Genomic DNA, 60,948 nt, shown 5'->3' on the forward strand with positions numbered 1-60,948 from the left:
TAATGGTACCCAGTCCCAGTACTCATTTCTTAATTTGATGAGCAGAGATAGCCCATAGGATTCTGTTTCCTTCATTAAATAGAGACTTCAATAAGATCACCTTATATACTATGGGATCTTTTCATTGCATCAGGTTTCCATGTTGCTCCTTCAATGCCCTATATTTCTAGCTGTTTTTAATCATCATTTCCTCCCTCCGTTCCACCTCTGCACCCATCTCCTACATGTTCAGCATATTTTTATGCCTCTTGTCTCAGTCCACCCAAAAAATCTATCCTCCAATGGAGATATTTTTGAAATACAAAGTTCTTTCCTCTATTCCTAACCACTATAACATGTATCTTGACTAAAATCTGTTTAACAGCTAATATAAAGTTATAAGCAAATATTTATCATTCTAGGATTATTGTACTTTACTTGGGATAACCTTTTCTATTTTCATATATGTCTTCAAGTTCCAGGACATCATTTTTAACATCTGAGTATAAATATTCCATTATGTTAATATATCATACTTGCTGTATTCATTCTTCTGTTAGAAACCATCTAGTTTGTTTACAGTTTCTGTTTGTTGTAAATAGAGCAGCAATGAAAATGTTTCATCAATTGTCCTGGTGGTAGGATGATGCATACTTTGGGTATATTCCCAAGAGAAGTTCATATGGATCATAGAGTTAGACTGATTTCCATCTTTCTGAAGAAATGTCATACTGATTTTCATAGTGGTAGTACAAGTTTGCACTTTCACCAACACTGGAATAGTGTTCTCCATGCTCTACATCCTTGCCAGCATGAGCTGCCACTTGTGTTGTTATTCTTGGGTATTCTGACAGGTATAAGATGGAATATAAAAGTAGTTTTGTCCACAAACTATTCCAAAAAATAGAAACAGAATGTGCTTTACCTAATTCTTTCTATGAAGTCACAATTACTCTGATACCTAGAGCATATAAAGACCCAACAAAGAAAGACAACTTCAGACCAATTTCCCTTATGAATATTGATGCAGAAATACTGAGTAAAATCCTCACACACCTAATAAAAGAACACACCAAAATGATCATCCATCATAATCAAGTAGGCTTCATCCGAGGGATGCAGGGATGGTATAATATACAGAAATACATCAACATAATCCACTATATAAACAAGCTCAAAGACAAAAACAACATGATCATTTCATTAGGTGCTGAGAATGCATTTGACAAAATCCAATACCCATTTATACCCATTGGAAAGATCAGGAATTCAAGGTCCATACCTAAACATAATAAAAGCAACATACAGCAATCCAGTAGCCAACATCAAACTAAATAGAGAGAAGCTGGAAGCAAACCCACTAAAATCAGGGACTAGACAAGACTGCCCACTTTTTCCCCAACCTATTCAATGTGGTACTTGAAGTCCTAGCCAGAGTAATTAGACAACATAAGGAGGTCAATGGAATACAAATTTAAAAAGAAGTCAAAATATCACTATTTGCATATGATATGATAGTATATATAACTGACTCTAAAAATTCCACCAGAGAATGCCTAACCTGATGAACAGCTGCAGTAAAGTAGCTGGATATAAAATTAACTCAAACAAATGAGTGGCCTTTCTCTACACAAAGGATAAAAAGGCTGAGAAAGAAATTAGGGAAACAATACCCTTCACTCTAGTCACAAATATTATAAAATACCTTGGTATGACTGTAACTAAGGAAGTGAAAAATCTGTATGATAAGAACTTCAAATCTCTGAAGAAAGAAATGAAAAAGATCTCAGAAGATGGAAAGATCTCCCATGCTCATGAATTGGCAGGATCAATATAGTAAAAATGGCTATCTTGCCAAAAGCAATCTGCAGATTCAATGCAATCCCCATCAAAATTCCAATTCAATTCTTCACCTAATTAGAAAGGGAAATTTGCAAATTCATCTGGAATAAAAAAAACCAAACAAACCCTTAACATAGCAAAAACTATTTTCAACAATAATAGAACCTCTGGTTGAATCACCATGACTGACCTCAAGGTATATTACAGAACAATTTTGAAAAAAAACAAACAAAAAAACAAACAAACAAACAAAAAAACAAAAAACAAAACAAAACAAAAAAAAACCACCTGCGTGGTGCTGGTACAGCGACAGACCTGTATAACAATGGAATAATATTGAAGACCCAGAAATGAACCCGTACAACTCTGGTCACTTGGTCTTTGACAAGGGAGCTAAAACCATCCTGTGGAAAAAAAGACAGCATTTTCAACAAATGGTGCTGGCACAACTGGTGGTTATGTCAAAGAATGTGAATTGATCCATTCTTATCTCTTTGTAAAAAATCTCAAGTCTAACTGGATCAAGGAACTCCACAAAACCAGAGACAGTGAAACTTACAGAGGAGAAAGTGCAGGAAAGCCTCAAAGATATGAGCACAGGGGAAAATTCCTGAATAGAACAGCAATGGCTTGTGCTGTAAGATTGAGAATTGACAAATGGGACTTCATAAAATTGCAAAGCTTCTGTAAGGAAAAATACACTGTCAATAAGACAAAAAAGCCACCAATAGAATGGGAAAGTATCTTTACCAATTCTAAATTAGATAGGGGACTAATATCCAATACACACACACACACACACACACACACACACACACACACACACACACACACACACACATATATATATATATATATATATATATATATATATATATATATATATCAAGAAGATGGACTCAAGAAAATCAAATAACCCTATTAAAATGGAGTATAGAGCTGTACTTGCTAGTTTTGTGTCAAGTTGACATAGGCTGGAGTTATCACAGGGAAAGGAGCTTTAGTTGGGGAAATGAACAGCAGTATGGAAGTGTAAGCTGAATAAACCCTTTCATCCCCAACCTGCTTCTTGTTCATGATGTTTGTGCATTAATAGATACACTGATTAAGACAAATTGGTACCAGCATAGCATGGTATTCCTGTGACAACTTGACCATGTTTTTGAAGGACTTTGGAACTTTGGGCCAGACGATCCATTCAGTATTAAGAGCTCTGTCAAATATTATGTAGGAGCTTGGAAGTTAATGTTGAGAACAGTACAGAAGATAGAGGCCTGGCTTGTGAAATTTCTGAGGGAAGATTAAAGACTCTTATTAGGGACATTGCTTTTGATTATTGTGAAGGTTCTATGGTTCTGGTTAGCTGGGGCTGAAGAATCAGCTGTGATTAACAAGATACCAGAACTACCAAAGCAAAAACTTTGCATTACTGGGACTATTGATGCTGGTTAGCTGGAGCTAAGAAATTAGCAGTGATTAAGAAGACACCAGCATCACTGAGGTGACATCTTCTGGGAAGTGTTTTCTAAGAGCACAGAGGGTGTGTTACAGAGATAGCCAGGGCTGCAACTTGTGCTATGGCTGCACTTAGTAATGTGTAAGAGTTACTCATGTAGTACTGGTTTTGAAGGCATGAAGGGTTCACGCAGAGCAGCTGAGCCTCAGGACTGTGAGAGACCATGAAAGACCATTGGTGAAGGTGCAGGCTCAGTTGCTACTGATGGCCCAGGACTGAAGGGTTCATGCAAAGCTGTTGAGGGTTAGCACCATGAAGAGAGCCTATGAGAGGTTATTGTTAAAGCCAAGTTACAGTGGAAGACAGCAGCATTTTGGAGATGTCAATACCATGAGATGACCACCAAGAACAGCAGCAGCAGTAGAGTACAGGTTGCTGGAGCCTAGAAGATAATGTGTGTGCAACAAAGGACATGACTGGAGAAGTGACCCAAGCCCTTGGAGAAGCCCAGGAGATCGTGAGTTGGATCCCAGACATGGGATGGTTGGAGACTGAATTTTTGCTTTTGATTGTGACTGTGCCCTGATATTTTTCCCTCTTGAAGGAAGTAATTTAGTGGATCCCGCAGTTAAGAGACTTTTAATTGTAAAGACTTTGGATTTTAAAAGAGATTGGATATTTTAAGAATTTACAAAGACTGAGAGACTTTTAAAATTGTTTAGATCTTAGGCATGAATAAGAAACTAAGGGTTGAGGCTTAAAAGTGATGTGTTGTGTGTCAAGTTGACAAAGTGTCATTTGTACTAGCTAGTTTTATGTCAACTTGACACAGGTTGGAGTTATGACAGAGAAAGGAGCTTCAGTTGGGGAAATGCCTCCACTAGATACAGCTGCAAGGCATTTTCTCAATTAGTGATCAAGGGGGGAGGTACTCTTGTGGGTGGTGCCATCTCTGGGCTGGTAGTCTTGGTTCTATAAGAGAGCAGGCTAAGCAAGCCAGGGGAAGCAAGCCAGTAAAGAGCATCCCTCCATGGCCTCTAGTCCTGACTTGATTGGTGATGAACAGCAGTATGAAAGTGTAAGCTGAATAAACCATTTCCTCCCCAACTTACTTCTTGGTCATGATGTTTGTGCAGGAATAGAAACCCTGACTAAGACAAAATCTAAAGAAAGAATTCTTAACTGAGGAATACTGAATGGGCTGAGAAGCACCTGAAAAAATATTCAGCTTTCCTTAATCATCTGGGAAATCAAATACAAAAAAAAAAAAAAAAAAAAACCCAAAAACCAAAAAACAAAAACCAAAAAACAAAAACCAAAAAAAACCTTGAGGTTCTACCTCACACCAGTCAGAATGGCTAAGATCAAAAATTCAGATGACAGCAGATGGTGGTGAGGATTTGGTGAAAGAGGAACACTCCTCCATTGTTGATGGGATTGCAAGCTGGTACAACCACTCTTGAAATCAGTCTTGTGGTTCCTCAATTCCCCTCCTGCGCATATACCCAGAAGATATTCCAACTTGTAGTAAGGACACATGCTCCACTATGTTCATAGCAGTCTTATTTATAATACTCAGAAGCTGGAAAGAACCCAGATGTCTTCAACAGAGGAATGGATACAGAAAATATGGTACATTTACACAATAGAGTACTACTTAGCAATTAAAAACAATGAATTCATGAAACATTTAGGCAAACGGATTCATCTGGAGGATATCAACAAGAGAAAGGAAGACCAAAGTGTGGATACTTTGTTCCTTCTTAGAATGGGGAACACAATACCCATGGAAGGAATTACAGAGGCAAAGTTCGGAGCTGAGACAGAAGGAAGGACCATCCAGAGACTGCCCCATCCAGGGATCCATCCCATATACAACCACCAAACCCAGACACTATTGCATATGCCATTAAGGTTTTGCTGACAGGACCCTGAAAGAGCTCTGTCTTGTGAGGCTATGCCAGGTCTGGCAAATACAGAAGTGAATGCTCACAGTCATCTATTGGATGGAACACAGGGCCCCTAATGAAGGACATAGAGAAAATACCCAAGAAGCTAAAGCGGTCTGCAGTCCTAGATGAGGAACAACAATATGAACTAATCAGTACACCCCCAGAGCTGTGTCTCTAGATGCATAGGTAGCAGAGGATGGCCTAGTTGGCCATCAATGGCCCTTGGTTTTGCAAATATCATATGCCCCAATACAGGGGAATGCCAGGGTCAGGATGTGAGAGTGCATGGGTTGAGGAGCAGGGTGGTGAGAGGGCATAGGGGGCTTTGGGGACAGCATTTGAAATTTATGTGTAGAAAATATCTAAGAAAAAAATAGTAGTTTTGATGCATAGAATATATTAATTTGGTCTTTTATCCCTAAATTCCTTTCAATTACTCCCTACATTGCCACCCACACAAATCTATACCCTTTCTTTCTCTCTCATTAGAATATAAAATGGCATCTAATTTATAATGATAAAATAATATATAATAAAAGTATACATAAAAGAATACTATAAAACAAACCAAGCAACATATAAATAAATACTCAAAAATAGGAAGAATCACATGCAAACATTAACACACACACACACACACACACACACACACACACACTTTCTTCACACTGAGACATCAAATTAAAACAAAATTAGAAACTGTAACATATACTCAAAGATTAATAAGGTTAAAAAAAAAAGCCAAGACTATGAGACGATAAAATCTTCCTAAGTACCAATGAATTAATTTTCTATTGGCTACAAGCTACTGGGGTTGGCTCTTAAGTTTTATTTGATTATTTATTTTAAATCCATTAAAAAAACAAAAATATGCATTTCAAGCACTTATCATTTTGAAATATCTTCAATGGTAGCAATAGAGTTTGTGTATAGTTGCCTTTTCTGCACTAAAACTTTATCAGGCTTATAAATATGTCACAATTTTACATGCAGACAACACTCTGGGATTTTATACCTTATAAATCCTGGTGTGTAAAGAAGGCTTTCTTTCAGCAATGTCTTCTCTCATCACTCTTTAAAAAAAAAACATTTTTATTAGATATTCTCTTCATTTACATTTCAAATGCTATCTCAAAAGTCCCCTATACTCTCCCCCAGCCCTGCTCCCCTACCCACCCACTCCCACTTCTTGGTCCTGGCTTTCCCCTGTACTGGGGCATATAAAGTTTGCTAGACCAAGCGGCCTCTCTTCCCAATGATGGCCAACTAGGTCACCTTCTGCTACATATGCAGCTAGAGACATGAGTTCTAGGTGTACTGATTAGTTCATATTGTTGTTTCACCTATAGGAATAGCTCTTGGGTACTTTCTCTAGGTCCTACACTGGGGGCCCTGTTTTCCATCCTATAGATGACTGTGAGCATCTACTTCTGTATTTGCCAGGCACTGGCAAAGCCTCACAGGAGACAGCTATATCAGGGTCCTTTCAGAACAATCTTGCTGGTGTATGCAGTAGTGTCTGCGTTTGGTGGCTGATTATGGAATGGATCCCTGGATGGGGCAGTATCTGGATGGTGCATCCTTTCATCTTAGCTCTACACTTTGTCTCTGCAACTCCTTTCATGGATATTTTATTCCCTATTCTATGGATGAATGAAGTATCCAAGAGTTGATCTTCCTTCTTGATTTTCTTGTGTTTTGGAAGTTGTATCTTGGGTATTCTAGGTTTCTAGGCTAATATCCACTTATCAGTGAGTGTATATCAAGTGATATTTTTGTGATTGGGTTACCTCACTCAGGATGATATCCTCCAGATACATCCATTTGCCCAAGAATTTCATAAATTAATTGTTTTTAATAGCTGAGTAGTACTCTATTGTGTAAAGGTACCACATTTTCTGTATCCATTCCTCTATTGAGGGACATCTGGGTTCTTTCCAGCTTCTGGCTATTATAAATAAGGCTGCTATAAACATAGTGGAGCATGTGTCCTTATTACCAGTTGGAACATTTTCTGGGTATATGCCCAGGAAAGGTATTGGTGGATCTTCCGGTAGTACTATCTCCAGTTTTCTGAGGAACCGTCAGACTGATTTCCAGAGTGGTTGTACAAGCTTGCAATCCCACCAGCAATGGAGGAGTTTTCCTCTTCCTTTACATCCTCACCAGCATCTGCTGTAACCTGAATTTTTGATTCTAGCCATACTGACTGGTGTGAGGTGGAATCTCAGAGTTGTTTTGATTTGCATTTCCCTGATGATTAAGGATGTTGAACATTTTTTCAAGTGCTTCTCAACCCTTTGGTATTCCTCAGTTGAGAATTCTTTGTTCAATTCTGAGCCCCATTTTTTAATGGGGTTATTTGAATTTCTGGAGTTCAGCTTCTTAACCTCTTGGTATATGTTGTATATAAGCCCCCTATCAGATTTAGAATTGGTAAAAATTCTTTCCCAATCTGTTGGTGGCCTTTTTGTCTTATTGACAGTATCTTTTGCCCTACAGAAGCTTTGCAATTTTATGAGGTCCCATTTGTTGATTCTTGATCTTACAGCACAGGCGATTGCTTTTCTGTTTAGGAATTTTTCTCCTGTGCCCATATTTTCAAGGCTTTTCCCCACTTTCTCCTCTATAAATTTCAGTGTCTCTGGTTTTATGTGGAGTTCTTTGATCCACTTAGACTTGAGATTTGTACAATGAGATGAGAATGGATCACTTCATATTCTTCTACATGATAACCGCCAGTTGTGCCAGCACCATTTGTTGAAAATGCTGTCTTTTTTCCATGGGAGATCCCTTGTCAAATATCAGGTGACCATAGGTGCGTTGGTTCATTTCTGGGTCTTCAATTCTATTCCATTGATCTACCTGTCTGTCCCTGTACCAGTACCATGCAGTTTTTATCACAATTGCTCTGTAGTACAGCTTGAGGTCAGGCATGGTGATTCCACCAGAGCTTCTTTTATTGTTGAGAATAGTTTTTGCTATCCTAGGTTTTTTGTTATTCCAGATGAATTTGAAAATTGCCCTTTCTATCTTAGTGAAGAATTGAGTTGGAATTTTGATGGGGATTGCACTGAATCTGTAGATTGCTTTTGGCAGGATAACCATTTTTACTATATTAATCCTGCCAATCCATGAGCATGGGAGATCTTTCCATCTTCTGAGACCTTCTTCAATTTCTTTTTTCAGAGACTTGAAGTTCTTGTCATACAGATCTTTCACTTCCTTAGTTAGAGTAACACAAAAGTATTTTATATTATTTGTGACTTTCCTCATCACTCTTACAATCTTTCTGAATGCTTTTCTGCTGTGTTCCCTAAGCCCTTAATCCAGGGACCTTTATAGAGAGCCCCAATTTAGAACTAAATAATCCAGTCTACTATTCTATTATCACTATCCAGTTATGTACCACTATTTTTATATTTATCTAGCATAACAGGACACTTTTCTGATGAAAAGTGAAAAACACATTGATATTTGTATACAGAAAAATGCCATTACAAGCAGATTTCATTGCTGGGTTTATTTTGTAGGAATATAGTATTTAGATTTTCCAAAGTCTATCATTACCTAGCAAATCTCAGGTGTTTGTATTGTCATTCATAGGTTTAATATCATGAAGTGGGCCTCTATTTGACTCAGATAGTGGGTTGCTATTTCCACATATTTTGAGACTCTATTGTACCATTGTATGCTGAGGTAAAGTGACCATCATATACTGCAACATTAAAAGCTTTGTGGTGTTTTCTTTTTTTCCTCTATTAATATGCAGAGTACCTCAGAATATTGTGAAAACTAGTCAATGGTGGTAAAGGCTCTAGGTAGGTCCCAGCACATCTTATCTGTGCTCAGTGACTTATGAGGTGCTGTCTTGAGATATTGTGTAGAGCAACCAATTGCCTTGACAATAACCTGGGTTGCAGAGATTCTCATGATGTCCCTTTTGCCAAAAATTATTTGCAACTCATTTGACAATAAAGCTCTCTTTTCCTGGTTAGAGATATCCACTTGGATTTTGGCTTTATCATTATTTTAATCATTATTTAGGGATTCCAATTAAATTTTCTTACACACACACACACACACACACACACACTATATATATATATATATATATATATATATATATATACACACACACATATATCTATCTCTATCTCTATCTCCATGTCTCTCTCTCTACATATATATGTATATATGTATATATATATATATATATACATATACATATATATATATATATATGCATATATATATATATAAATCTAGTAACTTCAACTGTACTTCTTTTAAATACAATCCTTCAAATGATCCCTAGATTTAGCTCTTCATTTACATATTCTTTCTGTATTCACTTTGTCTCTCCATTCCTCATATGTTCTTTCTATAAGTCTCACATACCATCTATCCATAGCAATACATTTTATTTCTGCTTCTTAGGGTGATTTTTCACACTCCCAGGGCATTGTTATATATAACATCAGTGGCTATAGGGATTATAAATTTCTTCATTAATACTTAACAGATAAAAGCCTTATGTAAATGAATAGACAGCATTTTTTTTTCTTTTTCTGTCTGGTTATCTCACTCAGGATGACTTTTTTCTAGCACCATTAATTTATCTTATTTATTTTATATTTATTATTATTATTATTTATTATTTATTTATTTATTATTATTATTTATTTATTTATATTATTATTAACTTATCACAGTATGTATAAGATTCAAGATTCCCTTTTACTGTCCTGCTTCACTTGGATCAAAACAGTAAACTCAAGATCATGTGATCATTCTACAATGCAAAGATCTTCAGAGATCTGTGATGCAATGCACATAATCCCTTTGGAAATACATGAAAATCATATTCCTGATTTGACCCATTATGAAGAAAATAATTTTTGTGAATATTTTCATATATTATGTAATTTCTAAAGCTGTGTCACTTCTGAAATTTCTATAATGAATGTCACAATATGTCACAAAATGTCACCTGTGTCACAGGTGAAGATTTTTAAACCTTAAAGCACATGATAATAATCATTAACTCATCAATACCAATGTGTCTATGACATATAAACTATATTGATGGAATGTTTGACACTAATTACATAGATTCATATAGAATCATGTCTTGTGACAAATAGGAAAAATGAAGTAATGTCATGAAAATGCATTATTGAATGTTAGTTGAATGATAAATTAGTAATAACTACATATACTTTATCTATTGAAACTAAACACATCGACATGAAAAATTGCTAGTTCTTGGCCAGGATGTTCACCTTAGAAAATTCTTTTATCAAAATGCATTCAGTGAAAATAATTTTTGTACAGAGGAAATGAATCCAGGAAACTAGATGATGAGAATTAAGATAGGATTATGAATAGGAACAGAAAAAGTTAAATCAACCATATATGACATCCATATCATTAATCAGATTGTCTATTTAGACACAGAAAATTTCTATAAAAAGTATTTCTTTGAAAAAAATTGTCACTTTTTCTTTCCATAATTTATTATTTTATTCAAGATCCCTCTACTGAGAATCTCTGTTTAATTCTATTTCCTATTTTTTAAATTGGCATATTTCACTTGTTGATAACTAATTTCTTGAGTTCTTTGTAAATTTGGATATTAGACCTCTGTTGAATGTATGGTTGGTGAAGACCTTTTCCCATTCTCCACTCTGCTGTTTTAGCCTACCGATGATGTCCTTAGCCTAGAAAAGGCTAATGATATTCTTTTAAATTTCATGAGGTCAAATTATTAATTGTTGATCTTAGTCCCTGGGCTACTGTTGTTCTGTTCAGGAAGTTGTCTCCTGTGCCCATGAGTTCAAGGCAGTTCTTCATTTTATCTTCTATTATATTTAATGTGTCAGGTTTTATGTTGTGTTCTTTGAGCATTTGGACTTGAGTTATGTGCAGAGTGATAAATATGGCTTTATTAGCCTTCTTCTAACTCCAGACACACATTTAAACCTGTGTGTGTTTGTTAAACATGGCTCCTTTTTTCTATTGTATAGTTTTAGCTTCTTTGTCAAGTATCGAGGGTCCATAGATATAAAGGTTTACTGTTGAGGGTTTGATTCTATTCCGCCAATCACTTGTATATACTTAAGCTAATGCCATGCAGTTTTTACTACTATTGCTCTGTAGTATAGCTTGAAATCAGGGATGGTGATACTTCTAGAAGTTCTTTTCCTGTACAGGATTGTTTTATGTACCCTGGGTCTTTTTTTTTCCACATGAAGTTGAGTACTGGTCTCTCAAGGTCTGTAAAATTGTTGTAGAATTTTGGTGGGAATTCCATCGAATCTACAGATTTTTTTTTAGCAAGACGTCTGTATTGAATATGTTAATCCTCCTTATCCATGAGCAGGAAAGATCATTCCAATTTCTGTCATCTTCATCAATTCCTTTCTTCATCAAAGTCCTAAAGTTCTTGTCATACTGGTCTTTCACTTGCTCGCCTATTGCTACATCAAGATATTTTATATTATTTGTGGCTACTGTAAAGGGTGTTGTTTCCCTAATATTTTCTTAGCCTACATACTGTTTGTTTAAAAGAGGGGTACTTAATTTTTGGATTTTATTTTTTGAAGTAGTTTTGTAAAGGTGTTTTTCAGCTTTAGAATTTCTTTGGTAGAATTTCTGGGTTACATATTATTTAATTGTATCATCTGTGAATAGTAATACTTTATTTCTTCCATTCCAATTTGTGTCCCCTGATTTCCTCTAGTTGTCTTATTGCTCTAGCTAAAACTGTACTACTATATTGAATAGCTATGTAGACAGTGCAAAGCTCTGTCTTATATCTGATTTGAATTGAATTTCAATAAATTAAAAAAAAAACTTAATAGTTTCTATCCACTAATTTAATCTTGGCTGGAGGCTTGCTGTATATTTTGTTTACTATGGATAGGGACTCAACTTGTATCCTGGATTTGTCTAAGACTTGTAACATGAAGGGATGTTGGATATTTATAAAGAATTTTTCAGCATCTAGTGAGATAAATGAGTGATTTTTTTCTTTTAGTTTATGTGTATGGTAGAATACCTTTACAATATTTATATATTGAACCTTCCTTGCATCCCTGAGATAAATCCTATATGATGATGATGGATGATATTTTTGTTGCCATCTTGTATTGAATTTGTGAAAATTTTAATGATTGTTTTAGTATCAGTGTACATTAGAGAAATTAGTTGGAAGTTCCCTTTCCTTGTTGAGTACTTGTGTGATTTAGGTATTGAGGTGTCTGTGGCCTCATGAATAAGTGTGGAAATGTTCCTTTTGTTTCTAATTAATGGAATAGTTTGAGGAGTATTGGTATTAGCTCTTCTTTGAAAGTTTGTTAGAATGCTGTGCTAAAACCATCTGGTCCTGGGCCTTTTTGGTTGGCATACTTTTAATGACTGCTCCTATTTTCTTGGAGGTTATAGGAATGACTAAATAACTTCTCTGACCTTGATTTTATTTTTGGTGAGTGGTATCTATCTAGAAAATTATCCATATGGTGTAGATTTTCAGATTTTATGATGTGAATTCTTTGGGAATAGGACTTAATTATTCTTTGAATTGCATCAGTGTCTGAAAAAACTAGTCTTGGCTTGAAAAGGGTTTCTGAAAAAAAGTGGTGTCTGAGAGTGCCAAAAAGGATGACAAGAAGTCAAATCACAAGTTCCAAGCTGATAGAATATCTTTAGCTTGAGATGGCTCACTGGGCAGGCTTCTATGTATTGCTCTTCAGTCTATAGTTTGCTCATGACAGCTTTCTACAAGACATCTGTCTGTTTGAGACAGCTCTCTCTTGCTATAAAATATTTGTAAATACTCTATGAATAGCTCATAGATTTTCTAAGCAAAGTGATGAAAGCTTCTATCAAAATTTCATGGATTTTCTAAACAAGTCAGAAATCCTGTTAGAGAGAACCAAATAACCTTATTTTTAAAAATTGGGTACAGAGCTAAACAAATATTTCTCAACTGAGGAATAACATAGGGCAAAGAAGAACCTAAAAAGTGTTCAATATCCTTCTTGATCAGGGAAATGAAAATCAAAGCAACCCTGATATTCTATCTCATCCCAGTCAGAAAGATAAGATTACAAACTCATGTGACAGCAGATACTGGCAGGGCAGTAGAGAAAGAGGACCACTCCAGACTTCTCACCAGAGAGTATGAAAGCCAGAAGTTCCTGCACAGATATCATACATACATCAGACCCTAAGAGAACACAAATGCCAGCCCAGGCTACTATACCAGCAAACTCTCAAATACCATAGATGGAGAAACCAAAGTATTCTAACAAAAAAAATTTACACAGCATCTTTCCATGAAACCAGCCCTTCGAAGAATAATAAAGGGAAAACTCCAACACAAGTAGGGCAACCAGACCCTAGAAAAGGCAAGAAAGTAATCTTTCAACAAACCTAAAAGATGATAGCCACACGAATAGAATACCAATTCTAACAACAAAAATAAAAGGAACCAAAAATTACTTTTCCTTAATAACTCTTAATATCACTTGTGTTTCCAATAAAAACACATAGATTAAGAATCTGTCTATGTAAACAGGACCCAGCATTTTGCTGCATACAGGAAGACCAGCTCATGGGCAAAGACAGACACTACCTCAGAGTTAAAGGCTGGAAAACAATTTTCCAAGCAAATGCCCCCCCTCAAACAAAACAAAACAAAACAAAACAAAACAAAACAAAACAAAAAAACAAGCTGAAGTAGCCACTGTGATATCGAATAAAATTCACTTTCATCCTAAAGTCATCAAAAAAGACAAAAAGGAACACTTCACACTCATCAAAGGTAAAATCTACCAAGATGAACTCTCAATTCTGAACATCTATGCTCCAAATACAAGGGCATCCACATCCATTAAAGAAAGTTTAGTAAAGCTCAAAGCACAAAATGCAAGGCAAACTATAATACTGGGAGACTTCAAAACCTCACTCTCATCAGTGACAGATCATGAAAATAGAAACTAAACAGAGACTCAGTGAAACTAACTGAAGTCATGAAACGAATGGTTTTAACAGATTTCTATACAATATTGTATCCTAAAGCAAAAGGTTATAGATTTTTCTCAGCACCTCATGGTACCCTCTCTGAAATCGGCAATATAATTGGTCAAAAAACAGGCATCAAAGATACAAAAATATTGAAATAATTGAATACATCCTATCAGATCACCAAGGATGAAGGCTGATCTTCAATAACAACATAAAGTATAGAAAGCCCACATACACGTGGAAGCTGAACAACACTCTACTCAATGTTAACTTGGACAAGTTAGAAAGAAAGAAATTAAAGACTTTTTAGAGCTTAATGAAAATGAAGCCACAACATATTCAAACGTATGGGACACAAAGCAAGCAGTCCTAAGAGGAAATCTCATAGTTCTGAGTGCCTCAAAAACAAAACAAACAAACAAACAAAACTGGAGAGAGCATACACTAGCAGCTTGACAGCATACCTAAAAGCCCTAGAACAAAAGGAAGCAAATTCACCCAAGAAGAGTAGACTGCAAAAAATAATCAAACTCAGGGTTGAAATCAACCTAGTGGAAACAAAAAGAACTATACAAACAATCAACCCAACCCTTTGAGAAAATAAACAAAATAGATAAACCTCTAGTTAGACTAATTAGAGGGCACAGTGACAGTATCCTAATTAAAAAAATATGAAATGAGAAGGGATTCATAACAACAGAACCTGAGGAAATCCAAAAAATCATCAAATCCTACTACAAAAGTCTTTACTCAACAAAACTGGAAAAAATGAATGAAATAGTCAATTTTCTAGATAGATACTAAGTATCAAAGTTAAATCAGGCTCAGATTAATGATCTAAGTCCCATATACACTAAAGAAATAGAAACAGTCATGAATAGTCTCAAAATTTATAAAAGCTCAGGACCAGAAGGGTTAATGCAGAGTTCTATCATACTTTCAAAGAAGACCATATACGAATACTCCTCAAACTATTCCACAAAAGAGAAACAGAAGGTACTCTACCAAATTTGTTCTATGAAGCCACAATTACTCTGACACCTAAACCACACAAAGATCCAACAAAGAAAGTGAACTCCAGACCAATTTCCCTTATGAATATTGATTCAAAAATATTCAATAAAATTCTGTAAAACTGAATCCAAGAACACATCAAAATGATCAGCCATCATGAAAAATGAGGTTTCATCCCAGGGATGCAGGGATGGGTCAAAATGTGGAAATCCATCGACATAATCCATGATATAAACAAACTCAAAGAACAACAACAAAAACCCAACCTGTTTATCTCACTACATGCTAAGAAAGCATTTTACAAATCCCACCACTCATCATGATAAAAGTTTTGGAAAGATCTGGAATTCAAGGCCCATCCCTAAACATAATAAAAGCAATATACAGTAAAAAAGTAGACAACTTCAAACCAAATGGCGAGAAACTTGGAGCAAACCCACTAATATCAGGGAATAGAAAATGCTGCTCACTATCACCCTACCTAGTATATATAGCACATGAAGTCCTAGCCAGAGCATTTAGACAACAAAGGAGATCAAAGGGATACAGACTGGAAAGTAATACGTCAAAATTATAGTTTTAAAATGTAGTATATAACCGCCATATTACCCATGCTATAGACTTTTGGCTACCTGATCTTCCACTGTTGTGTTGGTAATCTGAGTTGAACCTGAATGCCTCTCTCCGATGTACTGTTATCATAAGAGCCCATGAAACACCTGATCAGTCACTCACATTCTTTTTGAAGATTCTAAGTTTCTAAACAAATGCAAGTTCCAACTCAGCCATCTTTTGTAGTTGTCCAGAATAAGAGGCTTCATTTTCTCTCATGTAGCAAAAAATGTTATATTAAAATAGAAAGAACTTCTGATGTCAATAGAAATCATGACATCTTTTTTTCTGATCGCCAGAAAGAAGAATCTAATAAATTGAATCCTTGCAGACAGTTCGTTTTAATATTGTTTAATTTACATTGTAGAATATAATAGAATATCCAGCAGTCCAAAATCAAATAAATCAATCACTTGATTTTTTTTTAATGAAAGGACAAAAATGGCTGAATGGTGTGACACATCTCAATCAACAGCACATTGTATATAGAGGAAAGCTCTTTATACTCATCAGTTTATGACACATTAGTATAAGTATGGGGCAGGAGGCCAACAAGAGCACCTACTAAAACTATGTTACAAAAACAGTGTAATGCATCTAAAACATAAAATAAAACTAATGGTTTCATTACAAAGAGAGTTTAATACAATTAGATAAAGTACAATGAGAATATATAATCACATATTATACCTGAATATGACATTCAGAATACTGTGACAATAGTTTATATGATAATATTAAATTTACTATTACAGATAAGTGTTAATTTTTAACTAAATTTAAATTGATATTCCTTCTTGAATGTTTTTTGTGCCTGACAGTATGACAGGAGTTTTTTTCTGGCCTTAACAAAATAATGTAGCACTTGGGGGCAAAAATCAATCCAAGGAGTGCTATACTGGAAGCCAAGATGGAGAACACTTCCATAGCCATCATGATCTTCCCCTTTGTGCTATGGTAGACAGGGAGGAAAGTGATCCAAACACAGAAGAATACCTGCATGCTGAATGACAGGAACTTGGCTTCATTGAAGGTGTCAGGCAGATTCCTGGACAAGAAAGCCATGGTGTAGCTCCCAAGTGCTAAGGAGCAGAGGTATCCCAGGACAGTGTGGAAGGCAACTGTTGAACCCATGTTGCACACAATGATGATGTGACCATGTTCAGCCTGAGTATCTTGATCAATGAAGGGTGGAGAGGTAACCACCCAGATTCCACAGATAATTAGTTGTATTAGTGTGCAGATGGGAATGATGAAATTAGGGGCTCTTGATATCATTAACCATCTCACCATTCTAGCTGGAACAGTGGCCTTAAATGCAATAACGACTGTAATAGCTTTGGCCAACACTGTGGAGAGAGCCACAGTGAACAAAATTCCAAATGCTGTCTGCTGCAAGATGCAGGTGGTTGTGTTGGGCTGTCCAATGAAAAGCAAAGAACTGAATAAACAGATTAAGAGTGTCAATAGCAGGATGTAGCTGAGAGTCCTGTTATTGGCCTTGACAATGGGTGTGTCTCTGTGCTTCACAAAGACTACCAGAACCACAACTGTGAGTAGAGAGAAGCACATGGCTGTGGTGGTGAGTGCCATTCCCAAGGGCTCTTCATAGGCCAAAAAGCTCACAGATTTCTGGAGGCAGTAGTTCTTCTCTGAGTTTGCATAGTGACTTTCTGGACACTTCACACAGTGATCCATATCTGTTCAGAAATGAAAGTGACTGTGAATCAATACACAATTGTTTAAATTTGCCACTATTATTTTAATTATTTATAGGTCGTTGTAATGCTTCCTGTGTCATTTTCCTTTATTTTTTGAGGAAGACTTTTTTCTTTCTTTCTTTCTTTCTTTCTTTCTTTCTTTCTTTCTTTCTTTCTTTCTTTCTTTCTTTTTTTTTTTTTTTTTTTTTTGTTTTTCGAGACAGGGTTTCTCTGTATAGCCTTGGCTGTCCTGGAACTCACTTTGTAGACCAGGCTGGCTTCGACCTCAGAAATCCACCTGCCTCTGCCTCCCAAGTGCTGCGATTAAAGGCGTGCACCACCATGCCTGACTAGGAAGACATTTTTTTACGTACCCTGAATAATTTCAAATCTATAGAGTGATTTATGGTTATGGTGTCAACAATTGCAAAAGCCCAATGCCTTTCTTTTGTTTTTGTATCCTTTTCCTAAATTTATGATTGTGTTGCATCTATTTCATGAGTTATGACATTTCAGCACAAAATTATATAATTGCAATTTGATTCTATTACTGTATGAATAATGTCTAATTCTGGACATATATTTTCTACAATATTGTCAGTATTTGTTTGAAATTCATTTCTCAAGTGGCATTCTCTGATTTCATACCAGTATTTATTTCTTTTCATAAAATCTTTGGGTTACTCCAGTTTGGTTAACAGTCTGTATGATTTCATACTAATAAATGCCATTACATTCTTAAAGCTTAATCATTCATTAGTATTATGTTGTTGAACTTTGATATGTCATTTGTAATCATAGGGAGAGAATCATTATTAGGTTTTAAAACTAGGTTCTGAGAACTTTTCTTCTACACAATTGTGAGTTTTGCCTTGAATTAAAAAACATATGCTCCTCAGTTTATAATGCCATATTTTTATTACATCGATTCTTTGTGTATTTCTTAAACTATGACCTCATCAAGGGATTGTTGTCTCTGTTGTATAATTTGAGGAAAGTTTTATCGAGTTTATTTTCAGAAGAATAAAATGTATCCATTGTTACCTTTTTTTTTTCTTTAATGACCATGGAACTCAACTATTTTTGGCAAGGTTTATATGCATTCATAAATAGCCCCTTTGCTTCTATTATGAGCATTTTGCCTTATTATGGTGTAATGTATAGTTCAAGAATAGAATTCTATCTTTGACATAATTAAGAAAGATGACTCTTTTCATTAACTAACTGATATAAGGATAACACTTTATTTTAAAGTTAGCTTTGCATATTCTACATCTTGCATCAGTGATATCGTGAATTTTAAATTGTTACCATGTGTGTTTTCACTATAATTTGCCTTACGTATTGCTTAGAAATATACTCACTAAAATCAAATTGAGCAGCATTTTGTATCCATGACTAAAGTTCTATTCTGTGCATACTGAAAATGTCCCTAGTTGTACCATATACCTTAAGTACAGTAAAGAGATATTTTTCAAGAGAGTATTTCATATCTGTTACTATGAGTACACAAGGAATTTCATGGTGGTAGGAATTAATATCACATAAGGATGAACTCAATGCTGCCATTGAGCTTAGTCTACTTATTGTCAAAACCCATCTAAATGTTTGGTTTTATGTAGATCAACACGTGACACCCTCAGCCTTACTCCAAGAATCCTATCTTCACTATTATCTGATGAAAGCGAAGATATATGAGTATAGAAGATCACGAATTAAGTGAAGCCTTAATCCCTATTTATAAGCAAGTACTTTATACCTATTAATTTTAAGGTATAGTGGAAATAAAGTCACAGTGGTGATAAGATGAATACTGAGAGTTTCTTGCTTCCAGGCAATGCATGCTTTGTTAAAGGAACTCTCAACAAGTAAAGCTGGTTTTTCACTTGGTTCTGCATTAGCCTGGGTTGCAAAAAAAATGATGACTTTTTTTATCCTTCCTTGCAACTATATCCTGCAAAAATAGTCAAAGATAGAAGTGAACTATCTTTGACTTTCACTTGTATAACAACTGATGATACATTATTTTCACAAGTATAGTCTAAGCCCAAGGGTCATGATGATGATCATCATTAAACCCAATGGAGGAGCTAGAAAAAGTACTCAAGGAGCTGAAGGAGTCTGCAACCTTATAGGTGGAACAACAATATGAATTAAACAGTACCCCCAGAGCTCATATCTCTAGCTGCATATGTAGCAGAAGATAGCCTAGTCAGCCATTATTGGGAATAGAGTCCCCTTGGTCTTACAAATTTTATATGCCCCATTACAGGGAATAATCAGGGCCAAGAAGTGGGAGTGGGTGGGTAGGGGAGCAGGGCGGGCGGGGCTATAGGGAACTTTCGGGATAGCATTTGGAATGTAAATAAATAAAATATCTAATAAAATACAAACAAACAAGCAAACAAAACCCCCACAAAACCAAAAACAATCAATCAAACAAACAAACAAAAAAGACCATGGTTAAACCAGAGGTGTACCTCGGATATATTGAATACACCTGGGAAATTGTGAAATAGTGATGTTGACAAAAAGTAAACAAAATGGAGGATATGCACAGCAGAAAAACTGGTAGATTACTTGCAAAAGATCTCATCACTCTATTCCTCCAGATGTTATCCTTCAACATCATCTTTAGCAATGCATCAGAAACCACATGCAGCCTCCCTTTCGTCCACATCTGTGGATATCACAGATCATCCCCTCGAATATTACCTCCCTAATATATTCATGTATCCAAAATTTCAACTTCAATGGGTATGCCCTGGTAAACTATAGGTCAGCCATATCCTCTAGAAAACTAAGTAAGTTGTCCACAGACCTTCTCTTTCTGTGTTTTCCTAGACCAAATTCTCCCACATCACTCCCAACATTGTTGCAGAACAATTTCCCCATGTTCTGTGCCCCTATTCCCATCTCCTGTGGATTCCAGTGATCTTGACCTCTTCCTTCCTCTCTCCACGTATTGCTTTGTATCATACACCAATTTCAGCATAAACTCTCTTCTAGCCCAAGAGCTTCTTTTTCTAGGGCAAAAAGTAGATTAAAGCAGACATACTTCTACTGCCCCTGAAATCCACTCCTCCCAGTCTCATTTCCAACTTTATAGCAGAATATTGTTATATCCTTTTGCTTTCAGAACCGACAGGACATTCTCCAATTTTTCATCCCTTTACTCATTCTAACATGAGCAGGCACCTATCCTGTCCCTTCACCCTGTGTCTATGAGGGTGCTACCCACACTCCTACCCACCCCTGCCTCAGCACCCTAGGATTTCCTTATGCTTGGCTATTGAGCCTCCACAGGACCAAGAGACTTCCCTCCAATTGATGCCAAATAAGGCATTCCTCTGATAAACCTGCTGCTGGAGCCATGGATCAGTCCATGAATATTGTTTGGTTGGTGGTTTATTCTCTGGAAGTCTGCATGGTTGATATTATTGTTCTTTCTATGGCGTTGCAAACCCCTTCTGCTCTTTCAGTCATTCACCTAACTCCTCCATTGGGGTCCCCATGATCAATGTAGTGATTGGCTGCTTGTATGTGCATCTGTATTGGTCAGGATCTGGAAGATCTTCTCAGGGGACAGACATACCAGGCTCCTGTTAGAAAGCTCTTCTTAGCAGTAGACATAGTTTATGATTTTGGAGTCTGTAGATGGAATGGATCCCTAGGTGGGGCAGTCTCTAGATGGCTTTTCCTCCAGTCTCTGCTCCACTCTTTGTCCCTGCATTTCCTTTACACAGGAACAATTCTGTGCTAATATTTTTGAGATGGGTGGGTGTCCCTATCCTTTAACCAGGGGCTGTGCCTAAACTCTGGATGTAGTCTGTATAGATTTTCTCTCTCTGTTTTTGGTTATTTCAGAAAATTTTCAAATTTCAAAGCATCAGAAACAAAAAGAAAGACTTAACAAGAAAAAACTTTAAAAAAATTGTATTTTACCAAATTGGAAACACTAAATAAAATGGAAAATTTTATCATTTGATACTCTCTACCAAAGCTAAATGAAGATCATATGATTAACTTAAATAGACCACTACCACACATTAAAACAAAAGCAGTCATTAAATTTTTCCCTTCCAAAAACAAACATGTCAGGAAAACATTGTTTTAGTGCAGATTTCTCCTAGATTTTAAAAGAAGATTGAATGCCAATATTTCTCAAATTATACTATAAGAAACAACAAAAGGAATGTTTCCCAATTTATTTGATAAAATGCATTTACCCTGATACTTAAGTCACAAAAAGATTCAAAGAAAAAGAATTACAAGCAAAGTTTTCTTCTGTACATGTTTGCGAAAATACTAAATAAAATACTTGAATCTGACTGTAACTATACATCAACTGAACCTGATAAATGAGCTTTATCCCAGAAATTCAGAGATGGTAACATACAAAACTAAGTAAATTCCACCTATCATACAAATGATCTGAAAGAAAAAACAAATGATCATATAATTAGATACAGAACAAGCCTTTGTCAAAACTAATGTATCTGCAAAATGCCGGAGAGATTAAGGACACAAGGGCCATACTAAAATGTACAAAAAGGTAATTTACAGCAAGCATATTGCCACACATCAAGCTATATGGAGAAAACACAATGTAAATCTACTAAAATCAGGAACAAGTCTAATTTGTGTAGTGTCTACATATCTATTCAGTATGGTACTCCAAATTTTATTAAGAGCAATGAAACAACTGAAGGAGATCAAGGGAATACAATCTGGAAAAAATAAGTCAAAGTACTATTATTTGCAAATGATATGATTCTATACATAACTCACAATAAAACTTCTGCTTGGAGACTCCTCTATCTGAAAACCACTTTCCGCAATGTGGTTCGATATAAGATTAACTAAAAGTAAGTCAATAGCCCTCCTATATACAAAAAACAAATGGACTGAGAAAGAAAACAGAGAAATAGAACCAATTGACACAAGTCTCAAATAATATTAAATATCTTTTTATAATTTTAAGCAAACAACTTACAGTCTTCTGTGGTAAAAACTTCAAGTGTTTTACTAAACATATTGAAGTAGATATGAGAATATCAAATATTTTTCCATGTTCATGAATCTATGGGATTAATATATTAAAATCAACATCCTACCACAAGCATTATAAAGATTCAAAACAACCCCCATAAAACTATAACATGGTTCTTTAGAACTTGAGAGAATAATTCTGAACTTAATATGGAAAAGAAAACACAACATCAAACAAAATCCTGAACAACAAAATCACTGCTAGATGTATCACCATCCTTGATTGAACCCTATTTTACAGCGATATCATAAGAGAAATTACATGGTATAGTCATAAAAACAGACACTTATGCCAATTGAATGGAAGTGAATTCCCAAATACATATGGGCACATGAGTTTGATAGAGTACAAAAATGCATACTGGGAATAAGGCAGCATCTTTATCATATGATGATTTTGAAGAATTAAATATTTTCATACTCATCAGCATGCAGTAACCTCAATTCCCAGTGTTCCAAGATAACAACATAAAAGAAGATACAGTGAAGCCGATAGAAGATAAAGTGGGGAATAACCTTGAGTTCATAGGAAAAGGTGAAAACTTCCTTATCTGAATATTGAGAACATAGGCACTAAGGTGAACAATTAATATATGGGAATTCATGGAACTGAAAAAATTTTAGGACAAAGGACACAGTTATTTAGACAAAGCACTTGATGTTGCACTTCTCCATTGTTGGTGGAAGTGAATAATTTATCAATTTATTACTGTGGAAAGTAATAATTTATCTCCTTACTACATTAGGAATTGATCTACCAAAAATCTATCTATACAGCCTTTTGGAAAACAACCAAATAATCAACCCATCCTAACATAAAAACACTAGCTCAAACATGTTCAGTGTATTTTTGTTATTCATAATAACCAGGAACTAGAAATAAGCTACATGCCACTCAATGGAAAATGGATAAAAATTATGGTAGAGTTACAGATTGGAGTATTATTCAATTGTAAAACAATGATATCATGAAATTTGTAGGAAAATGGATTGAACAATAAAAAATACGAGTGAGATAACACATAGAAAGAAAAACATGCTATGTAACACTTACAAGGGATATTAGACTCTAAGTAAACGATAACAAATATACAAAAAATTGACCCAGAGACATTACGTCATTAGTTCTCAATCTTTCTGCTGCTGTGATCTTTTAATTCATGTTCTCATGTTGTTGTTACATCCAGCTATTAGTTACTTTTTGCTATTTCATAACTAATTTTGTTATTGCTATGAAGCATAGTGTAAATATATTTTCCCCAATACCTTTAACTGCTACTTGTTAAAGAGTATTTCAATTCTTACAGATTGAGAAATAATGGACAAAGTATAGAGGCATTATGAATTAGGAAATAATGTACCTCTTAGGTAGGGTGATAGAATAATTATTACAGGTGGACAGAAGGTAGGTGCAGGAAGGAGTAGGAGACATCATTTGGGCATGGAGAAGTAATGAAGGGAGAAAGTGTCAGAAGAGATGGTTGGAATTGGGAAGGGCATTTAAATCTATTTAGAGATGTTTTGAATCTCTGAATGTGATCCTATTGTGGACTCCTAGTAATAGAGGATAAGAAATCTCTTGTAGCCAGGTTACAAGTGGTGGGACTTGATTGTTTTCAATTAAGTTTATTGCCAAGGAAATCTTATGGAAATCACCAAATAATGTAGGCTGAGGTTAAGGCTTGTTTTCCACAAACTGACAGAATTGGGTTTTTGTTTCAGGGGACAATATTTGTACAAATCATTGAATACAGAAAAGTTGAGCTGGTGCCCACAAGGAGCGTTGATGCCTAGAGTTTTCCAGTTTTTAGGCAGCTGTTTTTCTTTTTGCACCAAACCAAGACCCTATGGTGGATGCCAAGAAGTGCATGCTGAGAGAAGCCTGATATAACTGCCTTCTGAGAAGTTCTGCCAGAGCCTGACAAATTCAGAGGTGGAAGCTCATAGCCAACCATTGTACTGAGCAGAGTATCCCCAATGAAGGAGTTAGAGAAAGGACTGTAGTACTTGAATGGGTTTGCAACCCCATAGGAAGAACAACACTATCAAGGATTCACACACCCTAGAGTTCCCAGGGACTAAACCACCAACCAAAGAGTACACATAGGGGGATCCATGGCTCAAGCCACATATGTAGAAGAGCATGGTCTTGTCATGAATTGATGAGAAGAGAGGCCCTTGGACCTGTGAAGGTTTGATGCTCCAGTGTAGGGGAATTTGAGAACGGGGAGGCAGAGGTGGAATTGTGTGTGTTGCTGCACCCTCATAGAAGCAGGTGGATGGGGGATGGCATATAGTTTTTTTGCAGAGAGAATCTGGGAAAGGAATAACATTTGAAATGTAAATAAAGAAAATATGCAATAAAAATAAACTTGGTCTGTTCTAAGGAGAAAAAGAACACGATTTGATCCACATGAGGGGAGGAACTGAGAAGAATAGAGGAAGGAGAAATATAATCAGGAAATAGTATATAAAAAGAAATCCAGGGATCCATCCCATAATCAGCCTCCAAATGCTGACACCATTGCATAAACTAGCAAGATATTGCTGAAAGAACCTGGATATAGCTGTCTCTTGTGAGACTATGCCGGGGCCTAGCAAACACAGAAGTGGATGCTCACAGCTATTGGTTGGATCACATGGCCCCCAATGGAAGAGCTAGAGAAAGTACCCAAGGAGCTAAAGGGAACTGCAACCCTATAGGTGGAACAACAATATGAACTAACCAGTACTCCGGAGCTCTTTTCTCTAGCTGCATATGTATCAAAAGACGGCCTAGTCGGCCATCACTGAAAAGAGAGGCCCATTGATCATGTAAACTCTATATGCCCTAGTACAGGGGAACGCCAGGGCCAAAAAGGGGGAGTGGGTGGGTAGGGGAGTGGGGGAGTGGGTATGGGGGACTTTTGGGATAGCATTGGAAATGTAAATGAGGAAAATACCTAATAAAAAATTTAAAAAAAGAAAATATACAATAAAAAACTTGGTCTGTTCTAAGGAAAGAAAGAACATGAGTTGATCCATATGAGGGGAAGAACTGAGAAAAATAGAGGAAGGAGAATTATAATCAGGAAATACTATATAAAAAGAAATTGTTTTTACTAAAAGAAAAAAATAAAGTAAAATTAGCAGGGAATTTGAAAGAGAGCAAGGAAGAGTTTATAGAAGAATGTGGGGGAATAAAATTAAAGAGAATGAGGTAATCACAGTATAATTACAAAAATAAGAAAAATAACAAAATGTAAATTTGAACTAAACATGTTAGTTTATCAGAAGCAGAGGTCCTAAGATCAGCACCTGATTTCACATGGAAATAATTCCAGATGAGATGTTAACATTTATTTTATGACTTGTTGGATCTAAAACCATAGCTTTACAGTTACAGTGAGTGATTTCAATATAGCCTTTCAACGAGAATTTAGAGGAATGAAACTCCATACAACATCATCATCTAATTACGACCATCAGAATGGCAATACTAGCTGATATCCCAACATTCATGTGGGAAGTACAATCATTGTTCATAAACAGACTTTTAACACTATAATATAGGAAAACGCATTTTAAATGTGGTTTTATTTTAAACTATTTTTTTCAAGGAGCTACCTAGGGCCTGTCCCCAGATCGCCATTGTCTGGATGCTGATCTGTCAGCATCTATCCGGTCCACTGAACAAGATAAATACAGGTCCTCTGAAGAAGGCACAAACATGTCAGATATCTTACCCCCATTTTCACTGCCTATCTCTCGGGGCATAGTCTAGCTACAGTCTGTACCCTGTGCTCCATTGTATGGTTTTAACTCTGCTGGCCTCCATTGGGCTCAACAAACATGGAATATCCAGGACTGCTACACTAAGTACATCCAGTACAAAATAGCCCACCAGAGGCATCCTATATAAGAAAGATCTATATTTGGCCTGCCCATACAATACTTGGTAGACTAGGAATATCCTGAGACAACCAGATGGTCCATGCCTACATTAAAACCCAAACAAGAATCAAGGCAACATGCATCCTTCAGAACACAGCTATCTCACTACAGCAAGCCCTGGATATCCTAACATAACCAAAGCACAGAAGATAACCTTGAATCCATGCTTATAAAGATGATTGAGCCCTTCTGGTCAGTGCCAGCACTGACACACCTTGGGTGCGGAGTCTGTGGACACCACCAAGGTTCCCACAGGACTCCTCACGGAATCTTAGGACCTCTGGTGAGTGGAACACAACTTCTGCCAGGAGGCAGGTTTGAAGGCCAGATATCTGGGCACCTTCCCTGCAAGAGGAGAGCTTGCCTGCAGAGAGTACTCTGACCACTGAAACTCAGGAGAGACCTAGTCTCCCAGGTCTGCTGATAGAGGCTAACAGAATCACTAGAGGAACAAGCTCAAACCAGAGACAACTATAACAACTAAATCCAGAGATTACCAGATTGCGAAAGGCAAACATAAGAATCTTACTAACAGGAACCGAAACCACTCACAATCATCAGAACACAGCACTCCCACCTTACCTACTCCTAGGCACCCCAACACAACCAAAAACCTAGACCCGGATTTAAAAGCATATCTCATGATGATGGTAGAGGACATCAAGAAGGACTTTAATAACTCACTTAAAGAAAATAGGAGAACACTGCTAAAAAGTTACAAGTCCTTAAAGACAAACAGGAAAACACAACCAAACAGGTAGAAGTCCTTAAAAAAAAAAAAAAAACAGGAGGGGGCTGGTGAGATGGCTCAGTGGGTAAGAGCACTGACTGCTCTTCTGAAGGTCCTGAGTTCAAATCCCAGCAACCACATGGTGGTTCACAACCACCCATAATGAGATCTGATGCCCTCTTCTGGTGCGTCTGGAGCAAGTAGGGCCAACCAGAGCAAGCAGAGGTCCTAAAAATTCAATCCCCAACAACCACATGAAGGCTCACAACCATGTGTTCAGTTACAGTGTACCCATATACATTAAATAAATAAATAAATAAATAAATAAATCTTTAAAAAAAAAAACAGGAAAACACATCCAAACATGTGATGGAAATGAACAAAATCATACTAGACCTAAAAGGAAAGTAGACACAATAATGAAACCCAAAGTGAGGCAACACTGGAGGTAGAAACCAAAGGAAAGAAATCTGGAACCATAGATGCGAGCAACAGCAACAGAATACAAGAGATGGAAGAGAAAATCTCAGGTGCAGAAGATTCCATAGAGAACATTGGCACAACAAACAAAGAAAATAAAAATGCAAAAAGATCCTAACTAAAAACATCTAGGAAATCCAGGACACAATGAGAAGAACAAATCTACAGATAATAGAAGTAGATGAGAATGAATTTTTCCAACTTCAAGGGCCAGCAAATATCTTCAACAAAATTATAGAAGAAAACTTCCCAAACCTAAAGAAAGACATGTCCATGAACATACAAGAAGCCTACAGAACTCCAAATAGACTGGATCAGAAAAGAAATTCCTCCTGACACGTAATAATCAGAACAACAAATGCAGTAAATAAAGATAGAATATTAAAAGCAGTAAGGGAAAAAGGTCAAGTAACATATAAAGGCAGGCCTATCAGAATTACACCAGACTTTTCACCAGAGACTATGAAAGACAGAAGATCCTGGACAGATGTTATACAGACACTAAGAGAACACAAATGCCAGCCCAGGCTTCTATACCCAGCTAAACTCTCAATTACTATAGATGGAGAAACCAAAGTATTTCACATCAAACCAAATTCCCACATTATCTTTCCAAGAATCGAGCCCTTTAAAGGATAATAACAGAAAAAAAAATACAAGGAAGGGAAATACGACCTAGAAAAAGCAAGAAAGTATACCTTCAACAAACCTAAAAGAAGACATCCACAACAGCAGAATGCCAATTCTAACAACAAAAATAATAGGAAACAACAATTACTTTTCCTTAATATCTCTTAATATCAATGGACACAATTCCCCAATAAAAAGACATAGAGTAACAGACTGGCTACACAAACAGGACCCAACATTCTGCTGCTTACAGGAAACCCATCTCAGGGAAAAAGACAGGCACTACCTCAGAGTGAAAGGCTAGAAAACAATTTTCCAAGCAAATGGTCTGAAGAAACAAGCTGGAGTAGCCATTCTAATATCGGATAAAATCGACTTCCAACCCAAAGTTATCAAAAAAGACAAGGAGGGAAACTTCATACTCATCAAAGGTAAAATCCTCCAAGAGGAACTTTCAATTCTGAATACCTATCCTCCAAATGCAAGGGTAGGTTTCATTAATGAAACCTGCGTAAAGCTCAAAGCACACATTGCACCTCACACAATAATAGTGGGAGACTTCAACACACCACTTTCATCAATGGACAGATCGTGGAAACCGAAACTAAATAGGAACACAGTGAAACTAACAGAAGTTATGAAACAAATGGACTTAACAGATATCTACAGAACATTTTACCCTAAAACAACAGGATATACCTTCTTCTCAGCACCTCATGGTACCTTCTCCAAAACTGACCTTATAATTTGTCACAAAAGAGGCCTGAACAGATACACAATTTTTGATATTGTCCCATGCATCCTATCAGACCACCATGGACTAAGGCTGATCTTCAAAAACAACATAAATAATGGAAATCCAATATTCACATGGAAACTGAACAACACTCTTCTCAATGATATCTTGGTCAAGGAAGGAATAAATAAAGAAATTAAAGACTTTTTAGAGTTTAATGGAAATGAAGCCATGGCAAAAAACACCGTCAATAAGACAAAAAGTACACCAAAAGATCGGGAAAGGATCTTTACCTATCCTAAATCAGGTAGGGGACTAATATTCAATATATATAAAGAAATCATGAAAGTAGACTGCAGAAAAACAAATAACCCTATTAAAAAATGGGGCTCAGAGCTAAACAAAGAATTCTCACCTGAGGAATACCGAATGGCTGAGAAGCACCTGAAAAAATGTTCAGCATCCTTAATCACCAGGGAAATGCAAATCAAAACAATCCTGAGATTCCATCTCACACCAGTCAGAATGGCTAAGGTCAAAAATTCAGGTGACAGTAGATGTTGGCAAGGATGTGGAGAAAGAGGAACACTCCTCCATTGTTGGTGGGATTGCAAGCTTGTACAACCACTCTTGAAAGCAGCCTGGTGGTTCCTCACAAAATTGGACATAGTACTACCAAAGGATCCCACAATACCTCTCCTGGGCTTATATCCAGAAAATGTTCCAACTGGTAAGAAAGACACATGCTCCACTATGTTTATAGCAGCCTTATTTATAATAGCCAAAAGCTGGAAATAACCTAGATGACCCTCAACAGAAGAATGTATACAAAAAATGTGGTACATTTACACAATGGAGTACTACTCAGCTATTAAAAAGAACGAATTTGTGAAATTCCTAGGCAAATGCTTGGACCTGGAGGGTATCATTCTGAGTGAGGTAACCCAATCACAAAAGAACAGACAATGATATGTTTTCACTGATAAGTGGATATTAGCCCAGAAACTTAGAATACCCAAGATATAAGATACAATTTCCTAAACACATGAAACTGAAGAAGAATGAAGACTGAAGTGTGGACACTATGCCCCTCCTTAGAATTGGGAACAAAACACCCATGGAAGGATTTACAGAGACAAAGTTTGGAGTTGAGACAAAAGGATGGACCATCTAGAGACTGCCTTATCCAGGGATCCATCCCATAATCAGTCTCCAAACGCTGACACCATTGCATACACTTGTATCCAGGAGCTCGTGTCTCTAGCTGCATATGTATCAAAAGATGGCCTAGTCATCACTGGAAAGAGAGGCCCATTGGTCATGCAAACTTTATATGCCCCAGTACAGGGGAATGCCATGGCCAAAAAGTGGGAGTGCTTGCTAGGGGAGTGGGGGGTTATGGGGGACTTTTGGGATAGCATTGGAAATGTAAATGAGGAAAATACCTAATAAAAATATTAAAAAAGAAAAAACAAACAAAAAAAAATTAATTTGCCAATGTAGCCTTTCCCCAAAGGCTGAGGGCTTTGGTTTTTTTGATCATTGATCAACCTTTCCAATTTTCATTTTAATTTTAATACAACTGGGGGTAAATCTTTAAAGTACTAGTATTAACTTTATAAAACTTTAGAGCATTTATATCTGCCATCTAGGAATATCTAAGTCATTATATTTCAACCTTGCTTTTCCTAGTTTTGTATGGGGCATTTCTTACTTTATCTCTAAGCCTTATTGTATATGATCCATGAAAGACTGATGCTTACATTTCTGCTTTGTGTGTCTGTGTGCATTCCAATAATTTTGTTTAGTAGTTATATATGATTTGGACGTCCTTACTTTGTTTGAGTGGCAGGACAAGAATTTTATAAGCCACTCCTACCTCCAAGTCAACTCGCTGGCTCCTTTAGGAATTTATTGGTCATTCTGTTTAATATAATTACACACGCAAAATAAATTTGTTGAAACAAAGCACTGAAAGTAGAACAGGATCTATTTTCTTTTTTCTTCATACAGCCTGTCAGTTAGACCAGCACTATTAGTTGAAGATTCTTTCTTCTTTCCATTGTATATTTTTGGCTTCTGTGTCAAATATAAAGAGTCCATAAGGAAAAAAAAGATGATTGTTGGCTTTAAGGAGAAAATGAATAAGTCTCTCAAATAAATTTAAGAAAATAAAATATATAGATGCCTTTAGAGAAGAAACTGATAAATCTCTTAAAGAAATACAGCAAAATACAACTAAACAGGTAAAATAAATGAATAAAACAGTTCAAAACCTATAAATGTATATAGAAGCCCACAAAATAAAAATAGCTAAAACCCAAGTTTCCTTAATTTGGAAAAAGTTCTTTAGATAGCACCATACATGTCCAATGATAATATATTCCACCTTGAGTCATGGACCCAAAACTTCTCCCATCTGAAACAGAGATACCAAAGAAGAGGGAGGAGGGGAGGAGGAGGAGGAGGAGGAGGAGGAAGAGGAGGAGGAGGAGAAAGAGTAGGAGGAGGTAGAAGAAACCATCTTGTGATTTTTTATAAGCTTTGCTGCAATTTGACAATATGTAAGACCATCTGAAATAGGACAGTTTAATAATCACATAGCCCCAGAGACCCCTCAGTCAAATTATTCCAAATATCAAGGTCCAAAATGCCACCCTCTTTCAGATGTCATAGCTCTTACCCATGTAAGAAGAAAAATGAAATCCATCTACCCAGACCTGCCCCCTATATTAAAAAAAAAAAAAGACTGAATTAACCATTTACCTCGTCCCCAACCAATTCTAACACAAAGACTAGGCTCCATTATAAACCCTCCACTATTTCTCCCTGTACTCTACATTTCCCCACCCAATGGGATAGAGGTATCTCTCATCTCCCCTACCCAAGCCACAAAAGCCAAAGTCTTTCCAAAGTTTAAACAAAACCCACCAACTCCATAGTCCCCCACACCCAACCATCTATCATACAACTTTATAATTTACATGACTCTCTTACAAAAACGAAACATGTTTCCTATCCTACTCTAAACTCTGATACAGAGCTAAAATCCTAAAACACCCAAACATTCCCTATTAGTATTAACTCTAGTCAAACTAAACCATTGAACTAGTTCCCTGTTCAAGCCTCAGATTTAAAAACTTTCAAAGAATAAAAAAGACAACAACATGACATTCACATACCTTAGACACAGTCTCCCTTACAAAGCCCCATTGCTCTGTAAAGCACACACACACACACACACACACACACACACACACACACAATTTGCTACTCCTTCCTGCTCAGTCTGATATATTTACAATGAGAGACACTATTTCAAGATAAATGCTGTCAGCTAGTCAAACAAAACCAAGATTGAGATGACTCCCTGTTGCATTCTGATAACCTCTGTGGCCAAAAAGACTCTTTCACAACAAACAACACAGGAAACAAACAACACAGGAAACAAACTATTACAAAAAGGTGTGTCTCTTTACAACCTAATCTTGAGATAGGTTCAACACCTTCAGGTTTCAATGACCTGCTTTCTTCCCCACCCTTCTCTGTCAAACTCAAACAACAACACTTCCTCCCTCCTGAAGTTTTCATCATTGGAAGCTACCTGGGCCAACACAGTCAAGGCCAACACAGTGGCCCTGGCCTTAAACTAGCCTAGTCCCCCTCCACAGTCCCCCTCCCTTGCTCATTTCCCATCATCTTTCTTAGTTTTTCCTGGGGAACACACACACACACACTAACACACACACACTAACACACACACACACACACACACACACACACACACACACACACTAATGCCACCAACACAGAAATAACAGAAATCAACAATCATTGGTCATTAATATCTCTCAGCATAAATGGACTCAATTCCCCAATAAAAAAACACAGGCTGAGAAGACTTCTCACTCCTAAAACCAAAGATGAGATTGCTACTTTCACTCCAATAACTGTCCAAAGAGGGACTCACTCCCAGGAGCACACAGGGCACAGAAACAGGAGTTCTGATTTTGGCTGAAAAAAACAAAAACAAAAAACAAAAACAAAAATCAGAACCAAAACAAAACAAAACAACAACAACAACAACAACAAAACACACACACACAAAACAGAGAGAATGAACACAGCTCTTTAAAACATTTTCATAGCCTTGTTTGTTTGTTTGTTTGTTTGTTTGGTTTTGGTTTTTGGTTTTTTTTTGAGACAGGTATTCTTTTTGTAGCACTGGCTGTCCTGGAAATCACTCTGGAGATGAGGCTGGCCTCGAACTCAGAAATGTGCCTGCCTCTGCCACCCAAGTTCTGGGATTAAAGGTGTGTACCACCAGTGCCCAGCTCTTAGAATTTAGCTTTTTTTAGAATTTTTTTCTTACAAGATTTCTAACCGTGATTGGAAATCCCAAGAATTACTTAAAGAGATAACATAATGTTTTCTAGCTATTATACAGAAAATGTTGTCTGAAGAGAGAACATGGCTCCTTTAGAATGTTTTCTGGTTTTCTGATTACAATCAGAAAACCAAAGAATTGCTCTTAGAAATTTTCTAATAGTATTTCTAACTTGGTTAGAAAATCCATGAAATTTTTATATCTGACTTTGGTCAGAAAGTCTATAAGCTATCCAGAGAGAATTCACATTTTTTTATAGCAAGAGAGAGCTATCTTGAACAGAAAGGTAGAGAGAGAGAGGGAGAGGGAGAGGGAGAGGGAGAGGGAGAGGGAGAGGGAGAGGGAGAGGGAGAGGGAGAGAGACAGAGAAAGAGAGAGAGACAGAGAGAGAGAGCTGTCTTGAACAGAAAGCTCTAGAGAGAGAGGGAGAGGGAGAGACAGAGAGCTAGAGAGAGACAGAGACAATGACATAGAGAGAGCTGTCATGTGCAAAATACAAACCAAAGATTTATCTACAGAAGGCGGTCTAGAGAGGCATCTCAAGTATAAGATAGGCTGCTATCAGCATGGAACCCACTATCTGATTTCAAGTCATATGTTTTGCTGCTCTCAGACACCCCTTTCTGTCAGGAATCCCTCTCTAAGCCAAGGCTGGCCCATGACAGACTCTGAAGAAATTCAAAGAATCATTAAGTTCTACTCCAAAAGCTGTCACTCCACAAAATTTGAAAATCTACACAAATAGATAATTTTCTAAATAGATACCACTCACCAAAGTTAAATCAAAGTCAGGTAAATCTTGCAGAGAATCCCATAACCTTTAAGAAAGTAGGAACCATTTTTAAATATGCCAGCCACAAAAACCTAGGTCCAGATGGTTTTAGCACAGAATTCTACCAAACTTTCAAAGAAGAGCTAATACCAATAATCCTCAAACTATTCCATTAAATAGAAACAGAAGGAACATTGCCACACTCATTCTATTAGGTCACAGTCACCCCAATATCCTAAATCACACAAAGGCTCAAAAAGGGGGGGACTTTAGACTAATTTCTCCAGTATATTGATGCAAAAATACTCATTAAAATATTCACAAACTGAATACAAGATGCCATCAAAAACAGCATTCATCACCATCAAGTAGGATTTTCTGCAGGGATGCAGGGAAGACTCATTATATACGATTCTGTCAAGGTATTCTATCATATAAACAAACTGAAAGAAAAAAATAACATCACATGATCATCTCTCTTGATGCTGAAAATATCTTTGTCAAAATCCAATGTCCCTTCATATTACAAGTCTTGAAGAAATCCAGGATACAAGGTGGGTTTCTAAACATAATAAACACAGTATAAAGCAAGCCAGTAGCCAAGACAAGGTTAATGGAGATAAATATAATGAAATCCTACTGAAATCAGATATGAAACAGAGCTGAACAGTCTCCCTATCTACTGCAGATTTTGCTAGAGCATAAGAAAATTAAAGGAAATCAAGGGAATACAACTTCGAATGAGAGAAGTTAAAGTATGATTATTTACAGATGATATGATAAAAGATATATGCAACCCCCAAAAATCTAGCAGAGAAATTTTACAGCTGAAAATCACCTTTACAAAAGTGGTTAAACAAAATAAACTCAAAATATTCAGTAGCACTTTCTAAAACAGTACTAGGCTAAGAAAATATTAGGGAAACAACACCCTCTACAGTAGCTACAAGTATTATGAAATATCTTGCTGTAACTATATGCATGAAAGTGAAAGACCACTATCAAAAGAAATTTAAGCCTCTGATGCACAAGCTATATGAAGCTTAAAAATTATGAAGACCAAAATGTGGGTGCTTCAGTCCTTCCTAGAAATTGAAACACGCTCATAGAATTATGGGGAGGGGCGATGGGGTAGCGAGTTTCCTGGCGGTGGGGAAACTGGAAAGGGAATAACATTTGAAATGTAAATAAAGAAAATATACAATTAAAAAAGATATTAAGGAAGATATTGGAAAATGGCAAGATTTCCCTTGCTCATAGATCAGGAGGATCAATACAGCAAAAGACATCTCTCTAAAAGCAATCTGTAGACTTAATGCAATTTCCATGAAAATACCACAACCATTTTTACAGAAGTTAAAAGATTAGTTCTCAACTTCATATGAAAAAAATAGATTAAAGGTATATAAATCAATCCTGTATGGGAAAAGAACTTCTAGAAGTACCACCATCCCTGATTTCAAGATATACTACACAGCAATAATAATAAAAACTGCATGGTGTTTGCATAAAAGCAGACATGTGATCAATAGTGTAGAATCCATCACTGAAAAATAAACCTTCCCACCTATGGACCCTTGATGTTTGACAAAGAAGTCAAAATTATACAACAATAAAAAGGAAGTTTCTTCAACAAATGGTGCTGGTCTAACTGGTTGTCTGGATGTAGAAGAATGAAAATAAAGCCATATTTATTACCCTGGACATAACTCAAGTCCAAATGGATCAAATAACTCTGCATAATACCTGTCACACTAAGTATAATAGAAGATAAATTGGAGAACTCCCTTGACCTCATTGGCACAAGAAACCACTTCCTGAACAGAACAATAGCCTAGGAAATAAAATCAGCAATTAATAAAATTGACCTCACGAAATGCAAAATCTTTTGCTAGGCTAAAGACATAATTAATAGGGTAAGACAGGAGCCCGGAATATGGGAAAATGTATTCACTAACTGTACATTCAAAAGAGGTCTAATATCTGAAATTTACTGAGAACTCAAGATATTAGATACAGCAAGTGAAATAAGACAATTAAAAATCAGGAAACAGAGCTAATCAGAGAATTCTCAATAGAGGGATCTCAAGTAAAATAATAAATTATGGGAAGAAAATGTGAAATAAAATCTTTTCAAAGAAATAGTTTTTTATAAAAATTTCCCATGTCTAAATATACAATCTGATTAATGATTTAGATGTTTTATATGGTTGATTTACATTTTTCTGTTCCTATTCTGTACCCTAACTTAAGTCTCATCATCTAGTTCCCTGGATTCAATTACTCAATACAAGAAATATTTTCAGGACTGGTCTATTTATCATTCCTTGTGCACAAACTCTGCAGCCAAGCTCACAATAACAAAAGGCAGCTCCACTCCAAGGTGCTTCAACACACCCAGGATTAGAGGATCAAAGGTGAGGAGGACACAACCTCTATCCCCAACACTGGGAGTAACTGGGATCAGTGGGACCCAGGCTCGCAGGAACTCTGCCAGACCAGTGGAACAGGTTTCTTTCACTCTGTCTGGGCAGGTGCCCTGAGCATACCTTGGGCAGGATCCCAGGATCTTGGTCAAACCAGGATCTCAAGGACCCAAAGGCAGCTTGACTCCCAGGAGCTTGGACACACCCAGGATCTCAGGATCACAGGATCACAGAATTACAGGATCACAGAATGGGGCTTGATTTGGAGGAGTTCTAACACAACCAGGATCACAGGATGAACAGTCAGACATAGCCAGGGCAGGTATCACTAGATATAACCTGATGGCAGAATGCAAGCATTAGATCAAAAGCAACAGAACCAAGATTACTTGGCATTATCAGAGCCCAATTCTCCCATCATTGCAAGTTATGGATACACCAACACACTGGAAAAGTAAAATTCAGATCGAAAATCACTTCCCATGATGATCACAGAGGACATTAAGAAGGACATAACTTCCTATAAAAAAATTACAGGAGAACACAGGTAAAGAGCTAGAAGCCCTTAAAGAGGAAACTCAAAAGTCCCTTAAAGAGTTACAAGAAAACACACCCAAACATTTGAAGAAAATGTACAAAACCACCCAGGATCTAAATATAGAACCAGAAACAATAGAGAAATCATAAAGGGAGACAACCCTGGGTTAGAAAACATAGGAAAGAGGTCAGAAGTCATAGATGCAAGCATAACCAACAGAATACAAAAGATAGAAGAGAGAATCTCAGGTGTAGAAGATTCCAAAGAAGACGTTGAGACAACAGTGAAAGAAAATGCAAAAAGCAAAAGACTCCTAACGCAAAACATCCAGATAAATCCAGAACACAATGAGAAGACTAAACCTAAGGAAATAGGTATAGAAGAGAGTGAAGATTTCCAACTTAAAGGGCTAGTAAATATCTTCAACAAAATTATAGAAGAAAACTTCCCTAACCCGAAGAAAGAGATGCACATGAACATACAAGAAGCCTACAGAACTCCAAATACACTCAATCAGAAAAGAAATTCCACCTGTCACATAATAATCAAAACACCAAATGCACTAATCAAAGAAAGAATTTTAAAAGCAGTAAGGGAAAAATATCAAGTAACATGCAAAAGCAGACCTATTAGAATTGCACTAGACTTCTCACCAGAGACTATGAAAGCTGGAAGATCATAGACAGATGTCATACAGACCCTAAGAGAACACGAATGCCAGCCCAGGCTACTATACTCAGCAAAACTCTCAATCACAGAAAACAAGATATTACATGACAAAACCAAATATCTTTCCACAAATCCAGTTCTACAAAGGATAATATATGGAAAACACCAACACAAGGAGTGAAACTACACCTTAGAAGAAGGAAGAAAGTCATCTTTCAATACACCCACACATAAATCCACCTCTAACAAGAAAATTACCAGGAAGTAACAATCACTTTTCCTTAATATCCATTAATATGAAAATTAATATTACAAACATATCCTAATCAATTGAAATTCAAAAATATGAGGAATTAGAAATTTGTCGTCTATCATCCCGTGGTCACTCTAATTTGGTAATAGGAGTTTAGGTCCAATACTGTAAATTCCATATACACTTTCTGATTTTTTTGTACATGACAGGGTCTTGCTGTATTCCATATAATGTTCTTGAAATCATGATTCTCCTATCTCAGCCTCTTTATTAGTAGGATTTTTTATTTGATATCTCTCTAAACTGTATTATGGTTTTCAGAACAGCTTATATATTTCAAAATTATTTATACAACGAAAAGAAATATAGACAATTAATTTGGGAGGTTGCTTGTAAGGGAACAGGAAAGAGTGAGACTGAAGGCTTTTTTTGATATTTATAATTATTGTATCATTTTTGCAGAAGAGGACTTCATAAGTAACTGTTATAAAGCATTCTGAGATGAATGCTTTTCAATATCATCATAGCCAATGAACCAAAATCTTACCCTCACTTAACATCTGTGCCACCCTCCAAGAAGAAACATTGTTCACTGAAACAGTTGATGAATGACTTCATGGATAGACCATCATAATACACACAGTATTTTTAAATGAATTTAACCTGTTCCCTGCATGCTGAAAATGATGACAATCCCTTCAGCCAAATAGCTTTGATTATAGCAGGAAATCTGTATCCAAAAATCATGCCTACAATTCAATACTTGGTGCAGCAGAACTGTCAACTCTTAGCTTAACTTCTATGGAGGTAAAATCCTTTGGTGATGTGAGGGACATTCCAATACAGCCTTATTACAATAACTCCAATGTCCAAATATTGTTCTTATTTTGTGTTTGTACCACAGTAAGAGCCAAGTAGTATATTATTTTAAAATATCATATTTATATATTTATATAAATATTTATAATTTATATAGTTAATATATTTGGAGTTATTTGTAATCTATATTGATAAAAAGGTATGTTTTTCAGTATTGCTATAGACAAACATCTACATAATACTGTTCAATTGATTGTTGTTTTATATCAAACAACTTTTATAATACTCATTTTTATTGTTACAATATTTTATAACTTTTAAAGAATATGATAAAAAATGAAAGGTATTGCATGATTTAAAGGGTGGGCTCTCCAGGAGGAGTTGGGGTACAAAAGGGAAAGAAGAATGTGATGTATTTCAACTTATTTAAAATATGTTTTGAAATGTTAACAATTTCAGATAAATTGAAATTATATATCTTTTCTTATCAAAATGCAATAAAACTTAAGTGAAAGGAAAAAGAAATGCAGCCAAATAAACAGTCTCCCCCTCACTAGCTGAAAAAAGAATTACTTTCACTGAATTCACTTTGATACAAGAATTTTCTATTGTGAACATCCTGGCCAAGAACTAACAATATTTTTACTTCAAAGTGTTTAAGTAGTTCATGTACATGTAGATATCCCAGGTTTATCATTCAACTAACATTCAATAATGCAGTTACATGACATTATTTCATCTTCCTAGTTGTCACAAGACATTCTATATTATTCTATGTAATAAGTGTTAAATATTCTGTTAATACTGTTTATATGTCTTAGACACATTGGTATTGATGAGTTAATGATAATTATCACATTCTTTAAGGTTTAAAAATATTCATCTGTATGGGTGACATCCCTAATTGAAATTTCAGAAGAGACCCATCTAGGAGCATAAATAAAATGTATAGTTATGTTATGGATAGATGTGATTCAAGACAGTAATAGGAAGATTAAATGAGGAATGGAGAGAAGAGGTGAATACAGAAGGAACTATGGGAATGAACAGCTAAATCTAGGGATCATATGAAGTGTTGTATTTTAAAACAAGTACAGTTGAAATTACTTAAAATATAAACATACATGTAAGAAAATTTAATTGGAATCACCAAACAATGATAAAGCTAAAATCCAAATGGATATCTCTATCCAGTAAATGAGAGCTGTGTTGTCAAATAAATTCCATATTATTTTTGGCCAAAGGGACCCCATGAGAACCCAAACAACCCCAGTTCTTGTCAAGGCTATTGGTTGCTCTACACAATAGCTGAAGGTAACAAGCCATAAAGCACTGAGTATAGAGAAGTAAACCTAGAACCTTTACCACCATTGACTAGTTTTCAGAGTACTCAGAGAAACTTAGAATACTACTAGAGGAAAAACGATAACACCACACAAATTTGAACACTTCAGTCTATGATGGTGAGTTGCCTGCCAAATCTACTGGTAGAGCAGTAGAGCAAAATTTCTGGAAATAACAACCCATTATCTGATTCAAATAGAGGCCCACTTCATTATATGGAACCTGTGCCTAACAATACCTTGTTAGCCAAGCACCTGAGATTAGATAGGCAATAGACTTAGGAAAAAACTAAATACTACTCTTCTACAAAAGAAACACAGCACTGTAATCTATTTGTCATGAAATTCCTCTATATACATAGATCAGTGTTTTTCACAGGTTTCATTATAGAAGTGTCCTCCTATTCTAGATAGAAATAATGGAGACACACAGCTGAACAACGATCAGAGGGTGACAGACTGAAACATTCAGCTCCAAAATTGGGATCTCTATAAAGATTGCTGACTGCAGGGCTTAGGGAAAACAGCAAGAAAGCATTCAAGAAGATTGTAAGAAAGAGTGATGAGGGAGGACACTGATGAAAGAAAGCCTTCCCTACGTTCCATGATTTATAAGGTATGACATCAAAGAGAGACTGGCAACAAGTGAATGTGTGGTATATGTGTAAGCTAGACAAGGTCTTTGTGCAATACTGGCAACTTTACACAAGCCCCATCACTACCACAAAAGCTATTTTATATAATAACTGCTGGCCAAGAAAATTTTATTTTTCAATAGATTTCAACAGTGTGATAAAATAAAACTTGAGAGTCATCCCCAGTGGCTGATGGCCAATACAAAATTAATTCTCTGGTATATTGGAAGGTATTACTGTCTCACAATACTTTGTCTTGGCATTTTTTTAACCTTACAGGTCTTTGAGTACATGTTACAGTTTCTGATTTTTATTTTGGATGCTTAATTGAGAAAGTGTGAGTGTGTGTGTGTGTGTGTGTGTGTGTGTGTGTTCATATATATCTGAATGTGACTCTTGCACTATTACTTTGGGTATTTCTTTCTTTCTTTCCTTCTCTCTTTATATTTTTTCATTTTATTCTGGTTTGTTGATTTTTCATTGCATTTATTATCATTATAAATTAGGTACCTTTAAGTATTCTAATGAGAGATAGAAAGAAATAGTGTGGATTTGTGTTTGGGAAAATAAGCAGGAACTGAAAGGAATTTAGGAATGAAAACACACAAGAGTATATTCTATGAATCAAAACTACATTGACAGCCCATCTTACATCTGTCAGAATGTGTAAGAACAACATCACAATTGATAGCTCATTCTGACAAGGATCTGGAATAATGAGAATACTCTTCCAGTGTTGGTGGAAGAGCACACTTCTACTGTCACTATGGAAATCAGTATGACATTTCTGCAGAAAGATGGAAATCAGTGTACCTGCTCTTGGGAATATACCATAAGTATGCATCCTCCTCCTACCAGGACATTTGTTTAATCATGTGCTTTGCTGTTCTACTTACAAAAACAAGACACTGGAAATAACCTAGATGTTCCCCAACAGAAGAATGAATAATGCAATATGATACATTTACATAATGGAGTATTAATACTCAGATGTTAAAAATGATATCATGAAATATTCAAACAAGTATATGGAGGTAGAAAACATTATGCTGAGTAAGGTACACCAATTTTAGAAGGATAACTATTGTATGTATTTGTTTATGTTTTTATATTAGCTTTTAAAAGCATTGTAATAAAAATAAATGTTATAGTGATTAGGAATAGAGGAATGGACTAGATAATCCCATAGATCTCCATAGGAGGAAAGAAGTTTTTGGGTGGACTGAGTCAGGGGGGATGAAAAAAGGATGAGTATGTAGGAGGTGGGAGGTGAGAAGGAATTGAGGGAGTTAATGAGAAGAACAGCTGGAAATGAAGGGCACTGAAGGGATAACATGGAAACCTGATGGAATGGAAACATCCTATAATATATGAAGGTGATGCTAATGTTGTCTCCATATAATGAGGGAAACGGAAAGTCATTGGCCATCTCTGGTTAACAAATGAAGCTATGAGTACTGTGACTGTGTTTCATGATTATGAGTTGTTGGCTTAAAAGATGAATTGAAATCTGAACCCCACCCCCCAAAAAAACAAAAATACAAATCAAGTCTGCTGATAAGATAAAACTGCAAAAACTGACAGCAAATTCCCACTGCTCAAGATAACAGCACAACTCATCAAACATTGAGCGGTAGAACAACCCCTGCTGCAGATTGTGGAAGACCCACATGAAGACCAAGTCATACTTCAGCTACATATATACTGGGGGCCTTAGTTTATCCCATGCTCACTTTTTAAACCACAATTTTTTTGTTTCTTTTATTGTACATTTTCTTTATTTAAATTTCAAATATTATCCCATTTCCTTGTTTCCCATCCAGAAACTCCATATCACTTACCACGTAATCCTGCTTCTATAACCTTGCTCCTCCAACCACCCACCTAATCTCGACTCCCTGCTTTTGTATTCCTCTACACTGGGGCATAGAACCTTGACAGGAGCAAGGGCCTCTCTTCCCTTTGATGCTGAACAAGATCATTCTCTGCTACATATGTGACTGCAGCCTTGGGTCACTGCATGTGAACTCCTTGGTTGGTGGTTTAGTCCCTGGGAGCTCTGGGGTGGTTTGTTTGGTTGATAATGTTGTTATTCCTATGGGGTTGCAAACAGCTTCAGCTCTCTCATTTTTTTCACTAACTCCTCCATTGGAAACCACTGCTCAGTTCAATGGTTGGCTGGGAGTATGCTCTGTCACAAAATTACTAATCCATGTTTATCCTGCCCCAAAACTATGCTAGCATGTTGGTAGTATAAACCTTGAGGGAGAAATCAAACAATCTCTGATTTGACTCCATGGGATTGAATCCATTCCTGACACTCTTTGAGCAAACCAGGAACCAGCGATTAGATAAATCAAAGACCTCAGGTAAAACCAATAATACTCTTATCAAATTGTGACTTCTAAATACATTTTTCCTTGCTCATAGATCAATGCAATACTCAGCTATCACCAGAGATGCTTCATTTTTTTATTCTTACAGCAGAAAGTAGTAAATACAGAAACACAATCCAGATAATATAAGAGAGAGAGAGAGAGAGAGAGAGAGAGAGAGAGAGAGAGAGAGAGAGAGAGAGAGAACAATCAACAGCTGACAGCTCCAGGTGAGGTGTCTCTCCTTCTATTCCTTCCTCTCAAAGATCAGAACACTCCGTAGAAGTTGTAGCAAAAGTGCATGGGAGTCAGATGAGACAGAGGACACCAGAAGAACAACACTTTCTTTTATAACAAATATGCAATGCTTACATGAACACACAGACACTGCAACAGCAATTACAGTACCTATGCTGGTCTGCACTAGGTCCTCTGCATATATACTAGAGCATTCATTTTAGGGACTTTATGGGACCCTTATGCAAGTGAGTCTCTGACTCTTGAGTGCTCTCTTCTATTTCTCTACTGTGTTTTCCTCTAGAGCTTCAAAAAATTTGAAAATATTATTATAATTTATTTTATTCTATTTTGTTGTTATATCACAGAAACATGTTCAATTCTAATGAGAGACAGATAATGAGTAGATTTGGATGAGAGAGGAGATGGAAAGGAATCTGGAATAAATGGAGTGAGGGGAAATATATTCAGATTATATTGTGTGAGAAAAGAATGTATGTTCAATAAAAGATAGGCAAACATTTTACATGAAAACCTAACATGAAAAAGTAAAATAAAAGAAACTTAGCAATGATATAGACTAAATATATGTACTGGAAAAATCAAACCTAAATTCTTAGTCACCTACTCTGTAAAACAACAACAACAACAACATCAATCCCTGTATTGAAAATAAAGATAAGTAGATGATGTGAGGAATCCAAGTGTTAAGTGAATCTTATACATGAGTGAGTATGGCTTGAAAATATAAAGAAATGGTGCTAAAAACACTGTGTCCATGGTGAAATGAGACAGACCATTAATTAGTGGAAAAGGAGAGTATTCAGGGAAAAATATGTTCAATGGATCTGCAATGTTAGTCAAGGATGATTTCAATATTTAGAGTATGGGATCAATGTTTAAAATTCTAAGTAGGGAATAAGAGATAATCTTTTACTTATCACCAGTATTTTCCCATTGGCTTACATATAGCCGACTCCTTAGAACAAGCTGGTACCTTCTCTGTAAGCCTGCATTTACCTGTCTCGTTGGAAATCTCATTGTCTGCACAGGGAGTACAATCAAAGCAGCAGACAGCCTTGCCTTCCTGGACAGCTTTCCTGAATCCAGGCCTACAGCTCTCACTGCACATAGACTGAGGAATCTAAGAGAAATAAAAGCTATTAGCAAATGCCTGGGCTTCTTTGAAAATTTTGAGTAAATAGAGCATTATTGAGTATAACTGAGCAGTTACTTTTCAAATGCTTACAACTACAATTGAAGCTAACAGAGTTTGATATTGCTATTTTCACCACGTTTAGCGCTACACAACCCACATATTTAATTCTTGGTTGAACCTGAAGATATTGATAAGTATAGGTGTTTAAAGTAGTGTTAAAGAAAGTCATGATATGCAATTACATTTAAGTTGTCTCTACGCTTACTGGATACTAGTAGGAACTTGTATATTGAAAGTGGTTGTAAATGTTGACTGACAATTTTACAGGTGTTGAATTCATCATCGAATTAAATCTTAGGCATCTTGACAAGTAGTTTTATACTTGCACCTACCAAAGATAAGAAAAACCACCAAAAGCTGGGGGTCAGTATTTCACTGCCTACTGTCACTCACAAAATGAAAAGGTTATAGAAGTAAACAACAACAACATTTTTTATCTCTATCTTCACTCTAATTCTGGTCTATGAACATGTTGTCATCACCTCCTCTGGTTTTTAAAATATCCTTTTCCCACAATATAATGAGTGCTCACAGAATCAGCAAAACCACTCACTTGCTTTTGCTGACAATTTACATGAAGTAGCAAGTCAAACATTACACACACACACACACACACACACACACACACACACACACACAATTGTCATTCCATTGTGGCTTTTCAGAGGCTGGGAAAATAAAATGGCACCTTACTGTAATTTCTATATGTAGTGACAAAATGAAGCTTTCAGTGTTCTGAGGCAGTAATATTTGACACTGTATTTTTAAAAATTGTATGGGCATTAGGAAAGTTAGTAATAAACATATCAATTGATTAGAGTCAAGGAATGAATAATAGTCTCTGTAATCTGTTTTTATGTGAAGATCCTTATTGGTAGTTCAATGTTTATTGGTAGTGAGTGAGAGTTCAATTATCATGACATCCTAAGAATTACCTTAGTTTTTATAAAAGGTCAGAGCAGTGAGAGAAGTCACAACTCACCTTTGTAAACGCTGTAGGCCACTGTATCATCTGTTCATGTAAAGAGAATTGTGGACCCTGCTGAGCATTTAGAGAATAGGTTCCTACTTTCACCTTTAATCCAAGACCACTTGGAAAATTCCAAAAATTAAAAATGTCATACTGTGCATCTAAGTTTCCTACCCCATGCATTGCTGTGTGTCTTCTCACATGACTTCTCATTATTGTGTTCTGTAGAAAAGGGTGAAGCTAAAATAAATGCAAAAACATATGTTGTAAAACATAGAAGGTAATGAAAGATTTTTTGAAGTGCTACAAAGAATCTCATTTGAAACAGCCATTTCCAATGGAAATGGTGAAAGTCATGAAGCCAGGACAACTGTGTCACAGTTCCAGCAAAGGTAAACCAAATGCCTGAATCACTGTCATTCAGTTTCTCTTTTGGTTTTGACTTCTGTCTCTTGTGCTCTTGGGATCTTTCTGTATTATGATTCATCATATATTGTTTTCTGTGAAAAGAGATTTCATTTTTCTTTTTGTATTTTCTAATTTTGATTGAACTTCTAACCTCAAAGATGTAATGAAAAATCAAAACATAGTTGGAGACAAAATGATAAAATCTGTATTTCTTGGATAATCATTAGGCTGTCTTTCTTCTGTGGAACTGCTATAAATGAAGAAGCAATCTGACTGCTAATTAGAGCTTTGTGATTCCCCTGACAACAAAGCCTGGGTCTCCGCTCTTGCTGACACTTTATCTTTTCCTGAAGAAACCTAACAATCTCAGTGTTGATACCTGGCCCTCAACATTTTTAAGCCCAGATGATTAGAATCATCATTAAAGGAGCCATTGAAGATGCTAAGTAAATGAAAGATACTTGGATTGATTTGCATTAAATTTCAAAAAATCTCATTCCATACATGATAAATCATTGAACAGCTAAGTCAACAAGACACCAATTTACATAGATTGAACAAATTCATATTTCCTTGATATGCTAACCAAACCTATTCACTTAGAGCTTCTGTCGTTAAAAAGAGGGCCTGAAAGCGTGAAGTTTACTTTAAAGTGATCTTTCACTTTATAACACTGTGTATAAATGCTCAAGAGCATTTTAACTGTTAGAATGATCTACTGCTCTGTCCTCTTTCCTGAGAAATAAATATTGGCAATATCAACTTTTCATACTAAAGATATCATGGAGGTAACTGTGAGGCAATGTGCTACATAAATTCAATACTGAGATTTTTCTTGATCCTGGCACTCAATTTAAAGGAACACTTACTCGGTATTTAGCATTTACCTACAGAGAGAAACAATATTCCCTCAATTGCTTATTGAGAGCATAGTCTAAAAAATGTGATGCTCAGTTTGAATGCCTTAAGAAATAATAAAATGCTTCATTGCTGACATTATAAAACAAAGTAAGGGATATTACCTGCCACGGGGAGAAATTCTTTTCTTCTCCATTGGCATATCGTTGGGTCTGTATTTGTTGAAGATTCATCTCATGGAGACTATAGGCCACCGCATATAGAGCATTATATATATTGTAGCCTTCTTCACACATGGCTGGGTCAAATTATTGTCTTGGAAGTAAATCCAAAGAAGCATTGGGTTGGCAGTTCTCCAAAAGTTGACAATCAAATTTAGAAAACGAGCACTTGAAAAACAAATGCCAAAACTTGGGAAGATAGGCGTCCTCTGGGTATTTGTAGGGATTAACTGTTTGGACAAAATTCATAAACTCAACCATCTCTTCATGGTGGTGTGAAAAAACTAGACTCCCATGAAATGACTCTACCATAAAATAATCAGAGTGGGTATCAACATCCCATGAAGAGTTCAAAACCCAGACTTTCCAAGTCACTAACAGTTGTGCAATATGTCGCGTCAAACCTTGTACAGAAATAATATCTCCGTAAATAACTATTACATTTGCTGATGATTCCTCAATCTTCTCCATATTTTTCCATAGTGCATTGGAATATGCATTCCATGTGCCAGAGATCATTTTCAAAAAGGCTATGCAGATGCCATGACTTTCCATATTTTCTTTCAAGTCTAATAGTATCTGAGTCCCTCTGTGGTCATCTGGGAGGATCAGACCAACCCAGGACCAGCTGAAATGAAGCAACAACAAGACTATGGCAAATGACAGATTTGTGTCCTTGGGGGCCATTTGGTAGAGGGAATTAAACTGACCTCGGTCATTCAAGATAGAATCAAATTGTCCAAAAGTGAGCTAACAAGATAACAAAAAACACTGACATCAGACACAATCTTAGTCTTAAATCAACAGGTAGAAACAGTCAAGATGAACATGGACTTGTCCTGTAAACACATTACCTTTTTCTCCACAAACATTGCTGACAGGTCTCTAATTACAATTACATAGCTGGTCTTACCCACCTCTACTTTCATTCTAAGTAGTGTAAATATGAATCTAATATAAAGTATCTTCATACATTTCTTTGATAGGTGATTAACCACAGTGCCCCTATTTTACATTTACAGACACCTGTAATGTCAACAAAGGATACATGTCTCATAGGTCCCATATCCCATTCCTTACCTGAGGTATTTTGTAGAGTTGTAGGAATGTTCCAATGTGGGCAGATGTCGACCATGATGGTCCTGTGAGTATAGCAGGTGACTTTCTCTTGTGCCCACAGTCAAAATTAGGAAAAGACTTAATTTTCCCTGTGTGCCAATTAAAGGCATGATAAAGAATATTCTTTTCAGTAAATGGAATATTATAGATAGCATATCCAATAGTTGTATTGGGTAGAAGATCAGGGTTCCTGTTGATCTCTTCAATAGCAAACAGCAGGGCCAGAACAAACTGGTAGTTCTTAAACTTATACCTGCACAGATTTCACAAAATTACACAGGTGGAAGTCATAGATCATACAACCTTTCCACTTAGTGCAGTGGTTTTATAAGATAAATGCTAATGTTTCTAGGAAATTGTTAATATAATATATTCTCAGGAATGTCTAGAATTAGAATGGGCTTTTTAAGCAGATGAGATTATTCTACAAACATTAACTATGGTCTCTGGAATTCTAATTTATCATCATATTTCTTTGTTTACTTTTCATGTACAGAAAAAATAAAACTGTCAGTAAATAAGGAATTAGCTTTGGCAAAACATCAGAACACTTGGTTGAATCTTGGCCTTTCAGTCTCTATAATTTTGAAAGGATAATATATGTTGATTCAATCACCCACTTTTTCTGTGAAATATCCACCTTAAAAATTAGCAAAAAATAATTTCAAATAATACATTATCATACATGTCTTTTATATTACTTTATAACAGGGTGGTCTGGAATACACTCTGTCGAACTTGCTGATGAGAAACAAATGAATATCTTCCTGCCTCTTCCTCTCAGAAGATGGGACTAATTTATGTGAAACTACACCCAAATATTTTTAACTTTGTGTGTATTTATAAGTTACATCTGTCACTTATGCATATGTGAGGATTTGTGTAGTTATAATTTCATCAGTTTCATCAACTATGAGTGCAAGGCAGAGAAGGACATCCATGGACACACTCTTAGTGGTGTCTACTTTTTAAATCATTTGTTTGATTATGACTCACAGTCTCATATAATTGATTGGACAGATTCTGAACATGTAGCCTTGGCTGGCCTGGAACACATTCTGTAAACAAATATGACCTTGAAATCATTAAGTCTTTTTTTTTTACCTGCCCTTCCCCAGTGCTGCTGAGTAGAGAGAGTACCATGTCAACTGATTTCACAGTTCCTTTATTGTTTTCAGCACATAAGCCTGAAATTCTAGCCAGCAAACTTGCAGGGAGTCACCTCTGCCTATTCTATCCTCCATAATTGTTACAAAGTAAGGGTATACTCATAAACTTTGGGAGGTCTGAACTCAGGTCCTCAACTTGAACATAGAGGAGTTTACCTTGTTAGGCAACTGCTGACTTCTCTCATAATGATGTGTTAAGAGAAAAAAATCAAACCTTTGATGATGCCAAAGACCCACAAACACAGAGAGAGCATTCCATTTTATTGTCAAAGTATGCTGTTCCCAAAGCTGTTCCCTTAATATTATATTTAGTAAATTGTTCTTCAATCAGATATAAAAATATTTCATAAGACATTTTCACAGTTTATATAGAAAAGCAGCATTATGTTTTATATATATAAAGAAAGGTTTTAGCTCCCTTGTCAAAGATCAAGTGACCATAGGTGTGTGGGTTCATCTCTGGGTCTTCAATTCTATTCCATTGGTCTACTTATCTGTCGCTATACGAGTACCATGCAGTTTTTATCACAATTGCTCTGTAGTACAGCTTTAGGTCAGGCATGGTGATTCCACCAGAGGTTCTTTTATCCTTGAGAAGAGTTTTTGGTATTTTAGGTTTTTGTTATTCCAAATGAATCTGCTGATTGCCCTTTCTAATTCGTTGAAGAATTGAGTTGGAATTTTGATGGGGATTGCATTGAATCTGTAGACTGCTTTTGGCAAGATAGCGATTTTTACTATATTGATCCTGCCAATCCATGAGCATGGGAGATCTTTCCATCTTCTGAGATCTTCTTTAATTTCTTTCTTCAGAGACTTGAAGTTCTTATCATACAGATCTTTCACTTTCTTAGTTAGAATCACGCCAAAGTATTTTATATTATTTGTGACTATTGGGAAGGGTGTTGTTTCCCTAATTTCTTTCTCAGCCTGTTTATCTTTTTTGTACAGAAAGGCCATTGACTTTTTTGAATTTGTTTTATATCCAGCTACTTCATTGAAGCTGTTTATCAGCTTAGGAGTTCTCTGGTAGAATTTTTAGGGTCACTTATATATACTATCATATCACCTGCAAAAAGTGATATTTTGACTTTTTCCTTTCCAATTTGTATCCCCTTGATCTCCTTTTGTTGTCAAATTGCTCTGGCTAGGACTTCAAGTACAATGTTGAATAGGTAGGGAGAAAGTGGGCAGCCTTTTCTAGTCCCTGATTTTAGTGGGAATGCTTCCAGCTTCTCACCATTTACTTTGATGTTGGCTACTGGTTTGCTGTAGATTGCTTTTATCATGGATAGGTATGGGCCTTGAATTCCTGATCTTTCCAAGACTTTTATCATGAATGGGTGTTGGATTTTGTCAAATGCTTTCTTCACATTTAACAAGATGATCATGTGGTTTTTATCTTTGAGTTTGTTTATATAGTGTATTGATGTATTTCCATATATTGAATCATCCCTGCATCCCTGTGATCAAACCTACTTGGTCAGGATGGATGATGGTTTTGAGTGTTCTTGGATTCAGTTAGCAAGAACTTTATTGAGGATTTTTGCATTGATATTCATAAGGGAAATTGGTCTGAACTTCTCTATCTTTGTTGGGTCTTTTTGTGTTTTAGGTATCAGAGTAATTGTGGATTAGTAGAATGAGTTGGGTAGAGTACCTTCTGTTTCTATTTTGTGGAATAGTTTGTGAAGAACTGAGATTAGATCTTCTTTGAAGATCTGATAGAACTCTGCACTAAACCCATCTGGTCCTGGTTTTTTTTTTTTTTTTTTTTTTTTTTTGGTTGGGAGACTAATAATGACAGCTTCTATTTCTTTAGGGGATACAGTACTGTTTAGATCATTAACCTGACCTTGATTTAACTTTGGTACCTGGTATCTGTCTAGAAACTTGGTCATTTCATCCAGGTTCTCCAGTTTTGTTGAGTATAGCCTATTGTAGAAGGATCTGATGGCGTTTTGGATTTCTTCAGGATCTGTTGTTATGTCTACCTTTTCATTCTGATTTTGTTAATTAGGAATCTTTCCTTGTGCCCTCTAGTGAGTCTGGCTAAGGTTTTATCTATCTTATTGATTTTCTCAAAGCACCAGCTCCTCGTTTTGTTGATTCTTTGAATAGTTCTTCTTGTTTCCACTTGGTTGATTTCGCCCCTGAGTTTGATTATTTCCTGCCGTCTACTCCTCTTGGGTGAATTTGCTTCCTTTTGTTCTAGAGCGTTTAGGTGTGTTGTCAAGCTGCTATTGTGTGCTCTCTCTAGTTTCTTTTTGGAGACACTCAGAGCTATGAGTTTTTCTCTTTGAAATGCTTTCATTGTGTCCCAAAAGTTTGGGTATGTCATGGCTTAATTTTCATTAAACTCCAAAAAGTCCTTAATTTCTTTCCTTATTCCTTCCTTGACCAAGGTATCATTGAGAAGAGTGTTGTTCAGTTTCCACGTGAATGTTGGCTTTCTATTTTTTATTTTCATGTTGAAGATCAGCCTTAGTCCATGGTGATCTGATAGGATGCATGGGACAATTTCAATATTTTTGTATATGGTGAGGCTTGTTTTGTGACCAATTATGTGGTCATTTTTGGAGAAGGTACCATGAGGTGGTGAGAAGGTATATCCTTTTGTTTTAGGATAAAATGTTCTGTAGATATCTGTCAGATCCATTTGTTTCATAACTTCTGTTAGTTTCACCGTGTCCCTGTTTTGTTTCTGTTATCATGATCTGTCCATTGGTGGAAGTCATGTGATGAAGTCTCCCACTATTATTGTGTGAGGTGCAATGTGTGCTTTTAGCTTTACTAAAGTTTCTTTAATGAATATGGCGGCCCTTGTATTTGGAGCATAGATATTCAGAATTGATAGTTCCTCTTGGAGGATTTTACCTTTGATGAGTATGATGTGCCCCTCCTTGTCTTTTTTTTTGATGACTTTGGGTTGGAAGTCGATTTTATTAGATATTAGAATGGCTACTCCAGCTTGTTTCTTCATACCATTTGCTTGGAAAATTGTTTTCCAGCCTTTCATTCTGAGGTAGTGTCTACCTTTTTCTCTAAGATGAGTTTCCTGTGAGCAGCAAAATGTTGGGTCCTGTTTGTGTAGTCAGTCTGTTAATCTATGTCTTTTTATTGGGGAGTTAAGTCCATTGACATTAAGAGATATTAAGGAAAAGTAATTGTTGCTTGCTATTATTTTTGTTGCTAAATTTGGCATTCTGTTCTTGTGGCTGTCTTCTTTTAGGTTTGTTGAGGGATTACCTTCTTGCTTTTTCTAGGACATGGTTTCCGTCCTCGTATTGTTTTTTTTTTTTTTTTCTGTTATTATACTTAGAAAGGCTGGGTTCTTGGAGAGATAATGTTTGAACTTGGTTTTGTCGTGGCAAACTTTGGTTTCTCCATCTATCGTAATTGAGAGTTTGGCTTGGTATAGTAGCCTAGGCTGGCTATGTGTTCTCTTAGTGTCTGTATAACATCTGTCCAGGATCTTCTGGATTTCATAGTCTCTGTTGAAAAATCTCGAGTAATGCTGATAGGCTTTCCTTTATAAGTTACTTGACCTTTTTCCCTTACTGCTTTTAACATTCTATTTTTATTTAGTGCATTTGTTGTTCTGATTATTATGTGGTGGGAGGAATTTCTTTTCTGGTCCTGTCTGTTTGGAGTTCTGTAGGCATCTTGTATGTTCATGGGCATCTCTTTCTTTAGGTTTGGGAAGTTTTCTTCTATAATTTTGTTGAAGCTATTTGCTGGTCCTTTGAGTTGAAAATCTTCATTCTCATTTACTTCTATTATCCATAAGGTTGATCTTCTCATTGTGTCCTGGATTTCCTGGATGTTTTGAGTTAGGATCTTTTTGCATTTTCCATTTTCTTTGATTTTTGTGCGATGTTCTCTATGGAATCTTCTGCACCTGAGATTCTCTTTTCCATCTCTTTATTCTGTTGCTGATGCTCACATCTATGGTTCCAGATTACTTTCCTAGGGTTTCTATCTCCAGTGTTGCCTCACTTTGGGTTTTCTTTATTTTGCTACTTCCCTTTTTAGGTCTTGGATGGTTTTATTCAATTCCATCACCTCTTTGGTTCTGTTTTCCTGAAACTCTTTAAGGGATTTTTGTGCTTCCTCTTTATTGTCTTCTAGCTGTTTAGCAGTGTTCTCCTGTATTTCTTTAAGTGAGTTATTAAAGTCCTCCTTGATGTCCTCTGCCATCATCATGAGATATGCTTTTAAATCTGGGATTATTTTTCATGGGTGTTGGGGTGCCCTGGACTGGGCAAAGTGAGAGTGCTGGGTTCTGATGATGGTGAGTGGTCTTGGTTTCTGTTAGTATGATTCTTACATTTACCCCATCAAAATTCCAACTCAATTTTTCAATTAATTAGAAAGGGCAATTGGCAGATTCATCTGGAATAACAAAAAACCTAGGATAGCAAAAACACTTCTCAAGGTTAAAAGAACCTCTGGTTGAATCACCATGCCTGACCAAAAGCTGTACTACACAGCAATTGTGATAAAAAACTGCATGGTACTGGTATAGCGACAGACAAGTAGAACAATGGAATAGAATTGAAGACCCAGAAATGAACCCACATACATATGGTCACTTGATCTTTGACAAGGGAGCTAAAACCATCCAGTGGAAAAAAGGCAGCATTTTCAATAAATGGTGCTGGCACAACTGGTGGTTATCATGTAGAGGAATTCGAATTGATCCATTCCTATCTCCTTGTACTAAGGTCAAATCTAAGTGGATTAAGGAACTCCACATAAAACCAGAGACACTGAAACTTATACAGGAGAAAGTAGGGAAAAGCCTCGAAGATATGGGTACAGGGAAAAAAATTCCCGAATAGAACAGCAATGGCTTGTGCTGTAAGATCAAGACTCAATAAATGGGACCTCATAAAGTTGCAAAGCTTCTGCAAGGCAAAAGACACCATCAATAAGACAAAAAGACCACCAACAGATGGGGAAAGGATCTTTACCTATCCTAAATTAGATAGGGGACTAATATCCAACATATACAAAGAACTCAAGAAGGTGGACTCCAGAAAATCAAATAACCCCATTAAAAAATGGGGCTCAGAGCTGAACAAAGAATTCTCACCTGAGGAATACCGAATGGCAGAGAGGCACCTGAAAAAATGTTCAACATCCTTAATCATCAGGGAAATGCAAATCAAAACAACCCTGAGATTCCACCTCACACCAGTCAGAATGGCTAAGATCAAAAATTCAGGTGACAGCAGATGCTGGCAAGGATGTGGAGAAAGAGGAACACTCCTCCATTGTTGGTGGGATTGCAAGCTTGTACAACCACTCTGGATGACATTAGCATGTCTCAAGTTGATACAAAACATTACAGCATATTGAGTTTACACTTCTTCATTGCTGTTCATTATTGGAGGAATACAGGACAGGTAATCAAGTAGGGCAGGACCTTGCACACAGGAGCTGATCCACTGGTCATGCAGCAATACTTTTTATTGGATCACTCACTGTGGCTTGCTCAGTCTGCTTTCTTATGGAAACCAAGAACTCAGTTGCAGAAGTGGAACACAATCCAAATGTAATGGATACACCCACATCAATGAATGGTTAAGAAAATACACTACAACCCTGCCTATTCCCTGTTCTTATTGAGGCAGTTACTCCATAGAGTCTTCATTCCTTATAATGATGCTAGGTTGTGTCAAGTTGACATAAAACTAAACATCACACCAAGAACTATGAGATAAAAGTTTCTACAACTGTTTTAGAGAACATGAAGATCAAAACAGATTCACTGAAAAGTATAGAGGAAAATGTCTGGAAGAGCTTTGAACACGTAGGCACAGGGGAAATTTTCCTGAACAGAAAACCAATGGCTTATGATCTAAGATCAAGAATCTAAAATCTGATCTCATAAAATTGCAGTTTCTGGATATTCTAAGTTTCAGGGATAATATCTGCTTCTCAGTGAGTGCTAATCACAATTTACAATACACATGAAACTCAAGAAGAAGGAAGACCAAAGTATGGATACTTGTCTCCTTCTTAGAATGGGGAACAAAATACCTATGGAAGGAGTTACAGAGACAAAGTTTGGAGCTGAGATGAAAGAATTGACCATTCAGAGACTGCCCCACCCGGGGTTCTAGCCCATATACAACCAACAAACTCAGACACTATTTCATATGCCAGAAAGATTTTGCTGACAGGACCCTGACATTTCTTGTGAGGCTATGCCAATGCCTGGCAAATATAGAAGTGAATGCTCACAGTCATCTATTGGATGAAACTCAGGGCCAATAATAAAGGAGCTAGAGAAAGTACCCAAGGATCTAACGGGGTCTGCAACCCTATAGGAGAAACAACAATATGAATTAACCAGTGCCCCCCAGTGCTCTGTTTTTAGTTGCATATGTAGAACAGAATGGCCCAGTCTGCCATCAATGGGAGGAGAGGCCCTTGGTATTGTAAAGATCATATGCCCCAGTACAGGGGAATGCCAGGGTTAGGAAGTGGGAATGGGTGGGTTGGGGAGCAGGGTTGGGGGAGGGTATAGGGTGGTTTTGGGATAGCATTTGAAATGTAAATGAAGAAAATATCTAATTTAAAAAAGCTTTAAAATAATTTTAAAAATTGCAGTTTCTGTAATACAAAGGACACTGTCAATATAACAAATCAGCAACCAACAGATTGGAAAAAGATGTTTCCCAATCCTACAGCCGAAAGAGGGCTAATATCCAATATACCCAAAGAACACAAGAAGTTAGATTCCTGCAAATCAAATAACCCTATTAAGAATAGGGTAAAGCGCTATACAAACATTTTTCCACTGAGGGATATCGAATTGTTGAAAAGTACCTAAAGGAATGTTCAACATCTTTATTCATCAGGTCAATACAAATCAAAACAACCCTGAGATTCCACCTCACACCAGTCAAAATGGCTAAGATCAAAAACTCAGGTGATAGCAGGTACTGGCAAGGATGTGGATAAAGAGAAGCACTCCTCCTTTGCTGGTGTGATTGCAAGCTGGTACAACCATTCTGGAAATCAGTTTAGCAGTTCCTCAGAATATTGGTAATTGTACTACATCAATACCCAGCTATACCATTATAGGGCATATACCCAGAAGATGCTTCAAAATGTAATAAGGATACATACTCCACTATGTTCATATCAGCCTTTTTTATAATAGCCAGAATCTGGAAAGAACCCGGATGTTCTTCAACATAGGAATGGATATAGAAATATGGTAGATTTCAACAATAGAGTACTACTCAACTATTAAAAATTATTTGTGAAATTCTTAGGCAAATGGGTAGAAATAGAAAATATCATCCTGATTGAGGTAACCCAATCATAAAGGAACACACATGGTATGCACTCCCTGATAATTGGATATTAACCCAAAAGCTCCAAACACTCAAGATACAATTCATGGACCGCATGAAGCTCCAGAAGGAAGACCAATGTATGGGTGCTTTGGTCCTTATTAAAAGGAAAACAAAATACTCACAGGAGCAAATATAGAGATAAAGTGTAGAGAACACACTGAAGGAAAGGCCATCCTGAGACTTTCCTGCCTGGGGATTCATCCCATATACTGTTACCAAACCTGGGAAGTATTGTGGATACCAAGAAGAGCATGCTGACAGTAGCCTAATATAGCTGTTTCCTGAGAGGCCCTGCCAGATCCTTACAAATACAGAGAAGGATGCTCACAGCCAACCATTGGACTGAGTGTGGGGTCCCCAATAGAGGATTTAGAGAAAAGAACTCAGGAGCTGAAGGCTTTTGCAACCCCATAGGAAGAAAAGCAATGTCAACCAACCAATCCTCCTGAACTTCCAGGAGTACACATAGCTCTAGCTACATATGTAGCAGATGATTGTCTTGTAAGGCATCAATGGGAGGAGAACTTCTTGGTCCCAAGAATGCTCAATAAATGCTCCAGAGTAGGGGAATTAAGGGTGGGGAGGTCAGTGTGTGTAGGTAAGTAGAAGAACACCATCATAGAAGCAGGGGGAGGGACGATGGAACAGGGGCTTTACAGGACAAGGGAATCAGGAAAGGAAATCAGGAAATGTAAATAAAGAAATATCCAATAAAAATAAAAACGAAATTGCTAATAATAGTTTAATAAAAGTATAAGCTAGTAAATACTGAAAAATAATATTGAGTGGTTATTTACAAGATTCTTATTAGAATAATGATACTAACAGAACATGCAGAAAAATCTGCAGAAAAGTTCAGAATTCTGAGAAATTTCTTGTATTATTTCTACGTGTTTATTACATCAGATAATTTAAATTGAAAATTAGAGAGTACTTCATAAATTATTACTTATTCCATTAGAGTAGATAAAGTTAAAAGATCAAACAGTTCAATAATTTCTTAATCTGTTAATTTAAAAGAAAATTATCCTACAAAGTTCTAGATATTTTCTACATCTATTTCTGTAATCTTTATCTATTTATGCAAGTGATAGTTTGGGGTAAATGCTAGAAAAATCTCCACAGTGTTGACAATGACTGCTATCAACACTCACCTAAGGAAAACATGATAAAATCTCTTAAAACAGAGAGTGGGATACATGCTTGAAGGGCTGTTTGTGTTTCCAGCTATGCTGGAAATTACCTTTGTATATCAAAGCTTCTTTATTAACTGTCCAGAGAAAAAGGGAGCTAGAAAACACAACCCAAGTGCCAGTTAAAGAATAAAGTTTAGATGACAAAACATCACTGAAAACAATAAAGTGGACACCACAGTTGGGCTTCCAAAAAAATGTACACCTCCCTAATGTATGATAGACCTCCACGAAAAGATTTAGGGTATACTTAATGGCCATTGTGACTGTGTCTGAAGGAAAGATCACAGGGCTGCAATTCATGAAAATAACAGCCTCAATTATAAGTCCTCAGGCAAGAGTTGAGAAATATGCACATGATAAAGATATATTTAGGTGTAGAACTATTTTCACTGTTAAAACCCAGAAGGATAAAATGGACAAAGCAGTTTTGGCTCACTTTTAGACACCAGAGCATTGTCCTAGAAAACCTGCAGCAGCTCCATTTTTCTTTTCTTTTAATAGGGAAAAAATAATACAAATGTAAGTTTATGCAAAAAAATATACTGTGTATTGTATAAGAAAAAATTGTTTTATTTTATAGTGAAAATGCATCTTTCCAGTAATGAACTTCTTTGATTTTTTTCTTTTGTCTATATAAATATAGATTATAAAAACGAATGAGTTTTTCCTTCTGAACTTATTTGCCTACGTCTTTGATATTTTTACTAAACACCACACCAATGATTTAACACTTACACAGCGATGTGACACTGAGCTCAATTCACATTCATAAGTATTTTTTTCTTTCTTCTTATCCATTTTCTTTCTACTGATTTTCTCATATGTTCACAGACATTTACAAGGTCTATTTTCTACTTCATAGTCTTTTACCATTGATCCAGAGATTCCGGATATATACCTCGGGATGAGCATAATCTATCTCCTCTATATAGAGAAAGAACTTTATTCTTCTCATTACTTTACTAAGAAATCAACTTCTCTGATGCTTTTTCTTAATACTGCAAATTTCAGAAAAGTTTAAAAATGCACTTAAGTGGCCATCCTCCAACAAAGTGTATTTTGGAGCAGGTATACTTAATGGATGAAAAGCACTAGAAACATATGGGAAGCAGATAAAAATTTTACATCTCCTTGAAAATTAAAAACTTTAGGACAAAATAAAAACAACAACAACAGCAGCAGTAGCAGCAATTAAATGAAAAGGAGAAAAAAATAGAAAAAGACATTTCTAGATCAGAAAGTGCTTACAAAATTTAATGATAACAGTCCTCTTCCGAAATCAGATGTTTATAAAAAAAAAGTCATTACTTGTCACTCTAGCAACATTCTATGCACTCAGTTGTCTCTCCACTCAGTTACCTCATCTCTTCTTTTAAGAACATATCTGGACTTCAATAAAACCCAGAAGTTCAAGGTAATACTTAGACTAACATATCCATACTCTGAAATCATAACACTGAAAATATTCAAATTATATGGGGATCCATGCATGACAAACAAATGATCATGGATATTGAATAACAACAGGGGGAGCAAAATAAATAACATTAAAATTATCACTTTTCTTTTTAAAGAGGAAAAGAAGTATACAAGAAAATATACTTGAAGGGATTTTTGAATGGAAAAGAAGGATTTTGAAAAACTAAAGCAAGTTTTATTTCTTATACCTAATTCTGAATTCTTATATTAAATAATAGTACTTACTGTACACGATAGTCTTGGAAACAGTGTGGTATATATTTATCAGGAACTTTGTTTCCTGTGTAATAAATATGAAGAGGGAAAAATGCACCAATTGTCACATCTCCTTCATGGTAAAAAAATTCGCTGCTTGTTACATAGCATTCATTGTCAGTAAATGCACACACAAAAATGGGAATATACAGGAAGCCAAAGGTAAAAATACAGAACATCCTATTAACATATATATCTGCCCATCCAAAGAACAGATGGAGACATATTCAATGATGCCCAGTAGGTATATATTTAGTTCACATGTTTGTGAACATTTTGTGCTTCTGACTGTTAATGAGTGCAGCTGTCACAGTAATTACCCACAAGTTCTTCAGGACATTTCCTCCACTGTCAATGAGAGTTTTAGAACTGTTTTTCCCCTTAGGCTCTGCATCTGAGGCCCTGTGTTCTGCTCAAAAACAAGTCAGGAAATGTGTTTTGGATCTTCTCCTCTAGCCAGCAGCACCATGATTTCAGCCAAGAGGACAGCAGTACCTAAAGTTTCAACTTCCTCACTGGGCTGTTTTGGCCAAGTATGAAACTTTTAGTAAAGAAGTTTGGCTGAGGAAATCATGCTACCCCAGAGATTGCAATAGTAGATGAACTAGAAAAAAAGCCTGAAAATGTCCTTGCTCATCATACACAGGTTAAATCAGTGGGCCAAGCTATCACAAACAAAAGACAACTTTTGGCTTTTACTCTTCCTTATTTACTGTTTCTTGTCTCAGAATTTTCTTCTATGATACACTTTTATTTGCAGAAAAATATGATGTCTGAACCCAACACAACCAGTTTTTTTTTTCTTACCTTGGGAAAGACAATAGTCCTTTTGCATTTCTCACTTCCAAATTATCTACATAATTTCAATGAAAAATAAAATCAAGTCTCCTGTTTATTTTCTGCTTTGAACATCTTTATCCTTACTCTTTTCTTCAATCCAAGATTAATCTTTGAGTAGAGATGTCATTGTGTTCAACCCCTTCTTCTAGAGCAATATGTTCACTCTGATTACTATGCTTTGAAAACATTAGAGAATTTCTCATTTATATAAAATGTAAATTTAAACTAACCACAG

At 36.2% G+C, this 60,948-nt stretch overlaps 1 pseudogene; it reads right to left on the reverse strand.

Moving 5' to 3' along the window:
* Vmn2r-ps57 (vomeronasal 2, receptor, pseudogene 57) lies at positions 16,684-60,052 on the reverse strand (annotated as a pseudogene).

This window comes from Mus musculus, chromosome 7, assembly GCF_000001635.26.
Source record: "Mus musculus strain C57BL/6J chromosome 7, GRCm38.p6 C57BL/6J".
Classification (NCBI taxonomy): Eukaryota; Metazoa; Chordata; class Mammalia; order Rodentia; family Muridae; genus Mus; species Mus musculus.